The sequence below is a fragment of the Aedes albopictus genome, chromosome 2 (assembly GCF_035046485.1).
Source record: "Aedes albopictus strain Foshan chromosome 2, AalbF5, whole genome shotgun sequence".
Lineage (NCBI taxonomy): Eukaryota > Metazoa > Arthropoda > Insecta > Diptera > Culicidae > Aedes > Aedes albopictus.
Genome location: NC_085137.1, coordinates 420,862,431 through 420,934,519, shown reverse-complemented (window position 1 = coordinate 420,934,519; position 72,089 = coordinate 420,862,431). Strand labels below are relative to the sequence as shown.

The 72,089-nt window shown below is 39.5% G+C and overlaps 2 protein-coding genes across 2 annotated transcripts; both read right to left on the bottom strand.

The window, feature by feature from the left end:
* Positions 1-31,419: 31,419 nt before the first annotated feature.
* On the bottom strand, positions 31,420-55,606 carry LOC134286872 (uncharacterized). The gene is made up of 5 exons (XM_062848563.1): positions 51,503-55,606; positions 51,340-51,459; positions 51,171-51,292; positions 49,629-50,154; positions 31,420-31,707 (listed from the first exon to the last, which is right to left on the bottom strand). The coding sequence occupies exons 1-5, from the start codon at positions 55,604-55,606 to the stop codon at positions 31,420-31,422; spliced, it is 5,160 nt and encodes a 1,719-aa protein (XP_062704547.1).
* A 4,983-nt stretch (positions 55,607-60,589) lies between these two features.
* LOC134286871 (uncharacterized) lies at positions 60,590-61,138 on the bottom strand. Its single transcript, XM_062848562.1, has one exon. The coding sequence runs from the start codon at positions 61,136-61,138 to the stop codon at positions 60,590-60,592; it is 549 nt and encodes a 182-aa protein (XP_062704546.1).
* Positions 61,139-72,089: the final 10,951 nt, after the last annotated feature.

Here is a 72,089-nt window from a genome sequence, read left to right as displayed (position 1 = left end):
CAACGACTGACGACTGTTCGATCGATAACGAAACGATCGATTACGATAACATCAACTTTTAATGCTAACAAGCGCTTCCGCTGGAAGCGAAACCGATTATCAATTAGCATTACAAGCCATTTCACTCACTGCCTGTACAGTGCCTGCGATGTCTCTTTTCACGTGCATCGACTTCTGCCACCCCCACGACCCGTTGACTAACAAAGATGCGAACGGGGGTGCCCCTTTTCAGTTTGTCACTTGGCTAGAGGAGCGTGGCATAACGTGCACCGAATTAAACGGTTCGAGTATTTTTGCGGTTTTCTGTCACGGAGCCATCAGTAATCTTATATTCCTAAAATCATCCTCATCATCGGCAGAGTAAGCCGCGTATCATCTGAACAGCAATTTTCCAAGATCAGAAATGATTTTTTTAATAGGACAGATCGGTGCAGTACTAGATTTGTAATAATGAGCTGAATTTCTGTATGGTGAGAAGGTCAATTCTCCGTTCCTGCAATGAAATGGTGCAAAAAGCTTGGGTATTATTATTCCTTGCCTAATTTGATGCTGTTTGAGCAAAACTTCCTTAGGCAAGGAATAATAATACCCACGCTCTTTACACCATTTCATTGCAGGAACGAAGAATTGGCCTTCTCACCATACAAAAATTCGGCTCATTACTACAAATCTAGTACTATACCGAAAGTGCCCCATTGGGCTCCTTAGTGGAGAAGTACCAAACTAAAACGCCCGTGATCTGTTGTAGATCCAGGCCAAACCAACAACATTGTTGAAGATAGGTACTAACTTTCCAAATCATCAGTATCTCCTCAGGCTATCGTAGGATCGTAACAGTTGTTTCCCGGTACGGTGCCGAGGTCGGTTCTTCGATTCCGGTTGAAGGTCTGCTTCCCATTACAGGCGCTCTGATGACCAATATCCGATGCTTTCCGCGAACTACTGAATCTTGTCCTAGACGGTGAACCTAGTTTACTCCGACGGGGAAAACCCCAATTTTTCGGGAGAAATTCCATCTTCGGTGATAGAACCTCAACCGGCGAAGTCGGCCCGGCGATTTCGGTAGGTGGTAGACTTTCGGTTCACCACCGGCGACCCGATGACCTATAACTGGTACTACGCAACGGTCTACTCGGTCATGTCTCCGGCGATGGATCAAGCCATCTCCGTAGGAGCGGTAAATAAATAACATGATCTGTGTGATCGCTTTGTTCACCACATTCCACATGCTTTCGCCCTGACACATTTTCTCTTAAAAATGTTGTTTGGACACGGCTTTTTAGCAGCAGTCCCTAGCATGCCGCCATGTATTTCTTCGAATCTCGGACAGTCGAATGCCACATGCTCTTGTATCTCCTCGTTGTTTGAGCATGTTGTAATATATAACAAACCTATATTTCCCCGACACTTATCTCTATTTCGCCGACATCCTTGCTTTATTCACCACCTAGTTACCGTTATTAACAGGGATTATTTATAAATTCCTTCGAAAAATTCCTCTAGAAATATTTTTGAAATTTCCTCCAGGCGTTTTTCTTTGGGATTTTTTTAGGCGTTTTTATACAGTATGCGGCAGGAAAAAATGCGAAAGTGTCTTTCAACTTCAAACCTCATTTTCGTCCATTTGACATCAACCAATCTATGTTTCAACGTTCCTTGATCTATAATAGGCTAGTTTTCTGAAAAGTTAATTAAAAAATTTCCCATTTTGGTCACTAACCTTTACAGGGCGGCGCCTGAAGATGAAGACAACCAGAATTTTCAAACCGCAGAAAATTGCACAGGTCGCTAAATTTCGCATCTGATAAAACAAAATTTTTGATTTTCTCTACAATATCATCAAATATATGTACTTATTTCATCTGGTATGTGAAACTACATGGCTCTGGATCAGTGTGGTCTGGTTGTTCATCGAATTTGAGCTAATTTTGTTACTGTTATAGTCATTTTGTTTAATGACCATTAGGCGCGCAGTTTATTGATATCCGCTTATTAGGCCTACATTATCACATGTTAAACATCAAATATCAATCTGAAGGGATGTGCGACGGTACATAAGTTCCAAAGTGTGCGCAGCCGAATCTATCTGACTGTATCCGTAAATTGATTCCGTCGCGAAAGAAAAGTGTGAAACCTAAGAAACAAAGGTGTTCTGCGATTGTTGCACGTGAAGTTCAACATTAATGTGCACTGGTTGACGATTACACCTGAAATTTGTTTGTCAGTCAACAACAGTCGTGGGATTGCCCCTTCAGAATTATGGCATCGTTGAATGCTCGTGTGTTTCTCCTAAAATGTCACAAAACAGTGGAGTCATTACTCGCTCTGGATCAACGTCATCATTGATTGGGTCACTCGCCAAACGTTCTCGCGAGGATTTAACAAAACACGATGGTGATAATGAGATTGTGAGCTTGGATGATTTGTGGAACAAAATGCAAACAATGCTCACCAGTACCTGTGACCGAATCGAGAAGAAGATTGAAAGCTGTAATGCAACGTTGGAGAAACGTATGTCTGGCATTGAGGAAGAGCTGAACGCTGTACGTAAGGAATGCTCTGAAAAAGTTGTCAAACTGGAAGAGACTGTGGCTGGCGTTCGAGCTGATCTGGATTTCGCTGTTGAAGCTATGTACAGAATGGACAAGAGTAGGGAACTCATCTTATCTGGTATTCCGTTCCAAAGTCGGGAGAATCTGGATGAGCTCTTCCGTAAAATTGCACTAACGATCGGCTACAGTGAGAATCAACTTCCCCTAGTCGGTCTGCATCGTTTGGCTCGTGCTCCGATTTCATCTGGAACTTCGCCTCTCATTCTCTGTGAGTTCGCCCTCCACTCTAAGAGAAACGAGTTCTACCGGCTGTATCTCTCAAAACGTTCGCTATGCCTCCGAGATATTGGCTTTGACAGCGGTAATCGTGTTTACGTTAATGAAAACCTTACCAACAACGCAAGAAAAATTCGAGCCGAAGCTGTTAAGCTGAAAAAGCTGGGACACCTGGATCAAGTTAGCACTCGGAATGGGATCGTTCACGTTAGGCGTAAAGGATCGGACAATGCATCAGCAATCTATTCACTTGATCAGATTGCCCTACACAATAAAAACCCTATCCAATAAAGATATTCATTTCCTTCCCGCTCTTCCTTGCTGCCTCTCCTGTTTTTTTTTCCTTTGAATCCATCCATTCCTGAAAGTTATCAACACAGATTTTTCACGTTAACCTTATCCTTGTTATTCTCACATTCCTAGTTCTTCGTACATCCATGTCTCCTCTCCATGGATTCCTTGATTTCATCCCCTCCTAAAAGTTCGTTGCTGCCAATGCTGACCAATGCTGCGATGATGCTGTATGCGGGTTGCTGTTGTTGTTGCTGCATGGCTGGTGCTGCTGTTGGATGGTGGTTACTACAGTGAGGTGACTGGTGCTGCTGCTGTACGGCTGGTGCTGTTGTTATTGAAATCCGATTGAACACAATGAGCATGACTGGTACTGTTGTTGATTGAACTCCGATTAAACACAATGAGATGAATGATTTTTTTTTTTTTTTTATATGAACTTGAATTGTCTCTTCTCTGGAATTATGTTTGTTATTTTTGAATGGATTCGGCTGCGACGAGTAAAATTTTTATCAGATAGTCGTTGAAATATGCAGCCTATAGTTAGTTTTAAGTTGTGGTTCTCTATATCTGTTTGTTATTTGTCTGCTGTTGGTTTTGTGGGGTGGTTTTTCTTGAAGTGCTGTACCATGTGCCTTGACTATGGATAGGACCGAGTCTTCCAGCAACAATGCTACTGAACCAAGTGTGATTTCTAGAGCTGTTGTTAATGCGGTTTTGATAGAAGATAAGCTTAATATTGCCCACATTAATGTGCAAAGTTTATGTGCACGTAAGTTAAGTAAATTCGAAGAATTAAAAACGTTAGTTTCTCATAGCAAGCTTGATGTAGCTTGTTTTACAGAGACGTGGTTGAGTAGCGAAATTAATGACAGATTGATCAATATTGAAGGCTTCAATTTACTTAGAAATGATCGTAAAAGACATGGAGGAGGAATTTGTATTTACATAAGAAAAGGTCTAGCTTATCGGTTGATCAAGAAATCAGTTATTTGTGAAAATGATGTTTCCACCAAAACTGAGTATTTAATTTTAGAAATTCTAATTGGCAAAGATCGTTTACTCCTAGCTGTATATTATAATCCTCCGGAGGTTGACTGCTGTGATCTTCTGCGTAGCCATTTTGAAGAGTATTCTATGAAATATTCATCCACTTTTTTCATAGGTGATTTCAACACTGATCCGTTTAAGCAAACTAGAAGATCTTCACGCTTGAATGACTTAGTGGCAAGCATGTCTTATACTAGAATTAACTCAGAACCTACATATTTTTACAGTACAGGTAGTTCACTGTTGGACCTTTTTTTAACGGATACTCCTGATGCAGTGTTAAAATTCAGTCAGATATCTTTGCCAGGCATTTCCAAACATGATTTGTTATTTACTTCACTGAACTTTTCCAATAAACATAATGAGTCCGGTTACTGGTACCGTGATTACGTTAACTATGACCACGCCTCTCTTTTCGAGTCCTTCTTTAGAATCAACTGGAATGACTATTTTTGCGTTGATGACCCAGATATGTTGACAAATATCTTTAATAATCATCTTGCTATGCTTCACGATCAATTCTTTCCATTGCGTTTTCGAAAGTTTCTTAAGAACCCTTGGTTCAATAATGACATTGAAATAGCTATGATAAACAGAGATCTAGCTTATCGAAATTGGAAACTTTCCAAAACTCTCGAAAACGAGTCCCGATACAAAAGATTGAGAAATTCAGTAAGTTCAATGATTTCCAATGCAAAAATAGCACATGACAGACAAAAGTTGAATCTTGATCTTCCCAGCAAACAATTGTGGAATAACGTAAAAAGGCTTGGCGTATCGGCAAAAGAACCTCCTCCACCAGTTGTAAGTAAACATTCCCCAAATGATATAAATGAATATTTTTCCTCAAATTTTTCTGCAGGTGATAGAGAAACAATACGATATTCAACAAATGATGATGGTTTTCATTTTCGTCCTGTAATGGACTATGAAATCATAAATGCTATTTTTGATATCAAGTCCAATGCTGTTGGATTTGATGGCATTCCCATCAAGTTTCTGAGGATTATTTCCTCTTTTGCATTACCTGTATTTGAGCATCTTTTCAACTCAATCATCGTTTCTAGTAAATTCCCTACTCAATGGAAATGTACTAAGGTTATAGCAATAAATAAAAAACCAAACGTAGAAGCTATTTCAAACCTTAGACCAATTAGCTTGCTGCCCACAATATCTAAAATTTTTGAAAAATTGATCAAAGTTCAGATCACAGACTACGTTTCAAGAATGAACTACATTCATAGTTTCCAATCTGGTTTTAGAAGGCATCATAGTACTGATACTGCATTATTAAAGGTTCATGACGACATTGCAAAGTCAATTGATAAAAATGGTGTAACTATTTTATTGTTGATTGACTTTTCAAAGGCATTTGATCGTGTGGTTCATAGTAAATTAATAAACAAGCTTATATCTCTGTACAATTTCTCCAACTGTTCTGCAAAACTTATCGGTAATTATCTGAGCCAGCGGAGTCAAGCGGTTTACTGCAATGGGGAGCTGTCTGAATTTAGACCAACTATTTCCGGTGTTCCCCAAGGGTCCGTTCTTGGACCAATCCTTTTTACACTCTTTATAAACGATCTCCCAACTGTTTTGGATTTTTGTTCTGTTCATATTTTTGCAGATGATGTGCAAATTTATATTTGTACTGATGGAAACATTGATATGAGGTTCGTGGGTATTCGCATGAATCATGACCTCCGAAAACTTATGAAATGGTCCAAAGAAAATCTTCTTCCGATTAATCCCGATAAAACTAAAGCGATGTTAATATCCAAGCTAAGAAATACCCCACTACCACCTCAACTTTTAATAGATGGTGTTGAAGTTCAATTCATCGATCGTATAAATAATTTAGGTGTTATCTTTAAAAATAACTTAGATTGGGATGCTCATATTAATATGCAATGCTCCAAAATCTACAGATCATTAAAAACATTAAATTTAAGGACTAGACACTGTAATTCTGCCATTAAACTGAAACTTTTTAAATCTTTAATTCTGCCTCATTTTCTGCACGGTGATTTCATTTTCACAAATGCGTTGGTTGGATCAATGGATAGGCTAAGAGTTGCGTTGAATGCCTGTGTTCGTTATGTTTACAACCTCTCTCGTTTTTCACACGTGTCTCTCTTGCAGAAAAACCTTTTAGGATGCCCTTTTGTTAATTTTTATAGATATAGATCATGCGTAAGACTATTCAGATTAATTAAAACATCTTCCCCTGCTTATCTTTTTGAAAAGCTGGTACCATTAAGAGGAACAAGAACAAAAAGTTATCGTGTACCGCAACATAGTTCCTCTTCTATAGCCAAACTTTATTTGTAAGGGGCATTGTTAGCTGGAACAACTTACCGACATCAATAAAGGAAATAAATTCGTTTCCGTGCTTCAAGAGGGATCTCCTGCAGCACTTGCAGTAGTCAGGTTCATACAGTTATAGAGAACAAATAGTTATTAGAAATTAAGAACTGTTTTCTGAGTTAAACATCATGTTGTAACGTTAAAAAAGATTATGTCTTAAGTTACATGAATTGAAGAGATAAATAAATAAATAAATAAATAAATAAATATGTTCATTTTTATTTTTCAGTGCTAGAATATAGACATTGACTGATACACTGTCATGAAAAAATAGTCATATATATCCCATATTTAGCGTGTAATAGTGCCTTGAACTTTTCGCATTTATTCCTGCCGCACCCTGTAGGAATTTCTCAAGGAACGCATCTTGGAATTTCCTCAGAAGTTTCTCCAGGAATTCCTCCAAAAACATCTTAAAAGATGCCATTCCATGCATAGTTTTTTTCACATAGATTCGGAGGTTCTTTCAGAAAATCCTGTAAAGATTACCAAAGAATATATTTTTCCCTAAGTTTTTTTTTCGAAATTATAGTTGGAATTTATCCAGCGATTACTTCGATATTACGCCCTATACCCAGAGATTCTCTCCTAGTTATATAGAACTGCCTCTAGGAAATTCTCATGAGAATTTTCTGAAAGTTCCTCCTCGAAGTTTCCCCAATAAAGATTCTTCCATAGATTACCTGTGATTTATTTAGACCTCCCTTCAATTTTCTTTTCAGATTTTTTCCGGTGGAAATTCTCTATAGATTCTCTCAGTAATTCCTGCAGAAAGTACTCCTTAATCTATTTCTTGGCATTTTCAAAGGAATTTTAAATAAAACATCTTTTCATCCCTGCATAGAATTCTTCAGTTCTTGAAGAATGCTCATTCTTCCAAAGATTCCTTCAAAAAGTTAATGATTTTTTACAAATTTATAATTCTTCCGAAGTAATTTTTATGCTGCCGTTTCTGTACTAATTCCTTCAGAAATGGTAGAAGGCACTTTTTTTTAAAATTTATCCAAAGGTATCTCCTGAAGTTCTTTCGAGGATTGTTCAGACAGCCCTCTTGGAATCCACTGAGGGATTTTCTCAGGAATTCTACCTGTACCTTTGTCTGTAATATCTGTAGATTTTCCACGGAAATACTTCTGGAGTTACTTCAAAGGTTCTCATTATATTTTTTCTAGGATTTTTCTAAAGAAGTTTATTCAGATATTCTCCCAGGTATTCATCCAAGATTTCATCTAGAGATAGCATCAAAAACTGCATCAGGATTTTTTGTCCAGGAATCACCAAGACAATTTTTAATATTATTTTCGAGGAATCTTCAAAGATACCACCAGGAGTTTAAAGAGATGTCTGAAGGCAATCCTCCAGGGAATTTTTTAGAGATTCTTTCAAAAACTCTTCCGGTAATTGCTTATACAATTTCTTGACGAACTTCTTAAAAAAAAATCCTGAGAGAATATTTGAAACAAGTCATATTCAGCGGCGGTGGTGACGCCGGCGCCACCCCGGATGCCCTATTCGGTGGCAGCGTAATCGGCGTGAAGTTTTTAAAATTTATTCTCGTGAATGGGCTTTTTCATGTAACAAGTTCGTGAATGCATTTGTTTACAAAGATGATGATGATGTTGATGATGACCTCGAATGAAAAGGCACATTGCTACTGTACGGTCAACACAGAATAATGTGTTCTCTTTACCCGAGGTTCCATTTTTGACTACCTTGTGCGGAAGTTTTAAATGTAAGGAAACCAAAGGTTTCAATAAAAACTATATCCACGAGAGTTTTGCCATAGATTTTTGAGAATTTTCTTGAAATTCCTAGAGAAGTATGTATTCCTCTAGGTAGAGGTGCACAAAATTGTACGTCTATTCTACACACTAAGATGAGTCCGGCAAACGCTGGCACCGCTCTTTTATGAGTTCAGTAAGAATTCCTCTAAAGATACCTTCACGAATTCCTTAAGGATTTCCTTCCAGATTTTTTTTTCCAGGTATTATCTAGCAATCTCTTAAGAAACTCTCCAAGATATTTCTCATGTCGTTTATTTTGTTTTTATTTACGTGTATTTTAGCATAACGCTAATTCTACACTTTACCGTTTGTTCAGATATTTCTCCAGAATTTCCTTTGAAAAATCTTTTTATACAGATATTGCTAAGCAGATTGAAAAGGAGTTCTTTAGTGATTATTCCGTCTTATCAGTGGACATGCCGACTTTTTGTATCATATTCTTTTGGGTTGTGTCTTCCCTCTGGCTCCAGTTATTACTTTAGTATTTCCTCAAGGATATTCTCCAGAGGTTCCTTCAAGTATTCATCCCAAAATTTCTTTATCAATTGCTTCAGAAATTCGGACTTTTTTGTAGGAAAGCTTTCTGAAATTTTGTTGGAATTCCTCGAAAGTTTGCTTCAGGAATTTCTCTGTAAATTCCTCCAAAGTTCTTTTCAAGAATTCCACTGGGATTCTCCCAGGCATTTCCTCCTCCAAAACTCTCAGGAGATTTTTTCAAAAGCTTCTCCCGGGGGTTCCCAGAAGATCATAGGAAATTCTTCCTGGGATTACATAATAAACTTTTGTTGGTATTTATTGAAAATTTTTTTAGGAGAAAGATCTTTCAGGAAAGGGCACGATTTTTCCATTATTTCTTTCAAAAATCTCGTAAGAATTTATTTCTTGGTGTTTCTTTAGGAAGACTTCAAAAACTATTATTGAAATTACTATAGAGCATTATACAATTTTCCAGGAATGCCGTCGGAGATTTCATTTCAATTCCTTCATGAATTCTTCTTTTATCTACAGGGGATGGCCAAAATGTTTTGGATATGCAACTTTTTTTTTCTCTCCCAAAAAAGTTCAACATGCTATAACTTTTCATAGAGTGCATCAAAAAATCTCAAATTTTGACTGTTTGTCAACCTATTATATGTGCATCATTGGTACAAATTTAGGCTCGATTGATTAATCTTTCGCAAAGTTAGAACCGTTCGGGTAAAACACTATTTTTTAGACAACTCATTTTTGAGCTGTCATATCTCGGAAACCAGTGAACCGAATTGAATGAAATTTTGAACGTACACTAACAATATACAAATGCTTCACAAACTATTGAAACATACGTACTTTTTGAACGTTTAAAAAAGTTATCATGGATTGAAACTTTTTGGATTTTTCTCGAAAAAATGTATGTATTTTTTTTACGTCAATGTCAATAAATTTTAGTGTTGGTGTCAGTAATAATGCTAAGGTATTGTACCATTTGGGCAAGTTTAACTATTTTTAGCACTTGCCGTTGTAACCAAATCAATTTTATACATAATTGCCACACGATAAGTTACGTACAGTATCTAACCCCATACAAAAATTCAAATCAATTGGTTTGAAAGTGACTTAATAAAAGCATCAAGTGCCAAAAATAGGTATACCTTACCAAATGGTACAAGGCCCTAGATGAATAACAAAACAAGCGTTTAGAGCATATCAATAATCATTGCTAGTTATTATACATATAAATCAATTGAAATGTCTTTAATAAACTTATAATAATAATAATATTAATAATAATAATAATAATAATTGAAAATTACACAACGAAAAATACAAGATGAGAAAGTTTCCAATAATACAAGATGTACAAATCATGGCTTGCTCACTGTGCCCCACCCACAATCTTCATTTGCAAAAAGAGAATCGGGTGTAACTACAGAAGAAATGATATCAAGATACCGTGACATCACCTAATTCCAATAACTTTTTTTGGTTCGTTTTGGTTTTAGTTTTTTGGTTGGTTTCGTTTAGTCCCAATTAGAGGAACTAATTAGATCATAGGGTCTTGTACCATTTGGGCAGGTGTACCTATTTTGGGAACTTGACGCTATTACTAAGTCAATTTCAAACCGATTGATTTGAAATGTTGTGCAGAGTTAGGCACGTACTGTATCTAACTCTGTACAAAAACTCAAATCAATCGGTTTGAAATTGACTTAGCTATAGAGACAAGTGCCCAAAATAGATACACCTGCCCAAATGGTACAATACCCTACGCACGGTATGCTGGGAACAATGTGATGTAAACAAAATCTCGAATGAAGTAGTTTTAATTTCATAACTTGTTATTGTTGTGCTATTGTTTATTGAATATTTGTACACTCTCAATAGTATAATAATAAATAAATTTGTTCCATAACAAAACATATGATTAAAATATTATTGTATGGGTATATATCAATAGCTTGATCATAACAAAATAAGATTGTCAAACAAAACATGTTATGGCAACGTAATGCTTTGATAAGTTAATAATAACAAAACTAGATATAAAAACAGATTATGTGATTTGATAGTTATTAGTTTGATATTCCCCTCTGCTCGGGGTTGGTTATAACTATTTTCACAAGCATCGGATCGCTTTGCGATCTTCAACAAAGTTTTTCAGAACATCCTAAGCTATCATTTTACAGTATCGGTCAAAAAGTTTCAGACAAACTTTTTCAACTTATGGCTAAAATGCAAAAAAGTATGTTTTCCCATACAAAATCCCATACAAATTTCAATTGCATTGCGCAAAGTGTAGACGCAACCGATCGTGCTCAAATTTTGCACACTACTCAGGACCCGAAGCGGAACCAAAAAAGCTTTGATCTGGGAAAACGGTTCCGATGACCCACACTAATATATATCGCTCTCTGTAGCACTCACATCGATATCAGGGATGGGAACACTCACTTGCAGAGAGTTACACTCACTTGATGTTTTCTCAGCTCAGAAGCATGCAATCAAGAAATGATGTATGGACGACTTCTGCCTTGTGGTTTTGTCTAAAAGTTTGCCGAAAAGAGTAGGTGCCGCACATGCATATCAAAGTCGTGACAGAGCTGTGAAAGCGACTCTCCACGAGGTGAGTGTAATTTACATTCACCTCGTGGAGAGTTGCCTTCGCAGCTCCTTCACGACTTCGATATGCGTGTGCGACCCCTACTCTATTCGGCAAACTTTTAGACAAAACCACAAGGCAAAAGTCGTCCATACATCATTTCTTGATTGCACGCTTCTGAGCTGAGAAAACATCAAGTGAGTGTAACTCTCTGCAAGTGAGTGTTCCCATCCTTGATCGATATTAGTTAACAAGAGAGCAAACTCGCCATCCATTGTGCACTGCTGACGTTGTTGTTCTGCACCATCAGTTAAAATCGCCTCACATACGTTTGATCCAGTTAGTGGCAGGGACAGTGGAGATTTAGATATCAAACAGTCATCGGGTGACGTTGGTATGGCTGATGTACGTGTATCGTTGAGACAGCAGATGGTCGAGGAGATAACATTCATGATATTAGCAACGTTCTTTTTGAGTTCATCAATATCATTTCTCATTGTTTTCTCACATAATTTCGGTTCGTTAAGAACGCCAGATGTGGGATTGTAGCTCGCCTGCTGGAAGTCACTCATACAGCCATCACACATTCACAACACGTTGTTTGAGAGCGTGACGAGAACATTCAATTGGAATGTTCTCATGCCAATACAGCTGCCATAGAACGAGCTCTTGCAGCTGCCTTTACATACGATGGAGAAATTATCTCCGTCTTGAGTTCTCAGAGGGCACTGACGACACACACTCATTGCAAAAAGCAGTAATGGCGATCACAGCAAACTTTTCTTGGAGCCTCGGAATCTAGATTATTTTCTTTCAGCAGATATGTTCAGCACGAACTGTCAAATTAGCACATTTAATTCAGAATAGCGTGTCACAACCGAAAACAACGACTCTGGCAATTTATCCGACAGAAAACATAAATTACAACGTCGAAAGCTGGAGTCAGCGACGACAAAGTGTACAGCCCAAAGCAGCACTCAACAACTTATGATGCACATATAACAGGTTGACAAACAGTCAAAATTTGTGATTTTTTGATGCACTCTATGAAAAGTTACAGCACGTTGATTTTTTTATGGGAGGAAAAAAGTTGCCTATCCCAAACATTTTGACCACCCCCTGTATGTAAATTGCTGTTAAAAACCCTGGAGATATTTTTTCAAAACTCCTGGATGAATCTCTGAAAGAATCCCAGGCAAATTCTGAAAAAGTTCTAGCAGAAGCTGCTGAAGAAATTCCTGGAGGTATGCCTGGAAAAACCCTTGGTTGAATTCCCAAATATTTAGAAAAAATCCTGAAGAAACCCCTTGCCGGAGGGATTCATTAACGTATTGTTGAAGGAATCCCTGAAAGAATGTCTGTAGAAACACTTAATCTCCTTTGAAGATTGCTAGAAAAATCTCATGAGAAATTTCCAAAGGATTTTCTGTAGAACTTTCTAGGCATTTTTTTCTGAAGAAATATTAAAATTTCTTAACGAATCCGAGTATTAATCCCTTAAAGTATACTTGGTTTGAATCTTGAAGGTATTTCTGGGCAAATTCACGGAGGAATACCAGGAGGAATTCCTGAACGAAAATCTATATGAATTTCTGCAGGAATCACTGAAAAAACATGGATTAACTTCTAAAGGAATTCCTGGAGGCATTCCTACGGGAATTTTCAATACAATTCTTATAGAGATTCCTAAAGAAATCTCAGGAAGATTTCTTGAAAACAATATCTACTTGCTTTACTGAAGGAACACGTGGAAGATATTTTGAAGAATTCGCTGGAGGAATTTCTGGAAGAAACACTGGGGGAAGCCGGCGAAGTATCACAGGAAAAAAAATGAAAATTGATTTCCACAATATTATCCACTGACAATAATGACCAGGGGTCTCCAGTTAGCCTAGTGGTTAAGGCTATGGATCGCCAATCCGGAGACGGCGGATTCGATTCCCGTTCCAGTCGGGAAAATTTTCTCGACTCCCTGGGCATAGTGTATCATTGTCCTTGCCTCACAATATACAAATTCATGCAATGGCAGGCAAAGAAAGCCCTTCAATCATTAACTGTGGAAGTTCTCAAAAGAACACTAAGTTGAAGCAAGGCAGGCCAAGTCCCAGTAGGGACGTAGAGCCATAAAGAAGAAGAATAAGAAAAATGATCAAAAAACTACTGAAATGTTAAACAATCTCTAAAAACCTTATTGTAAATCATATATAAGTAAATCTTGCTTAACGTTATCTACTGATTAGGATGTTAATAAATAAGTGCTACGATATTACAGAAATTTGGTTACAGAATATGTACAGATCTCTTAAAAAAATGATGGTGGAGTATTATGTTGCCATCTTTTATTTATATCCTGAGACATGTTCAGAATGCCGCATGGGTGAGAATGCTGCGACACCGTACGAGAGCAAATGAGGCACGTTACAGACAGGCGTGGAACAGGCAGAACTCAGTCTTCCGGATGAAGAAGCGCCAGCAGGAAGAACGAGATCGCGAAGTGATGAAAAAGCTGTACCGCCCTAATGACACACGGAAGTTCTACGAGAAGCTGAACCACTCGCGCAGAGGCTTCGTGCCACAAGCCGACATGTGCCGAGATAATCACGGGAATATTCTCACGAGCGAGCGTGAGGTGGTCGAGAGGTGGCGGCAGCATTACGATGAGCACCTTAATGCCGACGTTGCAAGTACCGAAGGTGGCGTGGTAACAGATCTAGGAGTATGTGCACAGGACAAAAGACTTCCGGCCCCTGACCTCCAAGAGATTGAGGAGGACGTTGGCCGCCTGAAAGACAACAAAGCCGCTGGAGCAGATCAACTACCAAGCGAGCTTCTAAAATACGGTGGAGAAGCACTGGTGAGAGCACTACACTGGGTCATTACCAAAATTTGGGAGGAGAAAGTATTACCGGAGGAATGGATGGAAGGTGTGTGTCCATTCCGGGCGACAAGTTGGATTGCGGGAACTATCGCGCGATCTCACTATTGAGCGCTGCCTACAAGATACTCTCTCAAATTGTATGCCGCCGTCTATCACCGCTTGCAAGGGCAATATCAGGCTGGATTTATGGGTGAACGCGCTACAACGGACCAGATGTTCGTCATCCGCCAGGTGTTGCAGAAATGCCGCTAATACAACGTGCCCACATATCACTTGTTCATCGATTTCAAATCGGCGTATGATACAATCGATCGAGAACAGCTATGGCAGATTATGCACGAATACGGATTCCCCGATAAACTGATATGATTAAACAAGGCGACGATGGATCGTGTGATGTGCGTTGTTTAAGTATCAGGGACACTCCCGAGTCCCTTCGAATCTCGCAGAGGGTTTCGACAAGGTGATGGTCTTTCGTGCTTGCTGTTCAACATTGCTTTAGAGGGTGTATTCAGGAGTCCGTTCAGCTGCCTGGTTTCGCTGATGATATTGATATTATTGCTCGTAAATTTGAGACGATGGCGGAAACGTACATCCTACTAAAGAGTGAAGCCAGGCGAATCGGATTAGTCATCAATGTGTCGAAGACAAAGTACATGCTGGCAAAGGGCTCCAAGGAAGAATTCGTGTACTTGGGCTCACTGGTGACCACCGCCAACGACACCAGCACAGAAGTTCAGCGGCGCATTGTGGCAGGAAATCGTGCTTACTTTGGACTCCGCAGAACTCTACGATCGAATAAAGTTCGCCGTAACACGAAGTTAACTTTCTACAAAACGCTGATTAGACCGGTGGTTCTCTACGGGCACGAAACATGGATCCTACGTGCAGAGGACCAACGCGCCCTTGGAGTTTTCGAACGAAAGGTGTTGCGTACCATCTACGGCGGAGTGCAGATGGAAGACGGGACTTGGAGAAGGCGAATGAACCACGAGCTGCATCAGTTACTGAGAGAACCAACCATATCATCTCTCTCTCTCTCTTCTTGGCGTAACGTCCTCATTGGGACAAAGCCTGCTTCTCAGCTTAGTGTTCTATGAGCACTTCCACAGTTATTAACTGAGAGCTTCCTCTGCCAATGACCATTTTGCATGCGTATATCGTGTGGCAGGCACGAAGATACTCTATGCCCAAGGAAGTCAAGGAAATTTCCTTTACGAAAAGATCCTGGACCGACCGGGAATCGAACCCGTCACCCTCAGCATGGTCATGCTGAATACCCGTGCGTTTACCGCCTCGGCTATATGGGCCCTTAACCAACCATATCATCCACACCGCGAAAATCGGGAGGCTACGCTGAACAGGTCACGTCATCAGGATGTCGGATAGCAACCCGACTAAAATGGTTCTCGAGAGTCATCCGACCGGTACACGAAGACGTGATGCGCAGCGAGCTAGGTGGGTCGACGATCTGCGGACCCTACGCAGAGTGTAGAACTGGAGACAAACAACCATAGACTGAGTGGAATGGAGACGACCACCCGGCCTCAGCCTGATCGGTAAGGTAAGTACATGTTCAGATTGATTTAATGGCAAACGAAAATGGAAATCTGAAATAGTTAATTATGTAACGAGTTGCAAAAAGTTGACTTTTTCAGCACGAGTCGTACATTTATCCAACGAGGCTTGCCGAGTTGGATAAATACGAAGAGTGCTGAAAAAATCTAGTTTTGCCACGAGTTCCATACAAAATTTTATGCAATGATTTTTGCATTATACAACTCATTTGAGTTGCATAATGAACCATTTCGGAAAAAATTGTCATTATGATACCAAAATGAGTCCTATAAAATAGAAATTTTGATACTGAATTGCATAAATGTAAATTTTTCACTCTGAAACATTCCTATCGAATCGCTTCAGAGCATTCTCCCCTATCTCTATACCTGCCATGACACTCCATTGATGATGAGTGCGCAGCACCGGGGGTTTGATATCGCGCCGACGACGACGACAACGGAACCTTTTTCGTGTATCGTTTTTAATTTATCATCATTACAATCATCGTCACTGATTGGTGATTGGCGTTGTTCCATCGGGGCTGGGCTGGCTGCGGGGGCGGCACGTGCTTTTCTATCGAATGGGACTTCAAAAACAACCAACACTCTCTGTTTACTGGGTGCATATGGGGCTCCACAGCGAATGTGTCGCAGGTTTTGTGGGAATTATCATGTGCATCTCAATTTGTGTAATTACTGCTTATTGAAGTTTTCCTGTTTTGAATTAATTGATCAGTTGGTGTGCTTTCATTATCAACGGTTTTGCCGGTTGTACTCTATTGCATTAAATAGTCCCACACACACTCGCAGGCTGATAGAAATGCATTCATCTGTGAAATTTCCAATCTTGGCGCAAAAGTTTCTGGCTTCCAATCACGATACCTCATCCACTACATCCGGTATTATTGGTAGGTACAATATGGAACGGATTCGGTGCGAAAATGCCACTACGTAGTTTATCAATGACGTCACCACCTGTTTGCGTGGGCAGCAGCTGGCCTGGAAGATGATGCTGCTACTGCGCGCTACGTGCCATTTCCGTCCGGCACTCGGTGTGTTCCTGTGGGAGAGCTTTGCACGACGATTCACGGAGAGAACGCACCGTCACTCGTCCTCTTCTACGGAGTTGAGATGAATGGCCGGCTGGATGCTTGATTCACGCTGAATCTGTCTCAAAGGGCGCAAAAGCAGTGCCGCCTTCTGTTGGTGTGTTGGTGGGTGCCTCCACGTTGAACTCCTTAGATGGGAATTTCATTCATAAATATTGGCGCGCACGGGATATTCAAAGTACGATGCTCTCACATTATGGACCTGCTTCTGCTGCACCGTACTTTCCAGAATGAAAGAAAATATCGATTTCGTTTTCATAAACGTTTTATCGCAATCTGCCCGAGCAGAAAATCAATATTCGGTGCATTATAGAATGTCACAAAGGCTCCTGTTGCTGAACTCATAAATTATGCATTTACTTTGTATTCAATCGAATGGAATGAACTACTGTTTGATGAATGCACTGAAATTCAAAGAACTCTAGCAATTACCTATTTGCATTCAACATCGATTCGGTTTTGTTCGTGCATACACATAGCGGAACACAGCAGGACAATCACAAAACCACACGTATGCTCGACGACTCAACCGCAATAAGATTGTGTTTTCGTAGGCGAACGTGTATGATAACAGCACATGGGAACACTTTTGATAAGCGAGGCTTTATCCAAATCAAATAAAATTCTATGGGAAGACTATCCATCGTGAGTAACTCGATCTGTACGAAACCTGTACATATGAAAAACTGATTTTTTTATTTGAAAACTCTTAAAAAAAAAACACCCTTTGTTCCACAACACAGAGTTTTTCCAGCAGTGCATCAGTAATTCAACGGAAGCTTAACCGCTCCAAAGTTGACTACTTTTCCCTACCACAAAAAAGTAACCTCGATCGCAAGCAAGGGTGCTATAAATATGGTTATCGTTTTAAATTGCTTCCGCCCACGGACTTTCTCTATCACGATGATGAGAGGAATAACTCATATCCGGGGAAGGTCGCCGACTCGTTTGTCTGATGGGTGTTTTTCTTTCGGTTAGATTGGATTCCCGGTACCTTTTGTGGGGGTATCTTTGAAGATTGGAAACGCATATTGATGGGAATATTACATTTTGCTTTATCAATGTAGAAATGAAAAAAACATGTTTATGGGTTGAATGTATAAAATATCTGGCATAATGAAGCATTCATAATTGTGTGACGCATAAGGTATCTATGCTGCGAAAATGATTCATTCAATGATTTCATTTAGGCGAAATAACTACTTACTCAGTTTTTGCAGAGTTTATATTGTTGTCAGGGTCTCATTTTCGGCATTATATAATAAAGCGCTGGAATACTATGCTTCTTCATGCACTAAATAAAGAGATCAATCCCAACTAACACGAAGTCGTAGGGAAGTGGAACCATCTTGGTAGGGCTTCTATTTTGGGAACTTTTTCTTAATAACTCAGTCAATTTTGAAATACCTGACACAATATTAGGAACGCGGTGAGATACGTATAGTATCTAGACGTACCCAAAATTTCAAGTCAATTGGTTTGGAAATGACTGTTATAGTGACAAACGAGATACTCCCCAGTCAAACAGTGATCGTAAAGGATGTTGAATATAATGTTCAAGTGGAGGCGACATGCGTACACTTTACATGCGCCTAAATGGAGGCCTCCTGTAGCACACTTGTCACAGGAGGCCGAATCACAACGTCCGAGGCCATACTGTCCCGGTCGTAAAGTCGCGTTTTTTTTTGCGAAATAACGTCCAAAAGATTGGATGCATCATAACATCCTATGTGCCTTCTTTCCTTGGACGTCGTGGCGTATCGGCATGTTCGGACGTTATGCCACGGAAAACTGCGCCATAAAGCCCTGGGACATTATGCCCTCTGACGATAAGATACTGCGCCTTTTCACAGAAAAGTCACGGCAGCGCAGGTTTTTGTTGCGCAGACTTACATCTAGCAAGTAAGTTTCTATTTGTTAGGATTAAGTCGCAGTGATTTCTACGCATCAGAGACCTGCGCTGCCGTGACTCTTCTGTGACAAGTGTGTTACTTGGGCATGCACGCATATGACCTCCACTTTATCATCTTATGCAACATCTTATAGAATTACTGGTTGTCTGGGTCATCACAATAGCGAAGTCGCTCAAGATAAACAAGACACCAGGTTATTCCGACCGTATCCTTTAAGGTGTTTGCCGAAGCTGGCCTTGCCTTGACATATTCAGAATGGCTATGCAGATGCGCCTGGATAGATGCAAATTCTGGAAAGATGGAAAAGACAAAGATTGGTTCTGCTGCCCAAACACGGGAAGTTACCCGATGACTCGTCGGCATGCAGACCGAACTGTCTGCTGGACGCCGCCGAAAAGTTGTCAAGTGGATTATAGGGCACTGCATTGTTTTGATTTTGTATGGGATTTTGACGTTTCTTGGCCTTGTTGTTTACAAAATTTCTGTAAGAGTGAAAGAGAAGGCGCGAATTTCATGCAGTGCCCTATGGTCCACTGCACGAATTTACGCTGGCCTGCTCACTCCCACAGAAAATTTGACGTTTGAGCGGTGCCGACACCTCTTAAACGTCAAATTTCGTGTGAGAATAAGCAGGCCACAATAAATTCGTGCAGTAATCCATAGGTCACTGCATGAAATTCTCTCCTTCTCTTTCACTCTTAAAGAAATTTTGAAAACAACAAGGCCAAGAAACGTCAAAACCCCATACAAAATCAAAACAGTGCAGTGCCCTATTATGTCGAGGTTGACGGTGCATACGGCGGTTGCTATTATATTTTTTTCTTAGTCTTTGACGTTTCGTGGCCTTGTTGTTTACGATTTGGACTTGGAAAAATTTCGTTATCTCAGGAGTGGAACATTAGTGGAACTGAACGTTGAGGAAACGGGGTGGTTTTATGTTCATGTAAACTGATTCGTGTAAGTTGATTGTAAATTCAACATGCTTATCACACCATCCTCATTTCAGGACTCAAATTAAGTTTTAAAATTGTTGGATGGATGACCTCGACCAAAAGGAAAGTGTATGCTAAATCGGCATTACGGAGAATTAACGGAAACGCATTACGGAGAATTATTGAACGGAATAAAACGGCTGCGGTGGAAAGAATTCTTCTTAAAATTCGATAAACACCTTGTGGAATTCTAAAAGAAAATATGTAATGGGATACTTAAAAGAGTTTCTGATTCTTGAGATTTCTCTACGATATTCTTCTGGTATTTTTTTTAGTGGTTTTCTCTGGGATTAATCCAGATGTTTATTCTGAAATTGCACCTCGGCATGCCTTCCAGAGTTCCACCTGGAATCGATATTTCCTATGGAATTGATTCTAGGTTTTTCCCAAGAGATTCTCCTGAAATTCCCGCAGGAGTTGCTCTTGAAATTCACTCAAATGTTCCTTCGGAGTATTCTTTTAATGTTTCTTCATGATTTCTCTACTTTTTTTTTATGAATTTCCTCCAGAAGTTCTTACTGACATTCCTTTAAAAATTTTACTGGGATTTTCTCAGAAGCTTCTTCTGGGGTTCTTCAAAAAGTTTCTTCTTTCAACATTGTTTCAGCAAACCCTTCTGGAATTATGGGAATTATCGTGGGATTCTGGTAAGGTGACGGTTCGTATTACCCGATTGGAAAATTTCCATTAAATAAAGATGAAAATACAAGTAGTGTCGGGAGTTCCCAGATTCTTCACAAAATTTGTTCCGAGATTCCTCCAGGAATTTCTTAGAAATTTCTTCAAGAACTCCTTCCAGAATTTCTCCAGGGGTTTCTTCCAGGATTCCTACAGGAATTCTTTCTGGGACTTCTTCAAGAATTCGTTTCGAAATCCCTACAGGAATTCCTGCTGAGATTCCTACAAGAATTGAACTCAAGATTCCTGAATTTGTTCCGAGATTCCTATAGGAATTCATACCGAGCTTCCTCCAAGAGTTCCGGGACATCTGTAGGAATACCTGTTCTTGAACTCTTGGATGAGTTCTAGAAGAAACTTCTGGAGGAATTCTAGAAAGAACTCCTCAAGGAATATCAGAAGAAAGGAGGATCCAAGCAGGATCTCCCTGTTTTGTCCCAGAAAGAACTTCTAGAGAAATAACAGAAGGAACTCCTGGTTAATCTAAGAAAAAAAAAACGAACCCTGGAGAGACCTCCGTTAGAAGTCCTTAAAGATACATCTGGAGTAATCCCAGAAAGCGGTCCTGGAGGAATCTCAGAAGGTATAATCCTCCTGGAAGGAACTTCTTGAGAAATGCTTAAAAAAAATCTAGAGGAATCTCAGATGCAACTGTTTGAGGAATCTCGGAAGGAATTCCTGAGGGAACCTCGGAAATAATTCCTGGAGGAATTATGGAAGACATTCCTAAAGAAATCGTAGGAAGATTCCTTGAAAGAATCCCAGATGTTATCTCTTTAGAAATTTCAGAAGAGACTTCTGGAAGAATCCCAGAGGGAGTCTCTTAAGGAATTCTGAGTTAACCTCAGAGGAATTCCCGAAAGCACTTGTAGAGCAATCCTGGAAGCAATTATTGGAGTAATCCTAGAAGAAACTTCGAGAGGGGGTTGTAGTATTTTTACGATCCGTGGTAAAATCCGACGAACCACGGATCTCGACAGAAACTCCCGTTAGCGCGCTGCGCATGAAAACGTCCGTACGACACAAATTTGGTTAACAAACTGAAGTGCTTTATGTCCCGAATCATTGATCCCAAGTCCACGCACTACCATCTATTCATCTGCCTCTCGCACATTCTTCAATCATTTCATCCCATTCACTTTACGCGTCGGTCACATGCACACCATCAACGGCTGCCCGTTCCCGGCTCATTCGAACGCACTCGAACCGAAGACAGACACGGACAAGCTTTTGCTTCAAAAGCCCAAACCGAAAGCTTTCCACGCAAGCTGTGCGATGTTTATTTGGCACGCAGTACACTGACCAAAATAGCGCGATCAATGTATTGATGTGATGCATATTAAAATTGTAATTTTCCCTTATCAACATTAAACCTACTAAACATAAAATGGCACAAAATAGAATGCTAAATATGCAAATCAAGGATTCCCTGTATTGATAAACATAATTAATATGATACACAATCTACGCTTACTACATTCGCCTCCTTCTCTATTCTTGAATATTTTTTTTTTTCACATGTTCTACAAACAACTTTGAAAACATTAATTTCAATAGTATAAATCAACTAAGCTAAAGTTGGGTAATGTTAGCACCAAAAAAAAAATGAGAAATCTTTTTAGATTTTTTTTATATGCTTTTGAAGATCTGGTTTTTAAGTGATATAATATTTAAGATGGACAGTTATTTTCTGTTTCAAATGCCAGCTACGATGTATTCATTAAAACATTTTAACAAACAACAAATTAACCTCAAACATTAGCGAAGTTTACGAGGAAACTTTGACATTTTTCCTAACAACGGCACCTTTATGCAGCGGTTATTTTTATGATTTTAATGATCTACCTACCTCATATTACACTTTAAAAGCTGGCTTTAACCAACCTTTTTGGAATAGTGCTTACCAGAGTCCACAGGCTAAAACTCGTTCAAGACAATTTCATCTAGTGGCTCCCACTTCTGCCTCTCAAGGAACTACGACTGCTAACTTTATCATAACTTTTTTTTTAGGTAGATAAATTTTCCTCTACAAACCTGTGTTTAACTTGGCTGGCCCAAGTCTGAAACTAGCCAAACTTCATCATCATAAAACTTCTTCTACATATCTTACTCTATATGTTCAACTTGTCATTAAATACAAAAGCTGACTTACCACAGGCTCCTTGGTCTGCAAAAAAAACTTACATAAATGATATACAAAATATTACGGATCTAATTGTATATATTTTACATTTATTATATTATATAACAATCTGTCCCGGCAAAGGTTGTTTTGTCTGCTTACTGTGATTTTTGACATGCAGCTCTGTAGAAAAATGCCCCGCCAAATGGAAATTCAAACTTTCTCTTTTTCGTTGCGTTGCCGGTCGATTTTCCCAATTACTTTTCGTACGAACACTCCGGAGCCTTGCACGAATGAAACACTGAAAGAATGGTGTAGATCCTTTAGCCCGTTCCTGAGCCTATTCGTGACATACAAACACCATTCCATTTTTATTTATATAGATAGATAGATAAAAACTACGAGAGTGGGTTTTCAATCTTCTATTGAATAAAGCTAAACAATATCTGAAAGTGTCTCACCTTTATATTCTCTGAAAAAAAAAATAAAAAAAACGTTATTGAATGTCCGAGTTTGATCACTTTCTGTCCAGTTGCCTGTAGACCACCCGTAACAAAAGCGCCGAAAGTCTATTAGGTTAAACTAAATAAGCTAAACTAAACAGCTCTTCCGTTTCTTTTTATTGCAAGAGATTTACTCGCTCTACATCTATTGAACTTCTGTATCTGTGTTCATTGAGACCTATCCGCTCTATAAATTATTGATATAAATTTTCCTCCTCTTGTATTTGATTCCTCTTTTTTCGCATCCGGACTCGATTATCCGGAGTCGGGTTCTGGCGCTTCTCAAAATAATATCTCGCAAAGGAATGCTGTAAGAAGCTGAAATTTTGACTGATAACTAATCGAAGTTGGCTTGACAAAGTGTCAAAATTTCAGCTTTATACAGCTCTCCGTTCCCCAGATATATGTTTGAGAAGCATCAAGATCTCACTCCGGATAATCGAGTCCGACCTGTATTAACGAGATTTTTAACCCTAGGCTAGTTCATCTCGGGACCCACGTTTTACTTCCCTTCCGAAGGAAGAACCCACTTTTTGTGAGTATGTCGGGAGTGGGATTCGATCCCAGGTCCTCGGCGTGATAGTCAAGTGTTCTAACCACCACACCAGGTCCGCTCCACACTTTGAGAATACGAAACAGTGAAGATGAACATACTGAAATGTTTGATTGACTTAGCTCATGACTCTTACAGTTATAAACCAAAGACTTAACCATTTTGCTTTGTTCTTGCCTGTGGTGATTCCCTAACCTCAAACATGCCTGTTCAACAAACGCAAATTATTGATTTCTCACAATAAATTGGTTTGTAATTCGTAGAAAATGACGCCGTTCCCGCCCATTTTTAATTTCATTCTGATCCTGAATTCTTTGCAAATGCAACTTTTAGGGTCTTTGAACAGGTAAAAAATGAGGTAACGAGATGCCACTGGTTCTTGCTTGATTATTTCTTTTCCCTTAATACTAGCATTTCCCTTTTATTAATTTTTCTATTTTTCTTTTTTTACACATATACCTGTCTAATGTGAGATCTTCGATCCATATTTTTCCATAGAGACCTACTCGCTCTACATAAATCTGATAAAAGAAGATCTGTTCGCTTCAGAGCTATTCACATGAAGAACTGGGATGATCGATTTCCAATCCAGAGACCTACTCGCTCTACAACATTTATGACAGAGATTTACTCGCTCTATATGTGCCTGATGAAAGGAAATATGTATCCTCCACAGCTCTCCTGATTTTTCCCCCAAGGGACTATTTTCCCTACATTAATTGCATCCATGTATATTTACTGATCCACTAGTTTCCTTGTTTTTTTTTACCAAATGCATACCTTTTCCTGGACCTTTTCCATTGAGACCTATCCGCTCTATATATTCCTGATATAAATTTTCCGCCTCTTGTATTTGATTCCTCTTCTTTCGCATCCTCTCTTTAATCCTCGTTACGATGAACTAGGGATCATCGATTTCTAATCCAGCACACATGAATGCATTAATTTGATTTTCTTTCTGATAGAGTGTGTGAACAAACCGATTTTCCCCTTTTTATGTTTATAGAGACCTACTCGCTCTACAACTTTTTTTGACAGGAGAAAACCATTTTTGCAGAGACCTACTGGCTCTATCAATTTTTGACAGAAGACATTTGTAGAGACCTACTCGCTCTACATGTCTGTGAAATGGGAGACCTACTCGCTCCACATATCTGTCAAAGAGAGACCTACTCGCTCTCTATTTTTGGCTTCTCATAGAGACCTACTCGCTCTATATATCTGTCTAATGTGAGGCGTACTCGCTCCACATTTTTCTATAGAGACCTTCTCGCTCTACATGTTCATGGTAAAAAAGGGGATCGGTTTGCTCCACAGCGCTTTTATTTTTTTTTCACAAGAGATCTACTTACTCTAAATTAATTGCATTTATGCATTTGGCTGATCCACTAGTTTTCTCGTTTTTTTTTATCAAATGTACACCTATTCTATAAAGACCTACTCGCTCTCTATTACGTTATTAACCTTCTCTTCAAAACTCTGTTCGCTCAATCATTCCATCCCAGGTTTATTCTAAAAATTATTACTTTAAGAATACGAAATAGAGTACATGAACATACTGAAATGCTTGATTGTCTTAGCCCATGACTCTTACAGTTTAATTTCTCTTCGACAAAACCCGCCCTTTAAGAAGATGCTACAAACGGCTATAAACCAAAGACTTAACCACTTTGCTTTGTTCTTGGTTGATTATGTCTTTTCCCTTACTGCTATCATTTCCCTTTGATTGATTTTCCTACTATTTTTACACATCCTCTATATACCTGACTAATGTGAGACCTTCGAACCAGATTTTTCTATAGAGACCTACTCGCTCTACATAAATCTGGTAAAAGAAGATCTGTTCGCTTCAGAGCTATTCTGATTCTTCATTTCTACAGACTCACTCGCTCTACTATTAGGACCTCCTCGCTAATCTACTTGATTCTACTTGATTCTATCAGAAGAGCCCACATATAATTGAAGGCCGAAGATCTATCCAGTTTGCGTTATCCTTCCATTGCTTATTTAATTTTACATATTACTCTCTTTGCCCTTTATGAGTTTTCAATGCCTTTTAGTGCCGACCAAATCTAGGATAAATTAAATTTCAACCCAATTTTATCTACTTTTGCTTTTCGTGGTAGTTGAAAGATTTCAGCAGGATACCGTACTGGGTGATGCTTTCACATCGCGCTGATAGGGCTCCCTCCTTAAGCTAAGTTTCTTGTTCCCAAGTAGAGCGCTCGAGTGAAATTCCTCCTTTTTCCGCAAGTAGTTTTGACAACTGTTCTATATGGGAAGAAATGTCACTTTTCCTTACGGAATAATAGCACGGACTATTTTTCCGCGTGGAAAAGTGACAGCTCCATTTGATTTGCACGGGAGGTGTTACGAGTGTTACACTTTTTTTGCTTACTTGCCAGCTGCGAACTGCTCAAGTAATTTATGCGGAATCATTATTTGACCATTACTTGTCCTATCTTTTTGCACACACTTAAAACAGAATGCCGAGATCGGCTGTGCGAATCTCGGTTAAAATTCATTTGCTGAAATCTCGGCTAAACGCACAGTACGTACGAAGAGGAAACTAGCCATTACCTTGGGTATAGTTTACGCGATACAGCATTTCTTACTCAGCCACTGTATACCAGTACAAACACTGTTAGAGCCGCACCTCCTTGTTGAACACACGCTTTTTTTCAGACCCCAATCATATTCATTTATTTTCCAAATGCAAAATATACCTAGATCCCAGATTGCACATAAATTTCTGCGAAACTCTGTTGCAACACATTTTCTGCACTGTAAAAAAATAACACAGCCAATTCCTTGCTACTAGAAAAAAAAAACTTTCAATAGATTTAGTACACCATTTACCAAACTGTATTCAAAACTCAGTCGAATCACCTTTTGGGTCTAGCTCTGATATAAACCTGACTAAATTCAAACCAATTATAATGTCGAAACATGAAAGCAAATCATGATAGAGATGACTTACATTGCATTCTGACTCAACCTTTTTTTTACCGCTTGAAAATTTATTGATTGTTGCAACCAATTATGTTGGCGATTATAAGTGAGGCTAGGTAACGAAAGCCCATTTCAAAAGAAAGCCCTCGAGAAAACCAATACTTCTGACCAAGTTCAGCAATACCCTTACATAAAATAAACATTCTTGTAGCTTTGCGGAGATTTCTCATACGATTATTTAATTCAAATACAATAAAACAGGTGATTTCAAACAGGACAGTATTTCGCGTTTAATCAATTTCTTAATAATCCAAGCTCACTGTTCCTCAATAACGACTAACATTATCAATCCCATTTATACAATTCGCGCCACGATTGCATCTTGCTTCGCTTTTTAGACTACCGTGCAAATGTTCAATCGTCTAAATTATTTGTTCACACGTCAAACGCCAAAGGAAAAAGCGAGTATATAAACCGATTATTTCCAGCACCACCCCACAAAGTGTAACCGATGCTGAAAATGTTAGCAAAGAAACCTACCAATGTATGAAGCTGGTGGGAACATTTTGTGGTGTGATTTTCTGCAGGGGTCGAATACGGTGCAGAAGATGCAACACATATTAACTCAAGCACAAACATGCCAAAACGCCTCAATAGTCTATTTTACGAAACGACAACAGTGTTGATATTGATACTAACACTCACGGGCTTGGGCGCAACCTCCTGTCAAAGTTTCATTCATGAAATGAGCGATCAGCTGATCCGAAACGTCTCGTAAAATGGCTCATTCAAACAAGTATCTACAGTAAACGTTCGATAACTGCAACATGTTTACGTTTCAGTTAGCGAACAAAATTCGGCGTCAACAACCCATCAATTGACGTTAAATGAACGAAACATTAATTCGATTGTTCATTTGGGCTAACTTGGCGCACCGTTTTGACGGATAGCGGTGCGATAACTGCAAATTTGTTGCACTTACCGGACTTGCAGTTAAAAAGCATCGCAGTTAAACCGTTTGCACCGACCGAACGTCTACTGTAATAACAATGATATCTGCATTCAAAGCGAATCATAATTCATGTTGCACCATTTTCTACAATCACACTACGAGCGCCTACTACACATTGAACTCCATTAAAACTCAAAACAACCTCTTTTTTGGACCATCTTTCCATCTCAAATCAAATGCAAAAAGCAAGGTTTTACTTACCAATTTTATCCAAACATTTCCATGCAGAGTATATCATTGATTTTCTTCCCCCCAATTCAAATTGCATTACTAATCAATGAAATTCTTGCTGTTGTCACTCCGCTCTTCATCACCATTAAATAACAAAAAAAATCACTTCCACTTTTGCCCCTTTTCGCAGTATTAACCAGCCTTCGCGCGTCCTGGATTTTTTTCTGGTCGGCCATTTTCTTTTCCCCAAATTCACTATGCACATTCACAGCTATCTTTCCAAAATCTAAATCAATCACTATTTAAAACAAACCTTTAAAACTCTAAAACACAAAGCCCACCGGCTGCGCCATGTAGTATTTTTACGATCCGTGGTAAAATCCGACGAACCACGGATCTCGACAGAAACTCCCGTTAGCGCGCTGCGCATGAAAACGTCCGTACGACACAAATTTGGTTAACAAACTGAAGTGCTTTATGTCCCGTAATCATTGATCCCAAGTCCACGCACTACCATCTATTCATCTCCCTCTCGCACATTCCTCAATCATTTCATCCCATTCACTTTACGCGTCGGTCACATGCACACCATCAACGGCTGCCCGTTCCCGGTTCATTCGAACGCACTCGAACCGAAGACAGACACGGACAAGCTTTTGATTCAAAAGCCCAAACCGAAAGCTTTCCACGCAAGCTGTGCGATGTTTATTTGGCACGCAGTACACTGACAAAAATAGCGCGATCAATGTATTGATGTGATGCATATTAAAATTGTAATTTTCCCTTATCAACATTAAACCTAATAAACATAAAATGGCATAAAATAGAATGCTAAATATGCAAATCAAGGATTCCCTGTATTGATAAACATAATTAATTAGATACACAATCTACGCTTACTACAGGGGTCAATCGAAAGAATCTCAAAAAGAATTCCTGAAGAAGTTTTGGAGGGAATTTCTAAAGAAATCCCTATAGGGGACTGCACTGTTTTGATTTTGTAAACAACAAGGCCAAGACACGTCAAAATCCCATACAAAATCAATACAGTGCAGTGCCCTATACCAGGGTCAAATGACTCTGGGCTCTTGGATCACCATACAAAAATCCAGCTCACTTCTTTCAATCTAGTGCTTCACCGATTGCTTCCTATACAACAGAAAACAACACGGACATCACAACAACGTTCACTAAACTAAAGTATCATCTCACATCCAGCCCGTACCAACACAACTTTGACTTTTGTTCATAATTCGCGCTGTAAATGTATTCACACACTCTTGGTGTAGCGGTGAAACACATAATCCACTCGCGCGGTAGGATGTTATAGGCTTATTTTTCGGAAGCTAACGATCACTCTTTTCTCTGGTGGCAGGAATGAGAACCCTATGAAAACAGTGACTCCTCCAGTGCAGCATAGGCAAAGTGCACTTTTTCCACTTTTTCTTATCGAATTCCGCATCGTAGAGAAACAAACGAGCACTTTTTGGAAAGAAAATTTAATTCTCTTTCAAATGCGCTTAGATCCGGTAGGTACTTAAGAACAATTTATGTGATTAATTTGAGGAGCTCTTCCTATGCCTCCGGCGGGCGATCTTCCGGATTTTTTGTAAGCTGGCCAATCCGGAATCTGTCGGCGTAGGCATCAAGAATGATGATAATGGAAGCCATTACCAATGGAAAATAGCAACTACCAAGGCAAAACATTAGTTATTTTTGAAGAAGAAAAAAATGAATTTTTGATGTAAACAAACGATTTTTTCCTCATCTCACCTAGCGCCTCTACAATTGGGGGTCATTCGAATTCTCCTATAGAGACAACACTGAGATGCGTGCACTACTGATAGGGCAGTCACAATGACGAGTAAGAATGTAAAGAGGATTGTTTTGAATTGTTTTGAATAGCATTTGCGATAGCAATCGGAATTGTTGAAATTTAGAAGTAGATGCAAGAAAGAATTATAATTAGTTTAGTTGGCAGTTACCGTGAAATAAATCTGAAATTGTGTTGCAATTTCTCTCATATTATTAGACGATATACGGGCTTCGGATTTATGTTCACGAGTCAACAAGGATTCACGCTCCGCGTAGAGCCAGATGCACATACAAATTGCTGGTTAAAGTTCTACAACGGACAGCTCATCTGGTGTGGTCGAATTATTGTTGGAGAATAGGGTGACCAATCTTTTAGCATATCTCCACCAAAGACCCGGTGTGTGAGGCTCAGAAGACCCCGAATACTCCCACTACACTTAGAAAAAGGTATTCGTGTACGCTAAGAAAATACAATTCAAATCCATAAAATTTAATATCGGACACCACTGGCTACTACACGCGGTTGTCACGTTGGGCGTGAAGAACGTGTTCAACAGTGCCAGCTTGGACGCCATCGAGAGCGCCATACGTCATCCAAGAGTCCCGGAATGTCCATGCCACGTCTTAGAGAGTTTTCGATCGGCATTGAATGAGATCGAGACAGCTGGTACTCGCTCATCAAAAAACGAAGGTGGTGGCGACGAACAACCATAATTCCTATCAGCGGGTGGCAGTCTTTGAAAGCAGGTGCATGATCAATTCCAAGCAATCTTGGAACTCCATTTTCCAATCGACAAGCCGAGCTTTGATAGCCACGTAGAATATGCTTGCAAAAGGTCTCTAAACTGAAGACTATTTCCCCACACTTAAAGTCATTCCTAACGGGCATTAGATGCTAGGAACCGTGGCATCCCGGGTAGAGGTGAATAACAAACCAATGACTAAAGAATAACATATTTTGATATCATACCTAAATTTGCATTTTTTTAGTTCTTTATGAAAAGCTCAGAATGACACACAAATTACAAAATATGCCATCATTGTAAAACTTGTAATTGGAGAGTTATTATTAAATAGTATAATTACATAATAATAACAAATGTTACTGTCATACTATCCTGCCACAATATCAAAACAATAACATAATTTACCATCATATTAAAATATGCTATTATTTTGACATTCTTTTTGCTATTTTTTTGTTATTACAATGGCAAAATAAGTTATTATTTAGTTGCTATGCCATAGAAATTTAGTTATTATTTTTGTTGTTTTAACTCTTATTTCAAACAAACTAATAGCAAGTTTTGCCATTCAAACATTCTATTTTAATGGTAAAATTTGCCGTTCTTTTGCCATTTCGCTCTACCCGGGATGGACATTACAAAACACAGCAAAATATTGTGAAAATACTTGCAGACAAAATTCCTTTATCAGACGTGCAATAAATTTCTTCGAGGCATGATGAAATCACATCATGACCTTGCTCCAGACTGTTATCTGTTGACAAGCGAAAAAAATTTCTCCATAGCGTTACACATCCCCCTCCCTCGCAAATTACTGCACGGTGGTTGGTTGGTGATAACATGAGTGATTGCGCAACAACAACGTACCCAATAGACGCACATTTTACTCTCCAGGCAGAAAACCGTCGCCGTTGTCGTCATCATCATTGTCTCGCTCAGTAAGTGTCAATTTATTTCGATCGCATTACGCCTACGTTCACCGCGCGTCTGGCCTTACTTAGTTATCCACATCACTAGTCAACTTTCCGACCAGCCAGCCAGCCAGCCAGCGTTCCATCCGCAGGCATCAGCTGGTAGCTCCAGTTTCCGATTATTTTCCCGGCTCCGGTCGGCTGCTGTGGGGGATGGTACGCATGTTGTAACTTTGTAACCGACGACGAGCAGGCCGACTGGCGACATGTCGATAAGCGTCGCCTCTGCCTGGTGTAGTTCACCGCACATGGAAGGTGGGATGGATACGCGCGTAAGGTCCTGCTCGCTGTTGCCGACTGGCGGCGGCGAAGAACATCTACGCAGTTCCTTGAGCTATACGTCGATGCTTTATCGACACATTTTGTTAGACGCTATTTTATTTTTGGGGGTTATCATATCGTCGTCAGCCGACTATCTCGTAAGCAATTTCATCATCCTTTTATAATCCTTTCAACATATAGCCACTTCGTTCTGTTCAATCTAAACCTCATTCACATCATATGGTTGTTCGAGAACCACCCCCAGCCAATTCAAGTGGACAAGGAAAGCCGGATGAGGAAATTCAATTTGCTTCATTCACACGTTTGGGGTTAACTCAGTGAAATCGATTTCCATCAGTTCCATAATTTAGATCCCCAGCATCAGTATCGCGTTCGAAAAGAGTGTGTTTACCCTGGCTTGGTCCTTCCGACTTCATCCTTTGCTTCGGGCATCGACAAGCAAAAGCAGACGATGTGGAAAGCAGCACCCAAGTCTTCTGGGCCTAACCTATTTCAGAGTCCACCCACGCGCTTTGTCTCTTGAGGCTAAAAATAGACTCTCAGCAGAATTCCCTTCGTCACCATCGTTTCAGGGCGCACCATTCATGGTTGTCTTGTTCCGCTCGTCGTCTATATCTACATACCCATATGTATGTAGCGCACTGATGTTTGTTGTGCGGAGCAGGATGTTTTCCCAGATGAATATTATCAAGTTCCTTGCAAACAGAAACCACCCTGTAATATAAGCTCCGCTGCGCAAAAGATATGCTACAGTGTTGAACGAGCTGAGATTTTTCTTGTACCTATTTCCGCACCGGGTGCTGCTCCTAGCTAGACCACTTCACATCCGCTTGTCCAGGCAGGGCTACTGGACGGTCCGATGCAGCCCGGGTTTTAACCTCTCACGCGAAATCGCAACAAATGAACTGGAATGGAAACGACTGCATATTATGCAGTTTTGGAGTAATAATGTGTTGGTGTGGCATGGTGGTGGCGTCAGCTGCAATTAAACTCAATCAACTGGAACGCAGTGAATCTGTGCAACAATAGTTATAATAGAACTAAGTACATTCGTTACATTTTATTAATTATCTTTAAGGATACTTATACGTACAGTATCTAGCCTTGCACTGAATTTTAATTCAATGCACATTGGTCCAGGAGAGTGTCATTTTGGTAAAAAATCAATAACTTTTTTTCGAGACGAGATATCAATGGGGTGCCTTCGGCAACTTTTTTATGCATTTTAAGCTGCATCTTATGTAGGGGTCGTCCATATTTTAAATTCATTTTTGCGAAATTTACGACATAAAACTTTTTTCTGGTGCATTTTGTGAGGTCAAAATAATTTACAAAAATATAGCCCAAAGTATACCAAAAAACTTTGCAGAACAAACTTATATTTATTTTTTTCATTTTCATTGAGTTTGGAAGCGGTTTTCATGGCCGACCCCTAAAAACCAGTTTTTGGCCCATAAGTTTTTTTGTGTGCGATTTTCAAAGCCTACTATGTTCTAGACAAATGTTCATGGGATGATTTTGCAACTTTTTCTCGAGGACGACCATAAGCTATTTCGTCACTACTAAGAGTTATGCACTTTTTTAGCTTGAAAATGTGCTATTTTGTGACGCGTGTATCTCAAAATGGCGCAAACATTTTGCAAATCTGTGAAGGTGGCACAATTCTACTACCCAGACAACCAATTTTCACGTATAATAAAGTTTATGTTCATGTACTTTTATACGGTAAAGTTACATCGCATAAGATGCAGTAAAAGTGCCTTATGCGTACAAAAGTGGAGGCGCTATACGTGCATTGACGGGAAAATAATGACGCTATATGACTTGAAGCGATATCTTATGCGATGTACGGTATGCACTATTGCGACGTAATATACCACCTTATGCGACTTAAAATATTCTAAATTAAAAAAATCTTGTCACCTAAGTATCGAACTAATAACCTTTGGATTATCGAGCCGCACTTCACACTTAGCACCAAATACTACTTATGAAACACACTGATTAAATGTCATGACATTCTAACTCACCTCAGTGCTTGTTGGAACGCACTTGGTTTCCGTGCGCTGTACGTGTTCGGCAGGCTCTTTGGAAATCAAAATGATGTAGCATGATTTCCCGCACAGTTACCACTAGTCCTCCCTTGTTAGCACCACGCATTGTTAATTATAAGGTCAACAAAACAAAAATGATGACTTTGTAACTTGTTTTGTAACCATAATGATGACTTTTCACTTTCTTTTAGCTTTTTGGCACTCCAACAGCACCTCTTTCATTGTTATCACATATCACATCGCAATATGTCAACGTTAACGATTCTAGCTTATGCGAGTTTGTATGTACATTTGAACGAGTTTATTTTCACTTTTATGCGATTTAGTTTGAACACCAATGCGAGTTAAACTGACATAATTAGAAAAGCACCAAGCGAAGTCGTATAATCATCGCAGTACGCAATTATGCGAATTCAATTGACACTTTGCGAGTTCACTCGAACGCTTTTGCGAATTAGCAAAGTTCGTCGCAACAAAACATCGGAATATCATCTACTACGATGTAGTCATACATTATAAAAGTTAATTTGCACTCTTATATGATTTTGCCAGATACATCGCAGTAAGTTCAAAAAATAACATCATATGCGATGAAAATTGTCCCTCAGCCGTACATATATGCGATAATGACTTAAAATAGTACTTTATACGATGTACAGCGTGCATCCTTATGCGATTCCTGGTTGTCTGGGTAGTATTCAACTACATTTTAACGGGTTAAAACATTGGGGATAATCTATTTAACCATAATAAGATGCACTTGAAAACTGTGATTTATTGATATTTGCAAGTGAAATTTCCTTGTCACCATGTAAGGCAACATTGCATGGCATGCTTTGATGACATTTAGGGGGCCGATACTATTAAGCACATTGCAACAACATGATAATGCTTCATTATGAAGTTCAAAAATCAATTTTACTTCAATATTCACAAATAACAGAAGTGGTGAACCTTAAAATCATCATGGTGAAGGTCCATTGCGTCCCCCATTTTAATTGTTGGATATTGCCTCACGTTTTCTCAATAATGAATCTGGAGTTTGGAGTTTCGTCAAACTTACATACTTGGACTTTTCTACTGAATATTACCATCACTTGTCGTTCTTTCGACGCCCATGTGACGTGACCAGCCCAACACAGTGTCTGCTTTATTTTATCAATTTAACAATGCCAACCGTTTGATACATACCTATAAAAAAATCTTGATTCATGCGCCGTGTTCCTCTTTATCGTTAAGTATCATCATGTAGGTTTGATGGATCATTATTCATTATTATTATTTATTTATTTGCATCATCTGACATCTTTTCTTAATGAATTGTGATGGAGAAAAGCCTCCTTGAACGAACCAGAAACATTCAATTGGGCTCCCTCAAAAAGGCGTAAAAACTCCATGTCTTTTCAATTGAATTGTGAATCAATAATCTGTTAATTATGCTTCCTGTCATTTCTGATACCATATGGAGTAGAACACGCTTAGCAAACATTCTCTTGTAAAAATGGTCGGAGCTTAGACATCTAAAAACAAAACAGAAACTGTATCAAAATCGATACTTTATTGTCCCTCAATGGCAATTGAGTAATGTCACATGCACTACACTAAGGATACGGGTAATGTCACAAAAGATCTAAAAACTGGTCGCAGTGGCAAACCCGAACAGGAAAAAAAAGACATCCACACATAATGTGCGGCTTATGGGCCGCCCTGTTTTGATCACGATTTAAACCGTTTGGGAGAAATTGGTCGCATTTGTAGAGTAGAATATGCGTTAATTTATATACTCTCTAGTCTACGGCAGACTGCATTGGGCTGTTCAAGTTACACGGATGTCGGAAAAATAGCAGACGAAAGTAATATTAAGTAGAGAACTAGAGAGATGCCATCGGCTCCGTGCTAGGCCGCGCAAAGTTTGCAGTTGAGGATGAGTACCAAAAAGCACTAAACGTCTAGAGTAGAGATGGGCAAAACAGTTCTTTCAAGAGAACCATTCTCAATTGAACAGTTCCTTAAAAAGAACTAGTTCTTTGGAACCGTTCTTACCTTCATTAGTTGTTATGGTTGTTTTGTAAACCGAAGTTCGACGTTTGTACGTTGCTGTGTTATTTACGTGAGTACATGAAAAGCAAATCTGTCTTCGCAAAAATATGTAGGATTTTTGATACTCTGCATAGACCAAGTATTAATCAACTGCCGTTTGTCGACCGGCTGCATGCCATCGGAGTACTATTTTTTGCAAGATGGTTGGGTAGAGATCACTTAAAACATTCTCTCTCTCTGAACCCAATATTCGTTCATTGGAAAAGCTGAATGAGCAGTTCAGCGAGGCATTCAATTTTCTCGATTTTAGAGAACGGAGAACTACCGTTCTTTTCAAACGAACGACAGTTCAGTCATTCTCGCCTTAGAACTAGTTCTTCGGAACCGTTCGCGAACGGTTCGCCCATCTCTAGAGAGGAACTGAGCGATTGGCCCGGGCCCAGAGAAGAACGATTTGACGTAGATTGAACGCAGCAGTGCTGAAAAATTCATTTCGTCATATCTACATTCAATCACCTACAGCTCATTTTAGAAGCTGAACCTGAGAATATGGTGTATGAAAAACTTGTGCGGCTAGACCAGTTCTGCAAGAATGTCACGGAAAAACCACTACTTTTCGAATATTTAAGGTAAATGTCACGGACTACCTTCTAAAAATCCCAATGATATTCACGGTGAATATCATTTGGCATTTTTCAAAGGTAGTCCGTGACATTTACATAAAATATTCGAAAAATAGCGTTTTTTCCGTGACTTTCTTGTAGAACTGGTCTAGCCGCACAAGTTTTTCATACACCATATTCTCAGGTTCAGCTTCTAAAATGAGCTGTAGGTGATTAAATTTAGATATGACGAAATGAATTTTTCAGCACTGGAACGCAGCGATTTGCAGAGCATCAATACCTAAAACAAGTTCAAGTATGTGAGGTTGACGAAACTCCATACTCCAACAATTAAAATGGGGGACGCAGTGGACCTTCATCATAATGATTTTAAGGTTCCTCACTCCTGTAATTTGTGAATAATGAAGTAAAATTGATGTTTGAACTCCATAATGAAGCATTTTCATGTTGTTGCAATGTGCTTAATAGTATCGGCCCCCTAAATGTCATCAAAGCATGCCATGCAATGTTGCCTTACATAGTGACAAGGAAATTTCACTTGCAAATATCAATAAATCACAGTTTTCAAGTGCATCTTATTATGGTTAAATAGATTATCCCCAATGTTTTAACCCGTTAAAATGTAGTTGAATAATTGTGCCACCTTCACAGATTTGCAAAATGTTTGCGCCATTTTGAGATACACGCGTCACAAAATAGCACATTTTCAAGCTAAAAAAGTGCATAACTCTTAGTAGTGACGAAATAGCTTATGGTCGTTTTCGAGAAAACCCGAGTAGGTGGAAAAATCTGATGAATAGCATATTCAGTTATGATTGATTGAATTACTGAAGAGCAAAAACTGATATTGGTTTGATTGATATAAGAGGTAAAAGAACAGAAATAATAGCAAAATCTAATATGGTGAACTACTCAATAATAGCTCGTTAAGATATTACAAGATCAAAAGAATAGCAGACAAGACTTGTCACTTTTTTCTAGAAAAAAAAAATAAAAAACGACAGCATCCAGCATCGAACCTATGACCTTAGGATCCACTGGCGGCGATGCTTACCACTCAACTGTGGCTCGCTGTTGTAAATAAGATGGGAATAAGAGCATGCGGTTCTTCGTTTCCACAGCTCAGAAAGCGGCACAAGGCATTTCACTAACATTGAGCCATCTCTATGGGTGTATGTGTTCCATTTCGTGCAGAAGAGCTAAACTTGTTCTTATGAAGAAATTTTCAGCTATTTCGACAAGAACAAAAACTGATATCATATCACTTTGAGCTATTCGTGCGATATTCGCTAGAATTTTGAATAACTAATCAAAATCACATCGAGCTATGACAGCAAAAAGTGTTCGATTTGAGATATGATTCAGATATTCTCGTCTGCCCGGGAAAGTTGCAAAATCATCCCATGAACATTTGTCTAGAACATAGTAGGCTTTGCAAATAGGACACAAAAAAGTTATGGGCCAAAAACTGGTTTTTAGGGGTCGGCCATGAAAACCGCTTCCAAACTCAATGAAAATGAAAAAAATAAATATAAGTTTGTTCTGCAAAGTTTTTTGGTATACTTTGGGCTATATTTTTGTAAATTATTTTAACCTCAAAAAATGCACCAGGAAAAAGTTTTATGTCGTAAATTTCGCAAAAATAAATTTAAAATATGGACGACCCCTACATAAGATGCAGCTTAAAATTCATAAAAAAAAGTTGCCGAAGACTCCCATTGATATCTCGTCTCGAAAAAAACTTATTGATTTTTTACCAAAATGACACTCTCCTGGCCCAATGTGCAATGGGTTCAGAATATACCGGAATACTATCGAAAAGTGGTCAAAATAGGAACCGCTTCTCAAATTATTTATAATTGCTCCTGGGCATTTAAAAAGGGGCAAATGGCCTTTCAGGGACGCTTCAAGGGGGTTTCATGGGGTTGCTGGAGCCTTTTGTAGGCGCTCCAAGAGGATTCATGGGCATGAACGATTGTTTACAGGGATTTCAAGGGTGTTTCAGGACAAGGTATTTGGACTATATGTATAGTTCAAATTTTCTAGAGCACCGTTATAAAGAACCGTTAAACATATTTGGCTGAAAAATGCATCCCGATGTTGACAATGACTGAATAACCATTCCCGGCGAACGGTTCTTAAGAACAGTGCTCAAGAAAATTTGGGATCGGTACTCCCAATACCTTGCCCTTCAATGGGATTATGGATGTTTCAGGGCGTTTCGAGGCATTTCAGGACCGCTTCAAGGGTTTCTTCAAACTCCGCCAGCAATGATTATTCTCCGTAGTTGTTTTTTTTATTCTTCAACCACTTCACCTAATTTACAGCTCTTTTGTCCACTAGGGCACTGCGTGAGCGATTCCAATTGGCGGCTGTACAGCGCCTAAATGTATTCTATTCTAATTGTTCCATATTTCACGAATAAAAAAAAATGTTCTATATCGAACTGGTTGCCGTTGCGCTGCTGTCATTTTCTACCCTGTCCATGGGTAGAATGATGAGCACGGGGATGTTGATGTGTGGCTCTTATTCCTTATCCAGTCCGATTGGGGGTTCATTATGAGTTGCCGTTTGGCGATGTCCAAGTTTCAGGGTCCGTTAGAGCATATGCTCAGAAGAGGGTCAGGTGTCAGCCGCTCTCGGGGGGAAGAGCAACTGACGAAAAATTGCAAGTTCCGGGGCTGGGATCGAACCCATGACCATCCACTTATGAAGTGAACGTGTAGCCACTACGCTACGGGCCCCGGCTCCGTAGTTGTTAGTCCGAAAGATTGTGAAACTATTGGGAACTTGAGATACATGTCCTTCATCCAGGTAAAGAATGAAAAAAAAAACTAAATTTAAAAAAAAACAGGGTCGCCTAATTTTCCGGAAAATTCCAGTGTAAAACAAACATTTTCGACAGACACCACCTACTTTGAAAAATCATAACTCAAGAACGAAGCATCGTAGACACATTTTTTTGTAAAATCATAAGCAAATTTTCTCAGCAATAAAAAAAAATACAAAATAAAAATAGTTTTCCACAAAATTTTTCACTGGTGAGGAAAATTGGTTGGAAAAGTCGGAAAAAAACTATTTTCGAATTCGGAAAAATACCAAAAAATGTTTTTTAAAGGAAATTTTATAAGCTACTAGCTGACCCGGCAAACTTTGTCTTGCCATCTTGTGGTGGTTTGACAACTGTTGAGCTCAAAATAGCACCGCACTCTAGATTGGTTTCAATTCGATCGTGCTGATTTCCTTCCCAGCTCATGAAAAAGCAGTACTTTAACAATTTTCCTACTTTTATAGTTGATTTTCACAACTTTTACTACTTATAAACACAGCCGCCATGAATTCGAATCGAACCATGCAAGGGTCATTCTGATCGGTTCATTCATTCGTGAGTTTTGTTGCCTCAAAGGGATTTTAAACTCATTTTTATATATATAGATATTCTGTAAAATTTTCTAGATGTGATTTTTCTCCGTTCCTGAGTTATGGCCAATTTTGTGGAAATTGTTCAGATGTGTTATATGAGCCGTTTCTTTGAAAAATCATAACTTAAGAACGAAGCATTGTAGGCACAATGTTTTTGCCTTTCTCGTACACTAAGTGTACTGGAAAGGCTATATGTTCACTCCAAAAATGACTTTTTGATAGAAGGCCCGGAGGGTCGAGTCACATATACCAATCAACTCAGCTCGACGAATTGAGGTGATGTCTGTGTGTGTGTATGTATGTGTGTATGTGTGTGTGTATGTATGTGTGTATGTGTGTATGTGTACAAAAAAACTCACATCACTTTTTGGCAGTAAACCTCAACCGATTTTAATGACCGATGGTTCATTCGACGCGGAATCTGGTCCCATTGTTTCCTATTGAAAATGGTTCAGATCGGTCCAGCCGTTCCGGAGTTATGGCCATTTAGGTGTTCCGGACCGGTACCCCAGGCAGGGGCCAGATATGAAAACGCTACAAACCCATCCATGCGACATATCGAACTACGGCATTTTCGTTAACTTGATGAACGGTTAGCAAAAAAATGGTCTCAGACCATATCTGAACCGGTAGTGTCCCGGAACCGGTTCCGGGTGTCCCGCCGGAAGTGTCCAAACAAAAAAATGAACTAAACCCATGCATGCGACATATCAAACCGTGGCTTTTTCGATAACCTGATGAACAGTAAGCAGGGAAACATTCTCAGACCATATGGGATCCGGTTCCAGATGTCCCGCCGGAGGTGGCCAAGTATAAAAATTACCCAAACCTATGCATGCGACGACATATCAAATAGTGGCTTTTTTGATATCCTGATGAACAGCAAGCAGGAAAATATTCTCAGAACATATCTGAACCGGTAGTGATCCGGAACCGGTTTCGGGTGTCACGCCGGAAGTGGCCAAATATAATAATGAATTAAAACCATTCATGCGATATAACAAACCGCGTCTCCTTCATGTTTTTATAGAAAAAAATTAAAAAAAAATCTTGATATGCTTCTGGATTAACTCTATCAATGAAAGAATTCTTGAGAAATTTTTGCAGTGATTCCTGGAAAATCCGTGGAGGAATTTCTGGAGAAATCTCTTAAAAAATGCAGACATTGCAGACAAAGGTACTTGAGGATTTTTCAAGAAATCCTTCATTGAATTTCTAGAGATTTCCTGGAGGATTTTCTGAAGGGATCCTTGGAAGAACTGCTGGAAGTACTTCTGAAGGATTCATCGAAAGAAACAATCGTGCAGTTTATGAAGAGATTTCTTGGAAGAATTATATGGAGAACCAACAAAGAAATAAAAAAAAAATCAATGAACCTTTGAAAAACCTACAAGAACTGGAGAACCCTCTACAAATAAGTATTCTTTGAAACATGTCTAGAAAAAAAATTTGAAAAATGCTTATTAGTAGAAGTTCTGCAGCAATTGTTGAGAGAATCTTTTGGAAAAAAAAAATCCTGAAGAAAGGTTTGAACAAATCCAAAGCAATGCCTGGAGGAATACCTCAAGAAACTCTTGAATAAACTGCTGTAGGAACTTTCCAGAAAAATCTTTCGAGAATTTCCAGAGGAATTTCCAAAAAAATCCCATAAAAATCCATGAAAAAATGGAGTAATCCTTAAGGTAGAAATTTAAGCAATAATTTCTGGAATGGTTCTTGAAGTTTATTTTTTATAATCTTTCTATTTTTGTGTATTTTAAATTATGCTAGTCCTTCATACAAACTGGAAGTTTCAGAACTTCTGATAGAATCTCTGAATGTTTGTTAAAGAAAAATATTTCCTGGAATTACATCTTTTCAAGATACGTGAGAAGAAATTCATGGAGAAACCCCTGGAGAAATTCATTGATAAATTTTCGGAGAAATGCTATAGATAAACTCCTGAAAAAAAATTGGAGGACTTTCTCCAAAAATATTGAAAAAAGAAATACAAGCATAACTTATGTAGCAATCCCTGAAGGAATTTTCTCTTTAATCCTTTATAGAACCCCATGAGGATTTTCGAAAAGAATTTCTGCGGAAACCCGTAAACCAGTTTAAGGATATTTTTTGAGAAACTCCCAGGAAAGCCCCAGAGAAAATTCCTGGAAGAATCCCTGGAGAAATTTTCACAAAAATTCGGCGACGTCAAAGTTTAGAATTATTAAGAATATTCATATTTATTTTACTATGCAAAATCATAACGTTCTGCTATTTACACCATTTAGTGAAAACTTACTGCAAATTAAATGTTCGTGCGAAATTCGGGACACAAAAATTTACATGTGCAACATACAGATTTCTTACGGGGTCTGACAGGATTTACGGAAACATGGTGTTTTTTGGCTTTCAGTCACAGTTTCAAAATACAGACAAATACAGATTTTCTAAAATCCTGATACAGATTTTTGGAAAAATCATCTGGCATCTCTGGCAACAGCACAATATCGGATCATTCGTATTTACAGAGTATTACACTGTGACATTTGATCATTTTTTAATGAGCGGGGTACGAATTGAAAAGTGTCGTATTAAAGAGTGATGAATACGCGGTGTTTGACAGTACATCAAATAGCTCATACCACATTAGAGGCTATCGGTAGGGTTGCACAACCAGCGTTTGGTGCTTCGCCAGAACTACGAAAATAAATAAAATCAATGCAAGCGATAAACATGTGTAAGAGAACAAAATTTTGACAAATTAAATCCACATACAAAGAGACGTCACACTATTCTCACTATAGTGAGATAGGTATACCTATCGTTCTTTTTTTCAACGGTCAATAAAATGTAGCTCAAATGTGCTGAAAAAAATTTGTCGGCGACCGCAAAGTGGTCTGTGATTGTGTAAAAAGTTATGTCTTAGCTTGTTAGTATCGTCTTGGTATTGATCAGTCTCCAGTGCTAGTGAAGGTGCTCAAGCAGTCAACTGAGAAGTCTGAAATTATTCAGCTCTGCTTATACGTTGAACATAACGTCGGACTATGTGCCATCATAAGTTTTCAATTCAATGATGGCTTTGATAAAATGCTTGCTTTTCTTAAAAAAATATCAGGATTCAGGAACACTTTGACTTACGTCGACGGAAAGATCGTGAGAACATATTCAACGAGAAAGGCACTATCACCACTAGGTGGATTAATTTGGGTTTTTTTTTGTGAAATCGTAAGCAAATTTCCCCTTCTTCAAATCACACCGTATGGGTAAGTACCTACTAATATTAACACCAGAGACTAAGTATCTGATACAGTTTTTTTTTCTTCTAAAAGCATTAACATTTGTAATGTTGGTGGCAACCTCATGTTTGAAAAGTCTATTCGTCAGGATGTTTTGGACTTGACATTATGTAGTCGGTATATTTCTGCTGGTCTCCAGCTAGCCTAGTGGTTAAGGCTATGGATCGCCAATCCGGAGAAGGCGGGTTCGATTCCCGTCCCGGTCGGGAAAACTTTCTCGACTCCATGGGCATAGTGTATCATTGTACTTGCCTCACAATATACACATTCATGCAACGGCAAGCATAGGAAGCCCTTCAATTAATAACTGTGGAAATGCTCAAAGAACACTAAGTTGAAGAGAGGCAGACCAAGTCCCTGTGGGGACGTAGAGCCAGAAAGAAGAAGATATTTCTGCTAAAATAAAATCTGGCATGTTTCTGAAGAAATATCGATGCCAGACTATAAACACATCATCTTCGAATAGGAAGGGGGTTTGGCGATAGATTTTTTTTAAGATCCTAAGAAAACAGGTTGAGAATCCTACTCAGCTACCATAGAAAATTACATCAAGTCCATAACACAATTGGGAGATGCATCCAAATCAACTAAAAAAAATCCTTAATGCTTAATCCTGAATCCTTAATCCTATGTAAGAGCTGTCCAACTAAATCAGCTTGTTCAAGCAGAGCTGATCCATAGTGGAATTAAACTCTTGAAAAGCTTAGGAAAACTGCGCGTAGGGAATCCAACCGCGCCAAACGAACCGCCGCGCCGATTGGAACATATACAGAAAGGCTCTGATGTGCTACAACAAAGAAATAAGGTCAACTAAACGGAAATCATGAATTCAAATGTGTGAAAGCATAGTGAATACACCCGTTGTGGCCAGACTCCAAGAAACTCTTTCAAAAGACCACCCCAACGATGTGGGTAGCCTCCAAAAACGGAAGACGGTTCGCTCGCTGTAGAGCCTAGCATTACATTGAGCGAACTGTTAAAAAATCACTTCCCTGATTCAATGCCTGAGTCGAGCATCGGCGACCAAGGCACTTGAATTGCTGTTTCAGATCCTCAAGAGATCAAATCAGGATTCGTCTTCAGGATCTAAAAAGACACAATAAAGTATAAGGTTTTACGACTGGAAACTTGATGGAAAGGGGATGGCTTCCTAAGTCTTCGAATCAAGAACGATTTTTATCTACAACCGTTTCGGCCTAGGGATTTGATCTTTTTCAAGGGTCGCAAAAAAGGTTGCAAAGAAAGCTATCAATCGGGCCAGGGTTGAGAAGGCTGTGAGATCTTCCAAGCCATTTGCGTCTCCTGGCATGGATGGAGTATGCCTCCGTATGGCTTCCTACATGGCATCGAAAAGGCTGACCATGCGATTCTTGTAGGGTCATTCAGACTACCTCCGCGCGGCACCGACCGGAATACGAACAATCTAAGGGAAAATCGGGTAACCAACCCCGGCGAGAACTTTGGCCTTATGCTGATAGGGACGGGGGGTTTGCTTCGGCAATCTTACCGGGTCCCTCCGTACAGCAAACCGAACGGGGGGTCAATGTTGTCAAACGGGTTGTCAAGTTCCGAATAATAAACAAGAGAATATGAACCGAGACTAACGGAAACAACCCTAGCGATCAACAAGGACTTGCGCTTGGAAGCTCGGTTCGTGGAACTGCAGATCTCTCAATTTCAACGAAAGCACCCGCATACTCGCCGATATACTGAAGGACCGTGGGCTCGGCATCGTAGCGTTGCAGGAGCTGTGTTCTACAGGATCCATCTACCAGAGCTGCGGCTATACTCGCGAGCTGGGAACAGATTTTACAGTGATGGACGATATGCAGCATCACGTGATCGGTTCCCGAGCAGAGGGGAATATCAAATTAATAACTACGAAATCACAAAACCTGTTTTTATATCTTGTTTTGTTATTATTGAATTATCAAGGCATTACGTTTCCATAACATGTTTTGTTGGACAATCTTATTTTGTTATGACCAAGCAATTGGTATGCAGCCCTTAAATAATATCTCAATATTACATTCTGTTGTGGAACAAGTTGGGTTATTATTGTATTATTGAGAGTGCACAAATACTTTATGGTATTGCTATCTAAACTAAAACAAATTTTGAAACAAAACCTACGTCATTCTACAACGTTATTTACAGCATTTGAGGGAAAGCAACTGCATATTCACTCATCAATTTGTCTTCCTCTTCCATTTATCATTACATCCAAACTGAGACAAAGTGCATGCCCCATATCACTAGCTAGTATTCCGTGGGAAAAAGTTTGCATAGTGCACCAGAAAAACTGTTTAACGATTTTTTGAAAAGTGCGCAAAGTTAGGCCCTAGGTGCGCAAAGTATGGTATGCTTACGGTATCACATTTGATAAGAGGTGTGGTATATTACGTGACATGGAGGTGCTGTAATGTGTACAAAACAAAGTCCCTGCTGGGCGGCGCGAGGTTTTGCTAAATTTCTGAAATTGACTGAGTTGTAGCTGAAAAGTACCCAAAATACCAGCCACTGCCCAAGTGGCGCAGTACCCTGCATACATCTAAACGAGAACATAGCAGACGATATTGAAGGTTTTTAAGGTTTTCAAAGGGACGTTCCAGATTCCGCCTTTGACATGTGAATTTCAATGATAAAAATGTCAAACTTATGGAATAAACTTGTTTGAACGAAGCTAATACAGACAGCTGAATCCAAAATTGTAGATGGTTTTGAATGGGATTTTTCAGAAATATTTTGTATTTCACATGTTTTCCCTGTCGTTCCAGAGGATGAAGTCGGATCTACCTATTTGAAAGATAGGTACATGAATAGTTGAAAATACACCTATTAGGGAAGAGAGAAACTGAAGTTCGCATTCTCACATGTTGGTCTAAATATATAGAATTCTCAGCCATCACGAAGTCATATATGATGTAGAATAGGATGCTAAAGTGGAGGCCATACCCGACTAGATGAACATAACAGTAATATATCATAATTATATCTTAATGTGATATAACTAACAAATTATGTTATAATTTTGTTATGACATGGACTGTTTCAAACTTTTTCAAACTAAATTATAACAAAATATATTAAAATCTTTTGTAACTAGTTTTGTTACAAATATATCAGAACAAACTCTGTTATAACTTTGTTATTTTTGCAACTGAACAAAATAATCAGTTGCAAAATAACATAATTATATCAGAATATGAAATAATTTTAATTTTTAGCTATATTACAAAAAATGAGAAATTTGATTAAGTATTCGTTTTTTTTTTCATTGCTTGTAGAGCAAAAGGTCGATGGATAGCAGGTAAAAGATCAGAAAATGTTTATAAGGAAACAGCTTTATTCTATGTAATTGAAAAATTAAAAAAAAACATTCAATTGCTGTTGAGGGGCTGCAGTTTTGCTTGTTTTTCATTGCGTAGAATGCCGGAAGCGTATCCGGCTACCCTCAAAACTGAAAAGTACTCATATTTTTTCAACTTTGAACCGATTTAATTGAACTTCGACTCGTTTGAATAAGAAATCTTTTTTTTATTGATTGGTTATGCGAATAGAACGATTGGGTTACGCGGTATTCCCAAAAGTCCAAATTTTCTGGAACATATCCTTATGCTATTGAGGGGCCCAGATGCAAAGAGGTGTAAGTGACCGTTTTGTCGAGTTTGAGCTGAACATATCAAAAAATCTTCAAATTTCAAGCTCACAGGAACTTTTTAAAGATTATTTTTATGATGATTAGAAAAATTACAGTAAATCAGAGAAAATTGGGTTGATATTGAAACTCCATACATTTTGAATGGGATGAAAAACTGGTGAAAAACTTCAAAGCTCATTTACTCGAAAGTGGGTTTTTGTAACTTACACCCTTTTGCTTCTAAGCTCCTCTATTCTAATATCGGCGTTGTTGGAGTTAGCGTATTGAAAAAAATATGGTCTCTCGTGAAACATGCTTCGTAATTACACTGTTGAAAATGCTTTGACATCCACGTGCAGCACAACAGAACATGTGCTCGATGAACAAATTGAGATTTGAATTATGAAAATGCTACGGTCAACCTTGGCTTGGTCAGCCAAAGCAAAATCAAGAAATTGACATTTATGTTTCGTAATGATTACTTTGAAGTCAATACTTTGGGCCTAGGCTGGGCAGATATGCTATTGGTGATTTGATAGTGCATGAAGAAGAAGAAGAACGATGGTGTTTTGAAAAATCCTATCCCTACCACACAGGAGAAGATTTTAAAATGTCTCTATAAAATCTAAAACAAAATCTAATTAAAATCGTTTTGATGTACGGTGTGAGACTTTGGACGGACTACATATTGAACGTATAAATTTAAATTTAACCTTTTTTTTCTTGGTAAGGTACTTAATTTGTACCAATCACCAATTGGGTTTTTTAAATTAAGAATAATATATTGATTTTTTGATTTTATTCGAAAGAGCACCTTTTTTTAAGCCAGTATGATTTTTTTCAGATTTTTTAAACTTTATTTTGATACCTTAAGCTTCAATTATAAAAAGATTTTTTGAAATCACCTTTTGACAGCTGGGCAATTGCTTGACAGCTCCGCCCAGTACGAAATGCGACGAGGGGTGATTCGACAAATCGATCCCATACAAACTTTAAATCGATTTTTAAATAGGTTCCCGGGCACCAAAGTTCATGAAAATTTGGATTTCGGCTCAGTTTGGCATGTATAGATTGTGAATATGGAATTATCTCAACACCACTAAAGAAGCCAATTGCAGCTGGTCTATGGAAAATTCCACGTGTATGGCAATTCGGGTTTTTTCTTAACTCACGATGACCAGATCGGTTCAGTCGGATTTGTTTTTGATGGAAAAAATAAATCTGGATCAAATGAGATCAATATTGTCAAAATCGGAGAAAATTTATCGCAGATAGGGTAAGTGTACCAATTATGGCACTACCTAAGCAAAACTATTTGTATAAAAATAACAAGAAGACCAACGAATGTCACCAATATGTTAAAAGATAGCTGAGCTAGCATACTTTACAGGAAAAATATAGAAACGGAGCCAAAACTACCTTTAGTATTTATTAAAGCGTGTGCCAATGATAGGAACCCTGTACCAGTTATGGCTACATTTGTTAACTTCGGTTCCTTTTCGCACTATTTGCATGCATTCCTTATGGGATTAGCCATAACTGGTACACTATGGCGAAAAAGGGTGCAAGGAAGCCGAAATTTTAAGGAAAATGATTTATTCCTACCATAATTTGAGCAAAATGTGGAGTTTAAATGAGTGCAACCCTGTTTTGTGAAAGAGGATCTGTTGTCCATATTTTTTCTCTTGTTGATTTACATCGTTAAAGGGTGAAAATCAACTATGGCGAAAAATTGGTACTATAGCCATAATTGGAGCACTTACCCTATAACCATTACATAGTTTACCTTCTTTATTTTATTGTCTGCTGTTTCATATTGTAAAAATAAAGGCATTGTAACTTCTAGAAATTTCATCAGACTCTTCCGTATTTTTTATTTTATTCATTGCTGTTCACTCTTCTCCGTAGTTCGTGGGTTGGGAGGGCACACGAAAACCAGATTACTCGCACTCGACTATCTCCTCGTAATCACTGATCTTTCCAAATTCAATTCACAGTTTAGTTATTTTCATCCAACTAATTATCGCACTGCGGGAACTATTTGGAGTCTATCGCTATCCCAAAAATCCTTCCTCCTTCTACAAACTTAGCACACTTTGGTTGTGAAGAACTACAACTTTTTTATTGCACTAGAAATCGTACGGCACAATTTATTACTGCATGAAACACGTCTATATTTGCTAAGGATCGATTGGCTACTGATATCAAAATATTGCTTTCCGATCTGCTTGCAATACAGCTACCTATACTTCGTTGGATCTTGGTGTTGTGTGTTATCAGTTACTAACATTTGTGAATTATATTTGTGTTTTGTGTCGTGTATTTATAGTGTGTATAACAGTTTTTCATTTTAACCTGTTTAATCCTAGCTGTAAGTTTTAATTCATTTTTTAATTATAGTTTTATCTACATACCGTCTACCCTCGTTGGTTTGACCTCATCTAATCTGAACACTTTTTAATTTGACCCCCTCTAATCTGCACATCGTTCAAACTAATAATGGTTCTAACGTCATTCTGCTCATGGAACGGGGTGAAACGGAACGCAGAATCAAAACAAAACAGCAAAAAGGGTTGCCATCAGTGTGTTTTTCAATGCCCACAGGGTTACTAGAAGTTCAAATTAAAAAATGAACCCCGTTGGTTTGCATGAGGTGTCGTTCAAACCAACGGGGGTAGACGGTATTTCATTTTTATGTTTATAACAATCAACATTACCGGCCTCCTTGAGCTGGCTTCAATCCACTAATCCTAAGACTTGAAATAATGTAGATAACTTAAAATTCACGAATTCAAAATAGCAGGAATCATTGAAGACTTCGGAACTCGTTGATCTTCGTCATTGTTTGGCAACGGACAAATACGATTAACTGCTCGCTTGTACACCCCAGTTGCCGTTTTCACTGTCACGACTCGTACAATTCTGTCGGAACCTGGATGCAAGCTGATAATCCTCGCCAGTGGCCAGCACAGCGGTGGAAGGTTGTCCTCTCGTAGCACAACGATACCTCCGATTTGGATGGGGCTGATCGGTAAGTTCGTTGTTGTAACCTGCAGCTGCGTGAGGTACTGTTTGCTCCATCGTTGCCAAAAGCGCTGGAACATTTGCTGGGTTTGCTGGTAGTGGTCAAGGCGGTTTGTGGGAACGGTCATTAGATTGGGCTCTGGGAGGGATTTCATGGCTGAGCCAATCAAGAAATGTGCGGGAGTAAGGGCCTCAAATTCCGTGGGATCGTCTGATAAAGGGGATAGAGGTCTAGAGTTCAGCGTGGCAGTGATCTGTACCATAAGTGTGGTGAAGTTCTCGTAGCTCAGCTGTTGCAGACCAACTTCTTTCTTCAGGGCAGTCTTTACGGAACGTACGGCGGCCTCCCATAATCCTCCAAAGTTGGGAGCACGCGGGGGAATAAACTGCCATTTGATTCCTTGGTGAGAGAGCTCCTTGCTAATGGCAGAGTAATTGTGAGGATCATTGAGCAAATCGTATACCGTCGTGCGGGGCTACTTTTGAAATGCGGGGCTACTTTGGACACTTTTGAATATGGATTTTTTGAATTCAAAATATGGTTCAAATCTGTTTGATGTCTTAGGAACTATTATAAAGCAATAGTTTTCCCTTCATTTGGTTGAATTTATTTTTAAAACAGACCGTTTATTGCTTGTCAGGACGCGAAAAAACATCGAATAAACCAATATAATATACATAACGTATCAGAACATTTGGTCTGTAGGCATTGTTTCTACAGCTCATAAATTTCAAAGGGTTGATCAATTCATTCAAAATGTATCAACGTAGCATATACAATCGAATATTTGTATCGTTATACGTTATAAATGACCGTTTCGCCCAAATAAAGGATTGATGGTCCCTTTTTTCGGGCTATCTATATAGCAATATCACGCTGCTCATAATACCAAAGGTAGCACAGAACCATCTTAAAACGCATATTTTTATTGAAATTATGTATGATACAGTATACTACAGTATTGGTACAATGTAGTTTTCCAAATAACCCTGGAATTTGAAATGCAGTTTTGTTATAGATAAAAATGTCCAAAGTAGCCCCCATCCGGTTCTATATGAGATGTGTCCGATTGGTGTATGAACTACTTTTTTGTTTATTGATGGATTTAGCTCAAATTTTGCATACATCCTACATACATACTCACAATTATTGTGTATGAAAATTGCGGAAATTCATTCACTAGTCTGGGAGTTATAATGTCATAAAGTTGAAAAACCATGAAAAAGTGTATAAAGAAGCCCCGCACGACGGTAAGGCTTTTAGTTCATTGCGGGCTCCAGAAAAGTTTTTGGCATTGTCCGAATGTATTTCGGCAGGGACTCCTCGGTAACCGATGAACCTTCGCAAGACTGAGAGAAAACTAGCAGTGGTCAGGTCACTGGACATCTCGAGATGCATTGCTTTCGTAGAAAAGCAGACGAACACTGCAATATACACTTTGAGCGGGGCAGTATTGCGACGTGGAGGCTTTAAATGAAAGGGTCCGCAATAATCAACACCGGTAATCAGAAACGGTCGTCCTGGGCGAACACGACCAGATGGCAGCTGTCCCATGGGCTGTTGAATAGGCGTGGGATTTGTTCGAAAGCATCGAACACACTTACGAAGCGCAGCGTTGACGACTCGTTTACCGTGTATCGGCCAAAATTCCTGCCGTATTTCTGCCAATGTGAGTTGTGGGCCACTGTGGAAGTTCTGGGAGTGAAAGAACTGTATGACGAGATCTGTGAATGGATGCTGACTTGGCAAGACCGCGGGATGTTTTACTGCGTAGCTTTCGTTTGAAAAGCGCAGACGTCCTCCAACTCTGAGGACTCCTTCGTTGTCCAGGAAAGGAAAAAGTCTTTTAAGGCTTGATTTGTTGCTAATTCGTTGTTGTCGCTGCAGGGCTTTCAGCTCTTCTGGAAATCGTTCGATCTGGGCTATGCGTGTCAGCGCCATCTTTGCAGAGTGTATTTCCTCTGGAGTCAAAGCCACGGACGACTTCCTAGCGTTCGGGTAGCGACAATTGTGTGCAAATCGACGACAGTTAGCGACAACGCGAAGTAAAGAAGGTAATGAAGAACGTAGGCTGAACAGTTCGTTGGGAGGTTCCGCAACCATGATAGTGTGAACCGTCTTTCGAACTTCTAAATGTTCTTCGGAGAGAGTGCAGTTTTCACCAAGATTGGGCCATCCATCTTCGTCGTTACGCAGCCATGGGGGTCCTTCTTTCCACAGCTGACTATCCAAAAATTCGTCGACCGACATTCCGCGTGATACTAAATCAGCAGGATTCTGCTTTCCTGCAATATGACGCCAGGAATGGGGATACGTAGTGGTTTGAATCGCTGAGACTCTGTTGGCCACAAAGGTTTGCCAAGTATTTGGCGGAGATCGTAGCCAATGAAGAACGATCGTACTGTCGGACCAAAAAAATGACCGTGCATTTTGGGTTGAAAACGCTTTAGTCACCTTTGAGTGTAATACTGCTGCTTCTTTGGCGGCGCAAAGTTCGAGTCGTGGCAACGTCAATCTTTTAAGTGGGGCAACGCGGGATTTCGAAGAAAGTAGTTCAATCCGCACGTTTCCTGCTGCATCCATAGTCCGTACGTATAAGCACGCACCGTAGGCTAGGGTTGAAGCATCAGCGAAGCAGTGAAATTGGATATCAACCCAATTGGAAACAAAAGCGAACCGACTGACTCGCATTTCCGTAATTTTGTCCAGTTGTGAGTGGAACGCCTTCCACTTCTCTTCAATGTGGACGGGAACAGGTGCATCCCATCCTGTGTGGAGCAAGGCGAGCTCTTGCATCAAAATTTTCGATACCACGATCACTGGTGCTATTAATCCCAGTGGATCGAACAGCTTTGCTATCGATGATAAGATGCTCCTTCTTGTCCAAGTTTGCTCGCTTTCTATGATGTCATAGAGAAACCGCAATTGGTCCGTCCCGGGTTCCCAGGTGATACCCAAGGTTTTCACGTGTTCGTCCGGGCTTATCTCGAAGGAAATTGATAGATTGGTTCCCAGTTGATCGACCGGGATTCTTGCCAGAACTTCTGGTCGATTGGAACACCATTTGCGTAAAGCAAAACCACCTTTTTTCATCAGTGTATCCAGATTTTGTTGGAGCTGGATGGCTTCGTCTACGCTGGCTGCTCCACCGATGTAGTCATCAACGTAGAAGTCGTCGACTATCGCTTCAGCTGCGTCTGCGTATGCGGTTCCTTCATCTGCCGCTAGTTGATGTAAAGCCCGAATCGCCAAGAATGATGAAGGTGTCAAGCCATAGGTTACCGTTGATAATTGATACACCTTAATGGGCTCGTCCGCAGAAAATCGGAAGAAAATGCGCTGTAAACTGATGTCTTCTTCGTGTACCTGCACCTGCCGGTACATCTTTTCAACATCCCCAACTAGTGCCACTTCATGCTTTCGGAACCGTAAAAGCAAGCTGAGTAGCTCGTCCTGAATAACCGGACCTTTTAGAAGAGCGTCGTTCAACGAATAGCCGCTGTCCGTTCTGGCCGACCCATCGAAAACAACACGAACCTTTGTTGTGGTGCTGGTTTCCTTAAAAACCGCGTGATGCGGCAAGTAATAGGCCTTTCTGGTGCTGGAAACTGACGTCTCCTGCAAAAGCTCCGCTTCGCTTACTTCCTTCATGTGTCCAAGATCTAAATATTCTTGCATGAACGCATTGTACTGCAAGCGCTTCTCTGTGTTCCATCCTAGTTGCTGTTCTAATCGCTTGAATCTTGATAGTGCCATCGTACGAGATTCACCTAGCATCTGGTCGAAATTCACGTGCTTAGGTAAACGTACGACATACCGACCTTCCTTCGTGCGGCTGAACGTTCGCTGAAAATGGTCATCGCAGTCTTGTTCCTCTCTCGACCAAGCAGGCCGATTCTCATTGCTTTCGACCTCCCAAAACCTGTGCAACTGGGCTTCCAAATTGTCTGGAGCCGCCGCAACGCAACAGCTAACTGCTTTACTCGATGCTTCAGAAACTTTCCCCGTAACTATCCAACCAAATACCGAGTTGATCAGCGTAGGTAGTCCCGGGCCCAGCGTGATCCGTTTTGTATCTCTCTCGAACAAGAACCGGTAGAAGTGCTCAGCTCCAATCAAAAGATCAATCCTATTGCTGATGTTGAAGTTCGGATCGGCCAGTTGTATATCCTTTGGAATTTTCCAGTGCTCCACTGGTATGTGTGCTGAAGGCAACTCCGACGTTACCTTCTGAAGTACCAAGAATTCCATCCCCACTGCAAAGTTCTGGACCCTTGAACTCACTGTTGTGTTTACCAGGAATCTCGCTCGCGTTTCCGCTTCACCGACACCGCTGATTGGCACGTTTATCGTCCGTCTCTTTAGGTTCAGCATCTGGCATAACCGCTCGCTCATGATGTTAGCTTGCGAACCGTTGTCCAGCAATGCTCGAGCCATCTGTTTTCCTCCGTGCTGGTCTCGAATAACCAGTACAACCGTAGATAGTAGTACGTTTGAAATTTTGCCGCCCTTGGTCCCTACGTTGTATGTTCCAACCGCTCCTTGATCGTCTTCGTCCTCAGGTTCCACCTCGTTAGTCATTACGTTGGTTGCCACAGATTTTTCGTTCCGTGTCTTCTCCGGTTTGCTCACTGGATGGTCGCAGCTTCCAACACCGCTGCTGCTCAACGGAAAGCCTGGGTGAATCAGTGAATTATGTTTCTTTCCACAATCACGACAACTGAACTTCGATGAGCAATCGCGTACCCAATGTCCTGACTTCAAGCAATTGCTACAAAGCCGCTTGCTATTGATGAACTGCAGCCTCTCCTTCAGTGCCAGCTTCAAAAATTTGCCACACCGCCCCAAGAAATGCGACTCTCCACAACAACAACAGGCCGGACCATTTCTATCTCCATCTGTAGCCGAATGCACAATCACCTTTTGCCGCTTGGTTTCCATCTTTTGCGAACTGCCTTTCAATTCAACGTTCGATGAAACCGCTTCCAGAACCCTTGTCCGCTTCTCGAGAAAGTTTACCAAGATCGTGAATGTCGGATCCTTCGTTGAAGCTGCGTGGTCTTCCCAGAGCTGAAGTGTCTTCGTGTCTAGCTTGGAACACATCCAGTGGACAATCATCGCACCCCACTCGTCAGTCTTCTCTCCCAACTGCTTCAGAATTTTCAACCGCTGCTCGAATTCATCCACCACAGCATGGAGAGCCGCAGACGACTCCCTCTCCACCTTCGGGTACTCCATTAGCGCCTGTAGATGCCTCTTCTTCAACAGGTACTCATTGGAATACCGCTTCGTAATCGTACTCCAAGCAATCCCATAGTTGTCGTTGGTGAGCGTAAGTGATTCGATGAGTTTAGCTGCTTCCCCTTTGAGCGCTGACTTCAAGTAATGGAACTTCTGTACGTCGCTAAGCTCCGCAGAATCATGAATGAGCGACACGTACGTTGACTTGAATGACAGCCATCCCTTGTAGTCGCCGTCAAACTCCGGTAGAGAAATCTGCGGCAGACGAACACCAGTGTGCGCCCCTACATGTTGACCATTCCGCGCTAACGTGTTGTTCAGCTCAACAGCAGTCTCCTCCGATGGTAGTTTTGCCAGTAAAGCCGCCCGTAAACGATAGTACAGCTTCTCGAATTCCTCGTAGGCCGTGGTGCAGTCCTCCTCATAGATCCCTTCCGCGTCCAGCTCTGCGATTTCTTCTTGAACCTCCTCAAACTCTTCAAACTTTGCCTCAATCTTGTCCAGTCTTGACTGAACTTCCCCCGTATGAATATCTGGGTTGAAACTGCCCAGAAATTGCGCATGTCGCTGTAATGATGCGACAATACGCTCCCGCTTTTTGACCTTTTCCTTAATTTTCTTTTCAGTCATTTCCCACAACCACTACCAGCACAGCAAATCGAAGTACGAACGATGACGACCGAGAATAAGAATTGAAACGAACCAAGAAGCTCTGCAAAACTCCAAGTGAGGCAGTTGGACAGGTACTCACCTGAGGCCTGTCTCAACTAGGCCTTGTATTCAAATTAATGCAGCTTTCGCCCGTTGCCTTGTAATGGTATGCCTTAGGATGACCGTCGTCGTACTTCGAATTGGTGCTTATCGAAAGATGTTGATAGTAGCAACCAGCAATGCAGACTGAGTTGCAACAAAATTCCTTCTGGTGCAAGAGGTTCCAAAAACAACTCAGCAAAATCCGAAAAAAAAGGAGAAAACAATCCAAAGTAGCACTGGATATACGTACTAGTAGCTTGGACAGGTACTAACCTTGTACCTGTCTACAACAGGCCTTGTATTTTGATTGAAATGCGCCTCCAGTGTATTCAATTCCCCAAGAAATAGTAATGGTTCGATACCACTGACCTTGTATTTCGATGTTACACTCTAGCGAAAGTCGTCTCGATGAATTTAACTCGTCTCGTGTTACAGTGCATGTGACGTATGACGTCACTCCCACCAGCAGTTGGTCTTCGCAATCAAATCGTCGCTCCGTGTGTGAAGATCCTCCGAACGTAGCCAATGAACATGCGTAGCGTATGGAAAAAGTGTCGAAAAACGGTACCATATAGCACCTTCCTAAAGAGATAAATTTAATGGACAGGCACTCACCTGAGGCCTGTCAACAATAGGCCTTAAATTTCACAAAACTCCGAACTCCAGGATTCCTCCGATGTACTTTTTGTACCAGCTTCCCCAATCGACGATAGAACAATCCGATCGCATCGGATCAATGAATGTATACACGCTACAAGTCCAGGCAAACGCACAGCTTATACAGTGTTGTCGTGTCGTGCAGATTAACAACCAGCAGCCGTATGAACATGGAACCAAAGAAAGAATCTCAAAGCACCAGCAGGCTTGCGAGAGAATGTTGGAAAGCCACTCACCTGTGGCCTAAGGAGTATAGGCCTTGTATGGTATTTAATTACTGCAACACTTCGTTGGCTTGTCGCGCAACACTGTAGTATGGATGGATATTTGGTCAGCGATACAAGAGCTCGACGGTGAGAGAACCAATTCTCCACCCGTTGTCGATCGTTTGGACACAAATCCGTTGACCCAAGATGTCTTCTGATTAGCCTTTTGTTGAAACTGGAACAATACCCACGCAAAATATGGCCTTTTCCAACCGCCGATCCTGGTCACGGCACCATAAAATGTTCACTCTTCTCCGTAGTTCGTGGGTTGGGAGGGCACACGAAAACCAGATTACTCGCACTCGACTATCTCCTCGTAATCACTGATCTTTCCAAATTCAATTCACAGTTTAGTTATTTTCATCCAACTAATTATCGCACTGCGGGAACTATTTGGAGTCTATCGCTATCCCAAAAATCCTTCCTCCTTCTACAAACTTAGCACACTTTGGTTGTGAAGAACTACAACTTTTTTATTGCACTAGAAATCGTACGGCACAATTTATTACTGCATGAAACACGTCTATATTTGCTAAGGATCGATTGGCTACTGATATCAAAATATTGCTTTCCGATCTGCTTGCAATACAGCTACCTATACTTCGTTGGATCTTGGTGTTGTGTGTTATCAGTTACTAACATTTGTGAATTATATTTGTGTTTTGTGTCGTGTATTTATAGTGTGTATAACAGTTTTTCATTTTAACCTGTTTAATCCTAGCTGTAAGTTTTAATTCATTTTTTAATTATAGTTTTATCTACATATTTCATTTTTATGTTTATAACAATCAACAATTGCTATAATTTGAGTTTTGGGTAAATATAGCATCATAGCTATTGATATGTTTATCTTTGTATTAATTTCCTTCTTTCAATATCCCAGTTCCGTTACGGTGCCAAATTCCTATCACTTTTCTACGATTCCCAATTCTTATAGGTTAAGTAAAATTTTAGCTTCAAAAAATGATACATCTGCAAATGAGTTTTTTTTATCTCAAAATTGAGTAAACTTAGTTGAATTTATATGTCATTTTAACAGTACTGCTATTCTAACCTCTAATTATAACGTCAAAAAGTATCGAACAGACTATGTATTACGAAGTAATGAATGTTAGTGAGAGTGGAGATAGCAAATATGGTACCTACTAAATAATTCTAATCAATAAAAATGTCAACTATACAGACAATTCTGCTCAATTGATGATTGCATTTGTCTATTATAACTTTTTTCTTTCGGTCTATTATTATTCGATCATATATTGTTTGACATTATGTCATAAATATCTTTTTTCATTACTAAAAATAATCTAAAACAGAATAAAACTAAACAGCATCTGCAGAAGTAATCATATCGGCATATGATATAATTACCTTTTACCTTCGCTCACGTAGGTACGTGTATAATCGCCGTTCTCACAACGCGAACAAAACAAAAAATAAATAAAATCATCTCCGTCTGGAAAGGATCTTTGTCGCCGCCAAAATGCACCCCATGACGAAGCTCAATCATAAATAGTCGACTAGCAACTTTTTCGTCGTTCTCTTTGTTCCGAAACAGCCGACGACGGGCCCTGCGAACGCCACACGGTGTCAAAATTTCGATTATTATCAAACTTTCATGTACCTCGGATTTTTCTTCATAGAATGTTAGAATTTCGGCTATAATGTGTAAATGCTAAATTTGAAAATATTCTATCGGGGAAAATTTGAGTTAGATGAGTTTTTGAGTATTTTCCATACTAAAAATCAATAATTACTATTTTAGCCCAAAAAACGTCCCATACAAAATGTATGGAAAAATTTTCGCCGATGAAATATTTTCTAGTTTTCCGATTATGAATATATAGCCGAAATACTATTCATTTTCGAAGAAAAATCCGAGGTACATGAATGTTCGATAATAATCGAAATTTTGACACCGTGCGCCACCACTGTTATTAGTGTTACAGTGCACATGTCTGCGCACCGCGATAGCGCTGTTGGTAAGAGAGAGAGGTTCGTTGTTTGATCTTGCATTCAAATCTCTGTCTATTTTTGTCCTGCGACTGGCAAACATGAAATGGGGGAATAGGGAAACTGGCAATACGTAGAACCAGTAAAGCTTCTATCGTCCCTCACTGCAAGTGCTGTGATAGCCTCATTGGTAAAGGCGACTGGAAATTTACGATAGCAGGATTGGAGGTTCAAATCCCGTCGATGTTTGTAAGTTTTATAATGAATTCGAAATTTTTTTTCATGTGACCTATTATTTTCTAAGAATAGAATAACACACTTAAAATAATTACCCAAAAATGAGTAAAAAAGTTAGTTTTTACCCTAATTTTGCTTTCGGAATGTTATCAATAACTCCTTAATATCAAAATTTGTTATTGAAATATTTCCCAAATTCACTGTTATTAAGTTGTTATTGCCACTAACAAAACATGTTATTAAATTGATTTTTCAGGAACAAATTTTTGTTATGTGACTTGTTATTTTGCCGCTTATGACAGACAAGTTTATAACTCAATATGTTATGTTAATAACATGAAAATTACTAATTCTATTATGCAGTTATTTTGCCAAAATAACGCATTTTGTTATGCTGTTGTTATTCTCTTCTGCTCGGGTTGGTGCTCCAGCTAACACAAAGTCTTATATTTTAGGATGATAAAGTGGAGGCCATATGCGTACATGCTTCCATTTAACCTTTACACGTGTTCGTATATCGCCTTCACTTTTGCATCCTATTCAACATCATATGCGATCGTGTGTTGACTGGGCCCCATCCACTACCCACGCTTCGGAAGCGCTGATTAGACTCAGGAGACTCAAACGCTCAGGTTAGCTAGGAGGCTGATTTTAGACCTACAATTGGAAAGTTCAACACCCACCAGTTGACGAACAAGAATGGACTACGACTGATTGATTCCACTGCCTCTAAGAGCTGTTGGAAACCCAGGAACTACAGACACTGTTACACTCCCGAACCGATTGACCCGACACGTACTTTCCCGGGGTTATGTGGTGCAATAAATCAAACCCACAGTCCTGCGTTTTTCTATCGTGTTTATTGCTCAATGAGCTAGTACGGACTACAATAACAATATGAACATTCATGGTCAAAACATTGCATATCGGCTCAAAGCCTCGTCGAATACTTATACACAAACTCATTTACATTCACATCTACATTTACACAACTGTCGAGGACTAATACTACTATAGTAACCAGGGGGCTGACACTACTTCACTCCAACACTCCTCCTTAGTGCAGCCCACATAACCATACCACTCATCTCTATGATTTACTCCTCCTGGCTCTAAGCACCATACCTACTGCGTCAAATAATACAAGCCGTCAATCTTCTCACCAACCGCAAATGACAGTATTCCCATCCAATATGCAACAATCGTTCGACCCAAAACGCACACTATAACCTTCACCGGTAATCCGGCTGACCGACAGCACATTAGCAGATAATTCAGGAACGAACAGCAACTCCTTCACTTTAATTTCTACCGCAAAACCTTGTAGTCCACGTCCGGTAATCCAACCTTCTCCGATTCCTCTGGCCGTTACTGTTTTCCCATCAGCTAATGCAACCTTCTCAGCACATGGGTTCCAACAGCCCAAACTTGCTGTTGAATTGGCCATATGCTTCGTACAACCGGAGTCAACGATCCACCTTTCGTCATTTGACTTGTCACTTTTGTTCGTTGTCGTTGTAAAACACACTCCTCGATAACTTCCAGAACTACTGCCACTGCTTCTTGGATCTGGATCTTGTACTGCCATCGATTTTTCACTATCTTTTTGCTTCTTCGCCTTTCTTCTTACTTCTTCCATCCACTGAACACATTTTCTCTTGAAATGGCCTACTTGTCCACAGTAGTAACACGCCCATGCTTTTCTTCTCCGGTCTTCATGCTCCACAGTAGACTTCAATACCTTCTCTTATTCCTGTTTCTGCCCTTCAGTTTTTCTCCTCCACTCATCAAGCAATTTTCCTTTGACATAATCTAGCTTGAGATCCTCTTCCGGGCGTCCTTCAAAGGATGTTACAAGCGGGCTATACGAGTCGGGCAGGCTCGACAGCATAATCGCTACTACCAGGTGCTCTTTCAACGGTTCTCCCATCCTAGGCAATCGATGAACAAGCTCCAAAGCTTTCATAAGATGGTCGGACATGTTTTCTTCTTCCTGGAGGCGCATTGAACATAATCTTCTTAAGATGTGGTATCCTTTCAGCTTGCCCCACATCTCCTTCGCACTTACAGCATCCATGATGTGGCTCAATTGGCTGTCTTCCAGCGCCAATCCAATCAGCGCTCGAGCCTTCTCGTCCTTTCTTGTACACGCCGATGTGATGTCCGCGGGCTCTGGTTTTGGATCCTTTACTGTTGACCAGAGATCTTCCCTCATCATCATCAACTCCATCCGGAATCTCCAAGTCAGCCAGTTGAAATCACTCAACCGGTCGAATGCAATCTTCGTCTCGGTCATTTTAGCACTGATCAATATTCGTCTCGAAAAATAACTTCCTGGCCCACTGTGCAACTTTCTTTCTCGTTCTATTATCGTTTTCACACAATTGCACTTTACACAGGAGGGTATTACAAAATGAAACTGCGGCATAACAATGTTTCCAAACAGCCTTTGGCGCAGCAATTGCCGCCGCTCCTCCTCGAACAATAAAATACACTATCCGTACTGGTCTGTTTAGTACCGTGGTTGACTTAATCCTTGCACCAAAAACACTTCTCCCCTGACTTCTTCCGGCAATAAACTTCTTTCAACTGCCGCCGGGAGGGAATCGTTCAGAATGTTCGCATGAAACAAAAAACAGACCGTTCATACGAAAATGCCTCTTCGACTAGAGTACATTTTTATCACAATTTCTTCTCGGAATTTGGGCCCATTACCTGTTGGAAACCCAGGAACTACATACACTGTTACACTCCCGAACCGATTGACCCGACACGTACTTTCCCGCGGTTATGTGGTGCAATAAATCAAACCCACAGTCCTGCGTTTTTCTATCATGTTTATTGCTCAACGAGCTAGTACGGACTACAATAACAATATAAACATTCATGGTCAAAACATTGCATATCGGCTTAAAGCCTCGTCGAATACTTATACATTAACTCATTTACATTCACATCTACATTTACACAACTGTCAAGGACTAATACTACTATAGTAACCAGGGGGCTGACACTACTTCACTCCAACAAGAACACGACCATACGTAACACCTAATTCCTGCATATCCTCCTTCATATACCAGGAGATCACTACAGCAGACGGAATCTCAAATCGATTACGTTGACCACTGGTTGACGGACGGTAACTCTCCGACATTATCGAAGTCAGGACTTATTGTGGTAAAATCTCTCCATAATTAGCACCGTACGGTACCGACGAAGCAACCGCATATCGCCACCGTATACGCGTAGAATCTCGAGCTAGCATTGCTGGACGCGTGCGAGCTCAATGAAGCCCTTCTCTAGGACTGCTGAAGTACGATAAAGGCAGCTATCAACAACGCAGCTGAGACCAATGTTGGGTACGTGGAACGAAGCCGAAGGAATGATTGTTTCGACGATGAGTGTAGAGTGTAGGTTTTGGCAGAGAAGAACGCAGCGAGGGCGGTCATGCTGCAGCATGAGACCCGGCAGAACGTGAAGCGATATGAAAGAACGTGGATACATCAGACCCACCTCTTCCGGAAGAAGAAGCGCCGCCTGGCAGAAGCGGAGTGCGATAAAATGAAACTTCTATACCGTTCGCAGAAAACACGGAAGTTCTACCAGAAGCTCAATGCATCCCGCAAAGGCTTCGAGCCGTTAGTCGAAATGTGCAGGAAACAAGTAACACAGAAAACATCTTCAGAAATAAAAATTACAGAAGATGTTTTATAGTAGTACTATAAGCGCACCTGACAACTTCTTATGTTATAACTAAGCTGAAACCAAGTCGGTCAATAACAAACATCAATAAAAATAATTTTGGCTCGTATGAAATATGCTACATTTACAATTATATAGCACTACAAAATCAACAAAATCAAGTTAATTTATGTATGATTAGTTTCGTATCAGTTTCGTTGACCAAACGTCGTTACTGCAATATTTGCGATCCAGATCCAACTTCCAACGTAATAACGCACAGCTTGTACTCCGGTCACCGTGGAAGTGTTAGTATAGCCTTTAAGTAGCTATTCGAACGTCACCGTAAATGCCGGAACTGCTGCTGGTCATCGGAATGTAGGTCTTGCGGGGCCACTGTCTCAAAAGTTTCACAAGCTGCAAAACCATACGTTCATAGCGCTGTAGACTACTTCGAACACGGGATGGTTGGATAAATCATAGACCAACAGGAAACCCGTGGAAACGGGAAAATACTCCGGCGATTCACCGACAAAACAAGCACCGTGATTGCTAATAACAATATTTTGACATTTGACAGATACAGCTAAGCTACGTTAAAAGTTAAGCTGTATATAAGTTATTTTGGTGTCGAAAAATTCTTTCCATAACAAAATTAAAAATAAATGCACGAACACGCTAGAAAGACGCTATTTAAATATATTATTGCCGTTATAATAAGTTTTTCTACAATCTATTGCAACAAATAACTATGTTATTATTTTAACGTAAACTTATTTTAACGTAATTTTAGCTTATTTTCAACCAAAACACTTGATTTGAATTACGGTCTGTGTCCCACTAGAGAAAAAATATTCAGATCATAGTACCGCCTGAAAATATAATTACACAAATAAAAAAGCGTTACAAATTGACATTCTTTTCTTTTCTATTTTTTTATTATTCGGCTGAAAATTACTTCCTCAACATAATTACATTTGAATCACAATTGAAGAATGATCAGTATATAAAACTATAAGTATGGTTGACAATTTTCACCATTCTCAATACTTTTAACCGACACTGTATTTCTCATGGAAAGCTGCCATATTGATTTTCAGGAGAATTTTTTAGAAATCTCCCAATTTTAATGTACATTTTTTAATTTGACTCAGTGGCGATTGAATTCTGATGGAGTAAAACCAGAAGTTTCACCATGAATCTGGCAGCGCATGTGAAAAAACACCGCCTATATTGAATATAGCCATTTGACAGATTATTTGGTCAGCATAGTTTGTTAATGATCATGATCCCTGCCTTTATCACCTGGAAAATATTATGTTGTTGCGGTTATCGATGCTATTAGTTTGTGTCCGTTAATACGACACGTGTAGATAACGACGGGCTTGGTGGTCTAGTGGCTACCGCTTCTGATTCGTATGCAGAAGGTCATGGGTTCAATCCCTGGCCCGTCCTTTTCATCCTACTTTGTATCTTTCTATCCACTTTCTCTCGCTCTCTCTTCTCTACATATACAACTCATGTATATTCATATGTTCATAGCCATCGCTAGAACCAGAAACGAATTGAAAAAAGTCGTTTCCCTCCCTTCCAACTTCTACTCACAGTACAGTGTATATATAACGCCTACAAGTTATGCAACCAAAGCGTGCTGTGCCGCTTGACCTTATTCACCTTATTCACCACACAATCTATCACGAACACTATAAATATCCCCTATCCATGGATCGCATCACCGACCCAACGGTGACTCCCAGATCTTCCATCCTTTCCGTCTAAAAATACCCCAGTCCGTGCGGGTTGTGGGGACGCAGAGTGCTCTCGGTCTCTAGTAGCAACAACCAGTACACTCTAACATTCCTTTCCCTTCCCAGCTGACTATAAGGACTTGGCCGGCGCCGTTATTGATCAAATATGCATGAGCTGCTAAAATTGCACTTTGAGAATAAGTGGAATGTCCCAGCCTCTTATTCAGTTGGATCTCAGTGCAATTGGTACCAGTTCAGATCAATCACGGAGGAGCAACCATTGACATGTATAGTCAGAATTGATCGTTGATCGTTAATACGACACGTGTAGATAATGATGTACATAGTTCATATTCCTACTACACGCAGAAAAATAGATTGTAAACACAATTAAATTCTAGTTCAAATCAACCGATTTTTCAGTTCACTATAGCGACAAACCGATTTCTAGTTTAAACTGAACTGTTCTATTGTTTGATAATACAAATATTTTCATTTGTCGAAATTTTTGACAGTTTGTTAAAACAAACAGAGATATGGTTTTTTTCAACATGAAATAATGGATTGATTCAAACGACTGCACTTTTGCCACTAACAAACGCGGAATGTGATTGTGTTGTTGACGGCAGCAACTGTGGCAGCTCAGAAATCTATTTTTAGACCGTCGGTAAGCGGATAGGGAGGAGAACGACTAAAAAAAGACAAAAAAGGCGAAACCGATCAACTTTTTGTGGATGCTGTCGTGAGTACCTGCGCGTTATCCATCACGACCAAAGCTGCACTTGGAAGTTGGCGTGATGGATTTGCTGCACCTTCTTCGTTGTGGCGATGTTGGGGTAAGCATATTATAGATGTGTGAGTGCTTTCGGACCATGTTTTATGGTTTTTATTTTGTTGAAACAAATGAAACTTTTGACATTATATGAAATGATGGTAATCGATTGTTTTTATCGATAAACTCTAAATGAAAACAATTAAATATAACTTTGGAATAACTAAATTCTCAGTTTGAAAATCAGCCATGCGTTTTATTGTTTTAAAAAAGCGCCATTTTTCTGCGTGAAGTATTGTATTATGGGATGCTACAAGTTATATTACCTCCAAATAACTTAATTCCAACGAATGCTTATGGTATGTCATAGTAAGGCATTTTATAAGCTGTTTTACTTGAAAATAAACTTATTCCAACTAATGAAAGTGATTGCCAAGTTTGTGTGGGTCCCTGCTCATTCAAATATTTATGGTAATGAGCAAGCTGATGCTTTAGCCAAACTAGGTGTTCGTAATGGTGTTGAATATTGTCGACTTCATCTGAATATTTAACAGAGTTGAGAAATCATTCGTTAGTTAATTGGCAAAATTCATGGGATTCTAGTGATAAGGGGCGTTGGTGTCATTCCATTTGGCCTAAAGTCAACCAAAATTTATGGTTTAAAAATATGTTTGTTTGACGAAGCTTCATTTGTACATTATCGAGACTTATGTCTAAACATTATACAGTGATAGACATTCGTTTAGCCGAGGCCAAAAAAAATTTCAAAAAAGTGTCAGGAAACTCATACAACTGATTTTATGATAAAACTTTTTTATCGTAGTGATAGCATATCTAGTACTGTTTTATAAAAATGTGATACATTACACTTGCATATGCACTGAAACAAAAACGAGGGTAGAAATCCTTCAAATGTCATTTTTTGCCTAGACATTCGTTTAGCCGAATTGTACAATTTTTAGAATTCCATAATAAAAAAACTAACAAATTTCGACAAATATCCAACAAAATTATTTTGTATGGTGACCTGCATTATAGATCGGCATGTAATTCATGAATTTGATCGTTTTTGGAAGTGTTGCCATATTAATTTTACATGCATCTCATATAAATATGTCATAATATTGTAAATGTTTCCAAATTGAGATTTGATGTATTTATTTTTATCGGAAGTGTTTCAAAAGAGTCTAATGAAAGTTTTATGACGAGTGCAGGTTTAAAATTTACGAAAAACAATGTTTTTAACAGAAATAATAACGCAAACCATAAAGAAATCACGTATTTAAGTATTATTTTGATGAAATATGATGGTTTCACTTGCTTAAATCACAGTGTTTACTACTATTACGTCTTCTGATAGCTCCCAATATCTTCTAGACTGTATTGTGGCTGAAATAACATACATTGGACGGCTCACTTTTCGAGAAATGGCACCGAAAGTATTCAAATTTCTAGCATGAACTACATGTTTCATAATTTAGACGTTCTTTTCAAATAAATCATGTTAAAAATGAATGTGGTTCAAAACTAAGACTCGTTTATAATATATTTCTTCAGATTGAATGAAATAAGCCAATTGATTGACCATATCTTGCATTTTTGTATGAGCATCTGCTTTTAAATAAACAGGGTACAAAAATTCCGACACTTCTTGAAGTTCTTTCATTTAGCAGTCTTCTCACTCATTTGGTAATGCTAGTATCAAACAGGTATACTCCACAGACATTAGGGCACGTCTTTATTTCAACGCAGAACTATTTATTTTAGCTTCTACCAATCCCATTTTAAGGTTTAACCAACCAAAAACCAATATACTTATATTTTCATGACATCTTATGCAATAATTTGAACATTTCTAACAATAATTCTGTGCCATATTTTCAAAACTGCTAATCTAGCTTACGTTTGAGTGTTTACAGAAATCATTTTTCTTGAATAAATTTGTTTATCGTCGCTTCTGCTTATCGGGACATTTTTTATATAAAATTTCCCTGAATTTCACAAATAAATAAACTTTTAATGTCAATTATCTTGCTAACACGTCATTAACTAAATGCCTTGGGGTATTTCCTCGAAATATACTCACGAAATTGCAAAAAATCTATTAAAATCAATTTTTCATTTACCTCGGCTAAACGAATGTCTAGGCAAAAAATGACATTTGAAGGGTTTTTACCCTCGTTTTTGTTTCAGTGTATATGTAAGTGTGATGTATCACATTTTTATAAAATACTACAAGATATACTATCACTGACATAAAAAAGTTTTATCATAAAACCTTTTGTATGAGTTTCCTGACACTTTTTTGAAAATTTTTTGGCCTCGGCTAAACGAATGTCTATCACTGTATATGTAACAGTCATTTATATCGTATTGATATCAAAGATTCTAATTTGTGTGATTTTTTTTCAGCCTATGAGGACATTGGTCATGTAGTTTTCCATTGTAATAGATATTCTGTACCTAGAATTAATTTTATTAGCAATATTAGGATAGATAATCATAGGGTTCCAGAATCTGTTCGCGATATTTTAGGAAGTAAAAATCTTCGTTTGATGAAAATACTTTATAGTTTCTTAAATGAAATTTCGTATATAGTATGATACTCTTTTTTTTTTAAATTTCTCGTTTCAGAATTTAGCAAGATATCTCAGTGGTAGATGAAAATTGTGGTTCATTCAAGACTTTGGAGGATTTTCGGCCCATATTCAAGATTTGGCTCTGCTATGGACGAATGCCGTTTGAGCCTTTATTTTAAGTTATATTACCTTTGTAAATGTTTTTCGAAAAGAAAAAGAGGTTTTGTGCCTTTTTAAGAACGATTTCATTGAGAGAAAAAGAAATCACTCAAAGGGTCTTTTCCCTCTTTCTAAATTTTGGTTAAACATAAAAACTAACTAACTAACTAATGAAAGTGATTGTATTATATAGGTATTTTGATAGCTGGCAATTATGACAAATATCTTATTTACAACCAAGGGTTTGGGTGGAAAGTACTTGGAAAGAAATTATTAGTACTATAAGTGTATTAGCATACATCTTGTATAACTTATAAGATGTTTTATAAGCCGCATTTTTTTTGCGCTGTTTTGATTACACTAGTTTACAGCATTTTTGAACTCGGTAAGCTGATGATCATTTTTGGTGTAGAATCATGCCCTGAGTTCGAAAAAGCGAAGGAAAAAAATTACAGTAGAGCGGTTTTTTTTCGATTTTCCATATAAGGTTGATGATTTGAAATCGATTTTTGCTCTATTTTTAAGCAATGTCCCTAACTTTACACATCTCATTTTTCGTAATCAATGCTCCGATTGAGCTGATTTTTTTTACTGTAACTCGCCTACATATGATATGTCAAATAAACATTGAGAAAGAATTTTTAAATTGTTTTTTACTTATTTAAAAAAAAACATTTCTTCTTATATTTTTGGAAATTTTGCTAAAATTTAAGGAGATCGTCCCTAAAACTTGCCAATATCTTGAATTTTATCAATTTGACGCAAAACCTGCATTCAGATGATCGAATGGTATTATATTCAGCTTTTAATTTATGGAAAAAGATTTAAAATTGGATGAACAAAACGCAAGATATTTGAATTTTAGTTAATTCCACAATTTAAAAAGTTGTAAAATTCAATATTGAGCTAAAATTAAAAAACTGTTTTACTTAAAATTTTTTGAAGCCCGGTTTCAGAATCAGCGCTAAATTGTGCTTCAAAAATTTTGGTCGTTCACAGAAGATCACGACTTTCGTTTTATTTTGTAAACTAGTGTTATATAAGTGTTCCATATTATGTTAATAATGCTAGAAAAATACATCACAGCTAGTATGAAATGTGTAATTTGAGCTGTTATATAACAAGTTGTGTTATTTGGGATAAGTACGGACGGGATCATTTTAACGGATGGACGTGAGGTTTTCGAAAGGTGACAGCAGAACTTTGACGAACACCTGAATGTTGCCGGAAGCGCAGACATGGAGGGCCAAGGCAGCCGAAGAAATGCCTACGTCAGTATAGTAGGGAGCATCAACGAGCCAACTCTCACGTCGTGGAAAGTTAAGGATGCTATCCAGCAGCTCAAAAACAGTAAGTCAGCTGGTAAGTATGGCATAGGAGTTGAACTCATCAAGATGGGCCCGGAAAAGTTGGCCGCCTGCCTGCACCGGCTAATAGTCCGGATCTGGGAGACCGAACAGCTCCCGGAGGAGTGGAAGGAAGGGGTCAATGCCCCATCTACAAGAAGGGCGACAAGTTGGAGTGTGAGAACTTCCGAGCGATCACAATTCTAAATGCCGCCTTCAAAGTGCTATCCCAGATCATCTTCCGTCGTCTTTAACCCAAAGTAAATGAGTTTGTGGGACGTTATCAACCCGCTTGGTCGATGGCCGTTCGGCAACGGACCAGATCTTCACCATCCGGCAAATCCTCCAGCCTCGTAGCCGTGCGGTTAGGGTCACCAAGCTTCTAATCGCACCATGATGTGGGGTGAGGGGTCGATTCCCGCTCCGGGCAATGAATCTTTTCGTGAGAATAGTTTCTTCTCCGTATCCACATTGTCTTGTATTAAGTTTCATTCAGTCTGTACAGCCTGCGGCTGAAGACGGTGTCCGTGTCTTTTTTTTTAATGCCGCGAATTCCAGGTCTCAACGAACCACCTGTTCACCAACTTCAAGGCTGCATACGACAGTATCGACCACACAGAGCTATGGAAAATCATGGACGAGAACGGCTTCCCCGTGAAGCTCACTAGACTGATGAAAGCAACGATGGACGGTGTAAGAAACTGTGTAAGGATTTCGGGCGTCTAGTTTCTCTGCAATGCTGGTGTTCGCAAGATATTGGGATGGTACAAGAAGACCTGAAGGGCAGCGTGTAAGATTGGTGGACCAGCTACAGAACGATCTGGCTAATGTGGGACATGGTTGAGGATGGAAGACTGTAGCCACGATCCGAGTGTTGTGGTGAGGAAGTGTTGATTCAGTTTTATTGTAATAACGATGTAATACTAAATAAATGAAATGAATGAAAGGTTACAAAAAAAACCCATGATGAAAAGAATGAAACTGCCGAAAATAAACACATAAGTTCTCCTACTTTAATCCTGAAAGGGGGAAGTATGTAAAGAACAAGCAAAAGTTTTACTAAATTCGTATCCCGAAAACACCATACGCCTCAAGTTGAAACCAACTTTGCTTCACAACCGCTGCAGCTGAAAGGGTTCAATTTAATCAAATGAACAAAACAGTGACTATCCCAAGCACACACCAGCTCCAATCGGCTTACAATTAGCTTCAACTTTGAAAACCGCATATCTCAATTTAGCTTACTTACAGCAAACACCAGTCGGACCGAACCCAATACATCCAACGCTCCGTAGGACTGATTGGAATCCGCATGTTTCGCGTCGCATCGATTCACGTCATCATCCGTCGTCGTCAGCAAGCCCCTATTTGGGCGAAGCTATTCCATGCGCCACCGGGGCGGGTAGGGAAAGCATCTGCCATTGACTGCGAGCGCTTTTCCAAATCGCTTAGTTTGCTACATCTTGGCCTGATACTTGTTGTTTGTAACCATCCATAGACGTTGGGGTACAACGTGGTAGCATGCATCCACCTCCACCCACACACCAATATGTACCAATGGAGATGGATGGGGCACTCACTATCAGAAACATGGTATGCCAAGCAAACGATGACGTCAGTAGAACGAATTCGGCCCGCAGCAGGAGCCAAACGGCGAGGTTTCCGCCGAACTGGAGGGTCAAAGAGTGAAAATGATGCTGCTGCGCAGTGGCCTCTCGTGGGATGAGAATCATGGCTGGATTCTGGTCAATGATGGAGTAGCAGCTTCCGGAAATCGGCGTGTGGGTACAGCAACAGCATGAATTGGAACTCAGTAGCATGGGTTTCCGAACTTTGCGGGGGAAGACTCCTCGCATCCGGCAGCAATGCGGAAAAATGGGCGTGGGTCAGGGACGGAAGGATGCCACCACCAGTAGTGGTGCAGGTATCATTAGCTGTGGAAAAGAAACAAGAAAAAGGTGAAGGTCGTCGTGAGAAATTATTGCGATGTAGAGATTGGAGCTTTGATGGAGTGGAAAAAATATGACTGGGTTTATTGATGAGCCACTTACGGTCCCACGCATGGCAGTGAAATTAGAGCTAGTTTTTCATGTTTCTGTCTTCAAGAACTTACCGTTAAGTGGGATGACTTTGATTGTTTGTCAATACTTTCGATTTTTTTTCGGTTTATCCTTCAGTTGACGACTGGATACTCAGCGAGTAGTGTGGACGAGTGAACATTCGAAATGGTTTGGAGGGCATTAATGTTTGCATTAAAAAAATTGACTTTTTTCGAAGTGTGCTAGAAAAATGTATAAGCATACATATTTTATCGTATATTTTACCGTTTTGAGCTATTTGTATATAAAAACTATTTCATATTTAGTTGCGTATAATCCTAATTTCACTTTTTCTTATTAATTAACACTTCAAAATCATTGAGAAACAGTACATAAGGATAATAATAATAAGACATAAGGATCCCATGTTACCCGAAAAACAGCGAATTTCGAGTTAAAATTATGTCATGCTAATCGTAGTTGTAGATTCATGTCAAAACAGAATATCACCATACCCATGATATTTGCGAATGAACTAGGATATCTTCCGTGAACATTTGGTGCAATTGACGCAATAGTTTATCAAATTTTTAAAAGAAATTTTGTTACCGAAGGAAAAATATTATTTAACCGTATTTTCCTAACGGTGCTGCCGTATTTCAAAGTGCCATTATAATGTGAAATGATCAAAATCACTAGCGTGCACGGGGGTTGGGTCAAAGGGGGGGGGGGGAACTTGCACCCCCCCCCCATGTACCTTCTTGAAAGCTTTCAATGCACCATCATGATGCCCACAGCATCGACGAGGTATCCACGCATTATGCTGATCTCATGAAATATCTATTAATCAATTAGGTATATCTATAGGTCAATTAGTAGGTGAGCATCACATAAAATACTTTTATTTTGTATTATATGCA

Coding starts and splice junctions, on each gene's coding strand:
- LOC134286872 (XM_062848563.1), bottom strand. CDS start 55,606: ATGACTGAAAAGAAAATTAAGGAAAAGGTCAAAAAGCGGGAGCGTATT. Junction 51,460..51,502: donor TTTCAAACGAAAGCTACGCA/GTAAAACATCCC, acceptor ATCCATTCACAG/ATCTCGTCATACAGTTCTTT. Junction 50,155..51,170: donor AATACTGCCCCGCTCAAAGT/GTATATTGCAGT, acceptor CTCTGCCATTAG/CAAGGAGCTCTCTCACCAAG.
- LOC134286871 (XM_062848562.1), bottom strand. CDS start 61,138: ATGACCGAGACGAAGATTGCATTCGACCGGTTGAGTGATTTCAACTGG.